General features: G+C 33.4%; 2 protein-coding genes and 2 long non-coding RNA genes across 6 annotated transcripts in view; 2 read left to right on the forward strand and 2 right to left on the reverse strand.

The window, feature by feature from the left end:
* Positions 1–6,947: 6,947 nt before the first annotated feature.
* LOC143236751 (uncharacterized) lies at positions 6,948–16,538 on the reverse strand. The gene is made up of 3 exons (XR_013019738.1): positions 16,391–16,538; positions 8,446–8,570; positions 6,948–6,993 (listed from the first exon to the last, which is right to left on the reverse strand). It is a non-coding gene; the product is annotated as an uncharacterized LOC143236751 (long non-coding RNA).
* A 25,910-nt stretch (positions 16,539–42,448) lies between these two features.
* Positions 42,449–48,130, forward strand: LOC143245358 (uncharacterized). 2 transcript variants are annotated; one of them, XR_013025596.1, is made up of 3 exons: positions 42,449–42,600; positions 43,115–43,452; positions 47,867–48,130. It is a non-coding gene; the product is annotated as an uncharacterized LOC143245358 (long non-coding RNA). The 2 variants fall into 2 exon arrangements; XR_013025597.1 differs by having other exon boundaries at positions 42,450–42,600; positions 47,903–48,130.
* On the reverse strand, positions 43,765–52,819 carry LOC143245357 (uncharacterized). 2 transcript variants are annotated; one of them, XM_076491604.1, is made up of 3 exons: positions 49,312–52,819; positions 48,127–48,271; positions 43,765–48,018 (listed from the first exon to the last, which is right to left on the reverse strand). In XM_076491604.1, the coding sequence occupies exon 1, from the start codon at positions 51,979–51,981 to the stop codon at positions 50,755–50,757; it is 1,227 nt and encodes a 408-aa protein (XP_076347719.1). In that variant the 5' UTR covers positions 51,982–52,819; the 3' UTR covers positions 43,765–48,018; positions 48,127–48,271; positions 49,312–50,754. The 2 variants fall into 2 exon arrangements, with proteins under 2 accessions (XP_076347719.1, XP_076347718.1); XM_076491603.1 differs by lacking the exon at positions 48,127–48,271.
* The window catches only part of LOC143245639 (nose resistant to fluoxetine protein 6-like), a 39,912-nt gene continuing 39,194 nt past the window's right edge, over positions 52,112–52,829 (forward strand). Inside the window, exon 1 of the mRNA XM_076491988.1 lies at positions 52,112–52,250. Within this exon, the coding sequence (XP_076348103.1) occupies positions 52,112–52,250 (139 nt within the window). The remainder of the gene's footprint in view (positions 52,251–52,829) is intronic.

Consider the following 52,829-nt stretch of genomic DNA (forward strand, 5'->3'; position numbering starts at 1 on the left):
ATTTATCACACCACACTTACCCGAGTTGTTAGAGTCACTCATTACAATAATTGTGAGAACATTTATCACACCACACACTTACCCGAGTTGTTAGAGTCACTCATTACAATAACTGTGAGAACATTTATCACACCACACTTACCCGAGTTGTTAGAGTCACTCATTACAATAATTGTGAGAACATTTATCACACCACACTTACCTGAGTTGTTAGAGTCACTCATTACAATAATTGTGAGAACATTTATCACACCACACTTACCTGAGTTATTAGAGAGTCACTCATTACAATAATTGTGAGAACATTTATCACACCACACACTTACCCGAGTTGTTAGAGTCACTCATTACAATAACTGTGAGAACATTTATCACACCACACTTACCTGAGTTGTTAGAGTCACTCATTACAATAACTGTGAGAACATTTATCACACCACACTTACCCGAGTTGTTAGAGTCACTCATTACAATAACTGTGAGAACATTTATCACACCACACTTACATTACATTGTAATAACTGTTATTAGAATCGCTCTCATTTACAATAAGTGTAGAACATTTATCACACCACACTTACCCGAGTTGTTAGAGTCACTCATTACAATAACTGTGAGAACATTTATCACACCACACTCACCTTTGAAAGTTATCAGAGTCACTCATTACAATAGTGTGAGGAACATTTATCTTTTTCACACCACACTTACCCGAGTTGTTGGTTACTCATTACAATAATTGTGAGAACATTTATCACACACACTTACCCGAGTTGTTAGAGTCACTCATTACAATAACTGTGAGAACATTTATCACACCACACTTACCTGAGTTATCAGGTGTCTCATTACAATAGTGTGAGAACATTTATCACACACCACACTTACCTGAGTTGTTAGAGTCACTCATTAGAATAATTGTGAGAGACATTTATCACACCACACTTACCTGAGTTGTTAGAGTCACTCGTATTACACGCCAAACCACTTATTGGCAACAAAATTATTTCCACACATTACCTTAAAAATTTTAGTCCTGGTTGAATGGTCATTAGAGAATTATATTCAAAGTACATTTATCTTATGAAGACGTATTTTTTTGTTTCAGTTGGCCCGGTATTGAAATTCACGACACCAACAAGTTGAGTTATTAATTAGAGTCACTCATAACAAAAATTACGGAGAGCATTTATCACACACCATAACTTACACCTTTAATTATGGTTTATCAAGCTCCGTTAATGTTTTCTGGTGGTTTTACAGAAAAATGTTTGAAAACAATACAACTAGAAATGAGGTGCACAAATACCTGACGGATGGCATTTCGAAACACAATAATGAAAAAAGTTTAACTCGACAACAAAAGTGTCGAAGCGAATATAACAAAGCTGATAAGAGCGTTGAAACAGTTACCTGATCTCTATGCAAGATAATTACAGAAATATTCAAATTGATTATATTTTACAAACTGTTTGTCCTAGAAGAACCAGTTTTCACCAGATATATATTAAGAACCACGCATTTCATTTGTATTGTAATAGGGAAAGTCACTCACTCAGGTTTGAAATAATAAAATTGACATTAACTAAAACTATTGTAATAACAATTATTAGTAAAGTAAGTTAGGTTAAGATACAACAGATACAATGGTATGATCTAGTTCAAATAGCCACGTACATATTCTGACAGATAAACGATCGAACAAACAGATATAATTTTCCACACACATATGTAGCTAAACATATCTAAACTTACTGTTGTTATATTCTTCACAAACGATACTCAATTCGGAAATGGCGTCTTGATATTCAAGACTGAAGGTCGACTTTGCTTGCCCTCGACTGTGGCCTTCAAGGCAACCTCTTGTTTAATGTGTGTTGGTTTCTTCGGCCAGAAATAAGGAGGGTCTAAATCGTCCATGTTCCCTACCCAGAAATATGACGTCTTTCTTAAGGATGACGAACGAAGATATGACTGGACGCTGTCATATATTTTATCGGTATAAATCATGACTAGTCTTCCACCGATTTCCTCACATAGTTCATTTCCTTTTTCATGTTTTATCTCCACCGTGCTGATCACAAGACAAGATGATCCCCTTTTCGAATCTTTACACTCTTTACCGTCAGTCACTGAGAGAGTGAATTATGAATAAAAATTCATGAAGTAGAATAATAAGAAAACTAAGAAATACAATAATATTAATAACATTATATAACTTACACATACTTATAAAATATTCCATGTATAAAGAAACATGACCACAGGATGTGTCAGCTTAAGAGTTATGTTTAACTGATACATATGCATATATATACAGTCACGTTATGGTAAGTCAACAACAAATGAAATTAGTAAAGCAAGCATCGCTCCAGGTTTTCAAACACTCAACAATTTACACCTGTCTAACAGGTTATATCAGAAATGATATTAGGTTATTCAGAAATAAATGTCGGAATTCTCAAGACGACACTTAGAAGCTGAATATGGGTTGGTTTAATACAACGTTTGTCGCTTACGAGGTGTCTCAATTGTCTGCTGTTCCAATTTGAATCAGAGTAAGTTTTGCAACCTACAAGGCAGCATGGAAAGAAAGACTTTCTTCTGATTTTGCTTTACGAGTTCAAATTTGGACGAAAAGCCACCGAAACTACATGTAAAATGAACCAGGCATTCGGCCATGAATCTGTTACTGAAGTTCAGTGTTGGATCCCAAGGTTTCGACATGGAGATGAAAATCTTGAAGACCACAAAGGTCGTGGAAGGAAGCCATCCTTAAAACACTCACAGGAAACAGTTGAGACAAACCCTCACACAACAGTACGTGAGCTTGCAGTAAAGCTAGGTACAAGCACATCAAGCATTACTAACCATATGACTGTGATTGGAAAGATGAAAAAGTTGGATAAGTGGGTTCTGTATGAGCTGACTGAAGATCAACAAAATCGGCGTTACATGAGACCTGACAAGGATGACACTCCAAATATTGAATTAATTGGTAACGGATGTTCTGCCTCATCCACCTTATTCCCAAGACCTTTCCCTTACTTTCTTTTTTTCAGGCACTTTGACAACTTTTGAACAATAAACACTTTCAAAGGCAGGCAGCTGCAAGAAGCTTTCAGGGGTTTATTGACCATACAAACTCTGATTTCTACAGCAGGGACATAAACAGCATAGTTACACGTGTTGAATCAAATGGTGCTCACTTTGATTAAAGCATGTTTCACACACTGGGTTATACTTTTCCAAACTTCGCAGTTAATAAACGACATTTATTTTTGGACAACCTAATAACAAAGAAAGGGTACAGTTCTGCCATCAGGAGAAATGGTAATCCCTGAACAGTTTTTTAATATGTGGAAATGTACTTTTAAGGTTTCAAAGCCTATCAGAAATGGTCAGGATTTCTCTTACAACAAAATACATTAACCGGAAATAAAAGAGAAAAAATCAAACGTGAAAGGAGGATTGTTTGAAGGAAGAGAAAACCACGTGATAGTTGCTAGCTTTTCCCACAGGTAGTGATCAGAATCGATCATTCCCTTTGAACCCGGGTGGAAAACTTATTGCATTTGTGGTAATTTTTATGTCGTGATTATATTTACGGAAAACTGTGAAGAGGATCAAAGACATGAAGATTACGACATGAACGGTTTTCTTGTTCTTTATGGTTGATGGTTTCATTCTAGTTGAAGATGTAGTGCAACGACGCGGAGGGACACAGATCTAGTTGAAGATGTAGTACAGCGACTGAGGGACACAGATCTAGTAAAAGATGTAGTGCAGCAATACGGAGAGATACAGACCCTAGTTGAAGATGTAGTGCAGCGACACGGAGGGACACAAATCTAGTTGAAGATGCAGTACAGCAACGCGGAGGAACACAGATCTAGTTGAAGATGCAGTACAGCAACGCGGAGGAACACAGATCTAGTAGAAGATGTAGTGCAGCGACACGGAGGAACACAGATCTAGTTGAAGATGTAGTGTTGTAACGCGGAGGGACACAGATCTAGTTGAAGATGCAGTACAGCAACGCGGAGGAACACAGATCTAGTTGAAGATGCAGTACAGCAACGCGGAGGAACACAGATCTAGTTGAAGATGTAGTGCAGCGACACGGAGGAACACAGATCTAGTTAAAGATGTAGTGTAGCAATGCAGAGAGGCACAGATCTAGCTGAAGATATAGTACAGCGATGCGAAGGTACACAGATCATGACTAGAGTAATCAGTTACAGCGCGTATTACTTTTTAAATCTAAAGATTATTAAAACCATTTTGTATTCATAATTTTATTTTTTGAAAGTAAACCATCTAGAGTGGAGATCCTTTTCATGGATAGAGCTGAGAATTGTAAATACAAATACTGAACCTTTCCTTCCTTTCTTTTCTTCATTTTTTCTTTCCTCCATCTCAGATGACCTTCTGTGCCTTTCTAGGCTTCTTCACAGCTTTACCCAATGCTTGTGGAGGCATGATTGAAAGTAGACTTTCTCTTAGATCAAAAACAGAATCCCCCCAAAATCAAGAAAATGTGATAAAATCTCTTATAAGGCAGTTAACATGAGCACCGAAACTTGTTTGTCTCAGAAACCAACAGAAAAGCACAACTTTGATTATCCATAAAGCGAAGACTGTGGAGATACTGATGATAACAGTTTTACAATTTTCTGTACTGGGTGTAGAAAGAGATGAAATGAAAAAAACTCACACAATGCTCTTGACTGTTCTTTAGTTTTCAGACAGGTTAAGCTAATGGATGTGGTGGTGGTGTAGTGGTGTGGGGCTAGTTGCGTCAATTAATTTAATGGAGAGTAACATCCAAAGTGTACCAATATATTATTAACGATAATATACACTTCTCATTGTTTCACTTTTATCATGGATGGTTAAATGCTTTTACGGAATTATAATCCAAACAGTCCAACTATAGTTTCTAAAATTAGTTTGAAGTGCCTACTAGTCACTTGAGTCTCTTCCTCCCCACAAACACTCAAGCTCTTTAAGAATTGTGAAGATAAGTTTCAATATCGTATTCGTCATTGAAATCCCCTGTCAATGTTTTCAAGCTAGTTTCAGAATATTAACAAGGCGAAAAATTAGTTCAAACCTGCTTTAGGCCGAGATCAGTAAATATTTGCTTTTCTGTATGTTTTAACCATATAGTATATAATGGACTACTTGTGATTTACCAATCTTGGTACTGAAACCCGATTTTTTAACATTGTAAAATCTCAAACTTACCTCTGAACCACCTAGTGGCACCTGTAAATGAAAATCTGTTGTCTTTCTAGTTAGGTTTTCGTCTACTGGTTATCTCAGAAAGATTAACTAATTAATATTTGATTATAATTCATCAAGGTTTTCTTATTACCCGTAAACATAGTGTTGACATGGTACAACATGGATAAGTAAACACTAATCTTCTCCTATTACCAGACTTCTCATTTTACTTAACATGATTGGGCTACATTTTGTTGTAGGCCCATTATGGATGGTCCTGGTTACCCCAAGTTGGCCCATATTCCTTTTTTATATCAATTTCTTTAAGTACAAGATATATCTCAGTCTTAGAAATTTTAGATCCCCAAACAGAACACAATTTTATGATATAAATATTTTCTTACGGGAAAGAATTGTTATACAAATTTATCATACGCAATAATTTTTTCTGTAACATGACGCTAACTGTGAAATGCCGAAGAATGTTAAAATGTAATTTTAACAAATTCCGTTCTATACCATGGCTTTATATTGGTTGTGGTTATCCCTAGCCTTAATGATTTGCATATTTAAAGTAGCTTTAATATAAAGTAATAAACTCTTCAGAAGCTGAAACAGAATAAACCTATAAATATTTCACGATACTTTGTAATTAAAATAGCTCTTTTCTTCTGATATAATGATACTGAAGCTATAAAATATATAATGACTCAGAGTTCTGTAGCTATCGAAAGGAACTGTAGTACAACAGACGGACTTACAGTTGAACTGGTTCTCTGCCAGTAGATACTCTTGGCACTTTAACTAAGTGTCTTTGAATAGTTGCAAATCAGCATTAGAGACACTAAGAATACTCTGACTAAGTTCTTTTCTTTCTGTATGGTATTCTGTAATCACTATTGTAGACGTTAAGGACACTCTAACTAAGATTTTCTTTCCTTATGGTAGTTTGTAACCGTTATTGAGGACACTAAGGATACTGTCAGTAAATGGTTATTTTCCTATGGTAGTGTACCAGCCGGTATTGACGACTTTAATATTGATTTCTTTCTTATGGTAATACAGTTGATAATACTCATGAATCCTTATAAAAGGTTTTACAAGAAATCTTACAAATGATGTTCCAAGAGATCTTATAAGGGATCTTATAAATGATATTACAAAAGGTCTAAATAAGACTTTACAAAAGGTCTTACAAGGGATTTTATAAATGGTGTTGCAAGAAGTCTTAGAGAGGTCTTACAATGATAATACATAAAACCAAGTGTGCCCACACAGACCAAAACTGGCAGACAAAAACCATGACTCCAACCACTTTATTTTTTCTTTATAAGCACAATATTGGGCCTTAGTTTGACTGACCATTTCTGGACAAGTATGGCCTTCGTAATCTTCTGCCAACATTTATGAGTCCATTTCAAACCATACTACTCGATGAATTTACAATAATCAGGAATGGAATGTTAGGTTCCTTGTGGAGTATATATATCAGGAATGGCATGTTAGGTTCCTTGTGGAGTATATATGGAAGCCAATAAGTGTAAGTTAGTGAGCGATGAATTAGTTTAAAAAGCGGGACTTTTAATACTAATAGAGAGAAATAGCTAACGTTTAGAAATATTTAACCCACAAAGCTGGATAAGAGGTGACGACAGCTTTACTCTTACCCGTTAATACGTCCGATGACCGAGATGAAACCGTTGTTAAAAAATACAGATGTTTGGTTTTGCATGTGGTTTTCAGTTACAACTGTTCTCGGTAAATCTGTGAGAAACAAAATATATATTTTCTATTTTATCTTCCTTAATACAATTATATAAATAGCATTTAAATTAAAACAATCAAAACACAAAGTGTACAATTATATTAACACTTAGCTACGTTATTCAAATTAATGAAAAATACGTTTCTTAACATTTCAATCTGAAGTTCAGGCTTCAAAGAAGGCTCACGTACACTTGTATTTCTGTGATTGACATCACTAGTATATTAGGAATCACTGATAAACTTTCTACGTACTTCCATAAGAATCACTGAATGTTTAGGTATTTATATCAGTGTAACACAACTAGTCTTTCCACTGAGATCCATGACGATCTAGCTATAGCAATAGAAGTGAGGTAAATTTCTGTATTCCTGAAAATGTGTATATTATCAGAGTGTCAGTAGACACAAACTAGTCTGTTCATCGATGCTGACACTTTTACTAAATATTTGAGTCGCCTATTCGTTACATAGAGTACTTTTACTATTCTTGATGTTGTTACTAAGTGGTAGTGTTCTCAGTTGTGGGGGAATTTTTAAATATGGTCAGAAAAACGAAATGATAAACATTATATATAAGACGCAGAGATTTCTAAACAATTTCACTTAATATCACTTTATCCACATTTATCTCTGGCGTATCATAAATTATACTTGAAACTGGGTTAAATCTCTGATGGTAGTTGTTTTCTCTTTTAAGCTATGTAATTAGAAACTGGAAAAGCCTAAAACATAATTATTACAACAGTTCCAAGAAAAGCATGAGAAAACGAATTCATGTTTATATCCAACAAATATTTCCATTCTACAGTAATCTGTTCCAAGTTTTTAATGTTTGTTAAGATTTAAACGAGTTTCTTACACAGATTAGTCCTGGTATTTATAATGTAAAAAGTTCTAGTTTAGTAAAATAGAGCAGAAACGTTATTTACTGACACTCACACAAAGTTTATTAAACATTGAAATGTAATGACAACTGCTCAATCTCGTAAACCAGACTTTTGGAGAATCGAAAATGTATCCCGTAATTAAAAACGAAAAAAAATATATATAAAAGTATTAAACATTTTAATGTTTTAAAATGGGTTACAATATTTCATACGATGTTATTATACTTTAGAATTCGTGTTTTGATGCTCTCACAACTTAATCTAGTTGACACAATTAAATTATTATCGGACAGCAGCACATTTTACGTTTACATTTTTCTCAAAAGATTTCAAAACTTAACTATATGAATGTGGTTATCTTTGAAAGTGAATGATAAAAGTAATATGTCACTCTTGTAAATTAGTAGAAGAAATAACACACAAAAACAAACGAGAAAGTAGACCAAAGTTGAAGAGGAAAGTGGTGAAGTTGGAACAAAATAGATGAGGAATAAACTTAGACAACAAAAACTTAAGCAATTTTACTCGATAAAGCGAATCGTACAAATCGGAACAGTCTCACCTGTCATATTCATTACACCAGAAGTAAGGCAGAAGCAAACAATTGCCATGAAAGGTAGGTAATGTTTTCCATTCCAGTTCGTGTCCATCTTCTTCCATCAATGCAATTACTTTTCTATGAAGTTACTAATCAAATATATTATTGTGAGAAATAACATTAGATAGGTGCCTCAACATAGAGTTTCTTTTTTCTAAGGTTTGTACAAGACAAACGTTTTTATGATCACCGTAAAAAAAAGAACACTGTCCAGTTGTTACTATACAATTACTATAGCTTTTAGTTCACGTCTATTAAATAAATGGTCACTTTCTCTTCTATGTAGCAGAAGGTCCAATCAAAATAAAAAGGAAAGACAAAATAAAGTTTTACTGTATATATTTTTTCTTCTTTAAAATGACGAAAAACATCATAATAATGAAAACAGAAAGCCTGAAACTTCCATTTTCCAAAAGTAAAAGTGACGTAAGTCACTTCACCTTATGTCCGACAGATATAACATTTGCGGAGAAAATAATTACACTTTTAGCCAATAGATAGCAATTCAAAAACAATCCTTTGAACCAAAATACCAAGATAGATAAGATATACACTGCTGACCAAAATCTTAAAACCAATGAACATAAAAAAATATGCATTTTGCGTTGTTACACTCAACCACTTATTTGAGTAAAGCTTCAAAGATGAAAATAAGAAAATGGAAAATAAAAATAAAAAACATTTTTAGCACTTAATAGGGAAAATGTGAACACTATGAAATTAGTCTAAATACCAGCTGGTAAAAAGTTTAAGACCGTACCAAAAAGAAATCCTAAACAAGCGAGGGCCTTCAGTGAAAAGGATGCTCTCTCCATCATGCCAATGTAGCCAGCTGCTGTTTGACGGCCCTGTATAACCTGAAGCTCCATTGTTCTATGGAAGAAGAAAGCACCCCAGATCATAATGGAACTTTCTCCACTGTATAGAAAATGTCTTCGGTGGGATATACTTATGGTGCCAGTAACGTTGGAAGCCATCTGGCCCATCCAGGTTAAAATTTTTCATCATCAGAGAACAAAACCACTTCTCTACGTCCCATGTTTGGTGCCTCTCAGCAAAGTTTAACCGAGTTGTTTCGTGGTATGAAAAGAGGCGTGGCCTTTGTAGACCTTTACGGTTTTTAAAGTCTTTCTCTCGTAGATACCGTCTTATTGTTCTTGAGCTGCATTCTGCATCCGTAAGGGCCTTAATCTAGTTCGACGATCGGCTGGTGTCTTGCCGGACAACCCCTCGAATCCTCCTGCTTAACGCAGGCGAAATTTTCTTGGGCCGACCACTTGAAATTCTCGTTCCGTATCTTTCAGGTTCTTTTTATAAATTTACAACAGCAGTTTTACTACATCCAATCTCACCAGGGATGGCACGTTGAGAAAGACCTTGCTTTTGCAGCTCAACAATTCTGCTACGTTCAAACTCTGTCAACTTTTTAGCTTTTGTCATGTAACACAGAAAATTTCAGTGAGAGATGTTGACAACGCTAACGCTGCAACACAAATGACTGAATTTCGTTACGTGTTTACCGATTAACGCTTCGTTTTAGTATGGTATTAAACTTTTGACCAGCTAGTATTTAGGCTAATTTCATAGTGTTCACATTTTCCTTATTAAATGCTAAAAAAGTTTTTTTTTTTTTCCCTTTTCTTATTTTCATCTTTCAAAGCTCAACTCGAATAAGTGGTTGAGTCTAACAATGCAAAATGCATATTTTTTCTTTATGTTCATCGGCCTTAAGATTTTGGCCAGCAGTGTATGTTTAATGCCTGATTCACAGAAATTATTTTAACAGGTTTGTCTGTTAAGACAGTGATAATGCTAATGATATATACGTGTATATTTAACTTACCAATAAATATTTTGAGTATAGCATCAAACTAATTTCATAAAGGCAGCTTGTAGCTACAAATAGCTGTTTTATATAAATTAATTCAAAACTTACCAACAGTAGGCACGTTCAATTTTCGCCCAAAGTTACACTAGAGCTATCTTGCCAGAGCCTCGACAGCTCAAAGCTTAGAGGACTTTTTTTTTGGGGGGAGGACATTTGAATGCGAAACATTAGCTCTGGGATTCACAATCTGAGCATGTGTTAAAAACTAATTAATGGATTAGCAATAACTTCATAGAACTATAACGCTAAAAGTTTTTGGTTTGATTTTATCGTGATGAACAAAGCGCATATTTGTGACTTTGCGCAAAACAACAAACACACACTCGACTTTTATGAGTAAAGCCTGTTTCATTTCGCTTTTGTTTATTAAACACTTTCTCTAATGTGTTTAATGTGTGTCCATGTCGGTCAGGATCTTTAAGAAGACCAAATACAAAATAATTTAAACAGAAACACCAAGACTGTTTTAATTAACTCACCAGTTACAACTTGGCTTTCCTAAAATATACAATTATTCAAATTGATACAATATACGAGTTACATTGGTGCTGAACTATATAAAAACAAGTAGATAATTCGAGGGTAGTGTCATATACAAGTACATGAAATTATCAAATAAAAAATTTTCCAAGTAATCATCTTCAAAATACAACGTTAAAATCAGAGGTTCGATTCCTTTCACTGGTCTGAGCAGATAGCCCGATGTGGCTCTGCTATCGCAAACACACACATACCATCTTCATAAAAAACAAAGTAAAATTGTAATAAAATTATAAAGATAAAAATCCGCTAATATGGTGTTACATAATTAATATAAACTAACTAAATATTCGGGTTCGATTATTTAATTTGTCCCTCATGGAAACTATAATCTTTAGCACAGGGTAATACGTAGTTTTACATAGAAACTATAATCTTTAGCACAGGGTAATACGTAGTTTTACATGGAAACTATAATCTTTAGCACACAGTAATTCATAGTTTTACATGGAAACTATAATCTTTAGCACACGGTAATACATAGGTTTACATGGAAACTATAATCTTTAGCACACGGTAATTCATAGTTTTACATGGAAACTATAATCTTTAGCACACGGTAATACATAGTTTTACAACAAAAACTATGATCTTTAGTACAAGGTAATACATAGTTTTACACGGAAACTATAATCTTTAGTACACGATAATTCATAGTTTTACATGGAAACTTTAATCTTTAGCACACGGTAATACATAGTTTTACATGGAAACTATAATCTTTAGCATGCGGTAATTCATAGTTTTACATGGAAATTATAATCTTTAGCACACGGTAATTCATAGTTTTACAACAAAAACTATAATCTTTAGCACACGGTAATACATAGTTTTACATGGAAACTATAATCTTTAGCACATGGTAATACATAGTTTTACAACAAAACTATGATCTTTAGCACACGGTAATACATAGTTTTACATGGAAACTATAATCTTTAGCACACGGTAATACATAGTTTTACATGGAAACTATAATCTTTAGTACACGGTAATTCATAGTTTTACATGGAAACTATAATCTTTAGTACACGGTAATTCATAGTTTACATGGAAACTATAATCTTTAGCACACGGTAATACATAGTTTTACATGGAAACTATAATCTTTAGCATGCGGTAATTCATAGTTGTAGATGGAAATTATAATCTTTAGCACACGGTAATTCATAGTTTTACAACAAAACTATAATCTTTAGCACACGGTAATACATAGTTTTACATGGAAACTATAATCTTTAGCACACGGTAATTCATAGTTTCACAACAAAACTATAATCTTTAACACACGATAATTCATAGTTTTACATGGAAACTATAATCTTTAGTACACGGTAATTCATAGTTTTACATGGAAACTATAATCTTTAGCACACGGTAATACATAGTTTTACATGGAAACTATAATCTTTAGCAAGCGGTAATTCATAGTTGTAGATGGAAATTATAATCTTTAGCACACGGTAATTCATAGTTTTACAACAAAAACTATAATCTTTAGCACACGGTAATACATAGTTTTACATGGAAACTATAATCTTTAGCACACGGTAATTCATAGTTTCACAACAAAACTATAATCTTTAACACACGATAATTCATAGTTTTACATGGAAACTATAATCTTTAGCACACGGTAATTCATAGTTTTACATGGAAACTATAATCTTTAGTACACGGTAATACATAGTTTTACATGGAAACTATAATCTTTAGCACACGGTAATTCATAGTTTCACAACAAAACTATAATCTTTAACACACGATAATTCATAGTTTTACATGGAAACTATAATCTTTGCACACGGTAATACATAGTTTTACATGGAAACTATAATCTTTAGCATGCGGTAATTCATAGTTGTACATGGAAATTATAATCTTTAGCACACGGTAATTCATAGTTTTACAACAAAAACTATAATATTTAGCACACGGTAATTCATAGTTTTACATGGAAACTATAATCTTTAGCACACGGTAATACATAGTTTTACAACAAAAACTATAATCTTTAGCACACGGTAATACATAGTTTTACATGGAAACTATAATCTTTAGCACACGGTAATTCATAGTTTCACAACAAAAACTATAATCTTTAACACACGATAATTCATAGTTTTACATGGAAACTATAATCTTTAGCACACGGTAATACATAGTTTTACATGGAAATTATAATATTTAGCACACGGTAATTCATAGTTTTACAACAAAAACTATAATCTTTAGCACACGGTAATTCATAGTTTTACATGGAAACTATAATCTTTAGCACACGGTAATACATAGTTTTACATGGAAACTATAATCTTTAGCACACGGTAATACATAGTTTTACAACAAAAACTATGATCTTTAGTGCAAGGTAATACATAGTTTTACACGGAAAGTATAATATTTAGAAAACGGTAGTTCGTAGTTTTACATGGAAGCTATAATCTTTAGCACAAGGTAATGTATGGTTTTATGGGTGTTGCAAGCCACTTGTTTTATTGGTTAAAGCAAACTTCTCAAGTAAAGAAACATAATAGCTTCTCACACGATATTTTCAATGTTTGTTTAAATGTCTGAATAGGTGTCGCAGGTTCGAATCCCTTTCACTAAACATGCTTGCTTTTTCAGTGGTATGGTACATACCATATATACATATGGTACAAACCTCACTGTTTGTCGGTGAACGAGTAACCCTAAAGTTGGCAGAAGGTGATGTATAGTAGCTATCTTCCCTCTAATCCATCTCTGCTAAATTAGGGACTGGTAACGCAGATAGCCGTCGAGTTGCTTTTCACGAGATACAAAACAAACCACAAAACTGTATGTGCCTGCTACTCGACTGTCGATAAGGTAACCCTAGAGTTGGCGGAGGGCACTCTTGGCCTGTTGTCTTTCCTCTAGTCTATCAGGTGGAAGATGTAGACATCATAGTTTTTGTAGCCTTGCGCCAAATTTAAAAAAATGAATGATACTAATGTACAGGATTTATTCTGTTTTATTCTATTTTAGTAAAGACTGTTACATGTAAAGTTAAAGTGTTCTTATATTGTGAAGTTAGAGTTCTTATCTTATGAAGTTAAAGTGTTTTCTTGTGAATTTAAAGTTTTCTTATCTCTTGAAGATAAAGGCTTTTTTTCTTGTAAAGTTAAAGTGTTCTTATATTGTAAAGTTAGAGGGTTCTTTTCAAACTGACAACTTTCTTAATCTTGGAGTATTGTACAAACACCTCTATCAAACAATAGCAATGACTGATATCAAAATACTAAGATCTTAGTAGAAATGTACAACTGAAGTTAGTAAAATGAAACACCTTTGGAGAAATTTTTACTAACTGCATGAATGTTACCTAATCTACAGAGATAATATTTTGTACCAGCTACATAGATGTTACCTAATCTACAGAAATAATATTTTGTACCAGCTACACGGATGTTACTCAATCTACAGAGATAATATTTTGTACCAGCTAAACGGATGTTACCCAATTTACAGGGATAATATTTTGTATCAGCTACACGGATGTTACTCAATCTACAGAGGTAATATTTTGTATCAGCTACACGGATGTTACTCAATCTACAGAGATAATATTTTGTATCAGCTAAACGGATGTTACTCAATCTGCAGAGATAATATTTTGTACCAGCTACACGCATGTTACTCAATCTACAGAGATAATATTTTGTATCAGCTACACGGATGTTACTCAATCTACAGAGATAATATTTTGTACCAGCTACACAGATGTTACTCAATCTACAGAGATAATATTTTGTACCAGCTACACGGATGTTACTCAATCTACAGAGATAATATTTTGTACCAGCTACACGGATGTTATCCAATTTACAGAGATAATATTTTGTACCAGCTACACGGATGTTACTCAATCTACAGAGATTATATTTTGTACCGGCTACACGGATGTTACTCAATCTACAGAGATAATATTTTGCACCAGCTACACAGATGTTATCTAATCTACAGAGATAATATTTTGTACCAGCTACACGGATGTTATCCAATTTACGGAGATAATATTTTGTACCAGCTACACGGATGTTACTCAATCTACAGAGATAATATTTTGTACCAGCTACACAGATGTTATCTAATCTACAGAGATAATATTTTGTACCAGCTAAACGGATGTTACTCAATCTACAGAGATAATATTTTGTACCAGCTACACAGATGTTATCTAATCTACAGAGATAATATTTTGTACCAGCTAAACGGATGTTACTCAATCTACAGAAATAATATTTTGTACCAGCTACACGGATGTTACCCAATCTACAGAGATAATATTTTGTACCAGCTACACAGATGTTATCTAATCTACAGAGATAATATTTTGTATCAGCTACACGGATGTTATCCAATCTACAGAGATAATATTTTGTATCAGCTACACGGATGTTACTCAATCTACAGAAATAATATTTTGTACCAGCTACACGGATGTTACCCAATCTACAGAGATAATATTTTGTACCAGCTACACGGATGTTACCCAATCTACAGAGATAATATTTTGTACCAGCTACACGGATGTTACCCAATCTACAGAGATAATATTTTGTACCAGCTACACGGATGTTACCCAATCTACAGAGATAATTTTTGTGTGCTAGCAGGTAAGCGCATAGCTACACAAATCGCTATTTGCGCTCTGCTCACCGGGGGTATATAAACCCAGTTTCTTGCGTTGTGAGCCAGCAGGTATTCCACCGTGTCTCTGTAAGGGTGTGGAGACAGAAAGCAAAAACAAACGTATGAATAAATAAAGTTTCATTGAGAAAAATAAGAAAATCGTACATGTACTGTATGAACTTGGAATTATGAATAACTTTTCTTATGACCTGCAAGAGTTAGTAAATATTCTTATAAACATTCGTCAGTGATTACATGCTTCAAAAGGGACAAATGTACAGATTTTCAGTGCTGTTTGTCTGTCCTAATTTACACGTTATCTACTGTTAATCTAAGTAAATTGTATGAAACACTTTGAGTTATTTTAATGTTGTAAGTAGAACCTAATATCAATGATAAATTTCAAGTCTATTCTATTTTGCTGTAGTTAAGCATAAATCTGCAGAATGGGCTATTTGTGTCATGCTCACCACCGGATTGAAACGACGTTTCTAGCATCATAAATCTACAGAATGGGCTATCTGTGTCATGCTCATCACCGGATTGAAACGACGTTTCTAGCATCATAAATCAAAGAATCAGCAATGTACCACTGGAGGTCGTTTTAATAGTCCTCAAGATTTTAAGAGATTTCTTTGTGGTCGTATGATCACAGGGTTGATAGTAGGAAGTTTTCACTTATTCTAAACTAATGTATGTTAACGTCGTAAATTATAGAAACCTGTAAACAAACTTTTGAAAGTATTTTTGCTACATTAAATAGCGCAAAGTGTAATTTTATAAAATATAAGTACTTAAATAAATTCAAATTCAAATCATACTCACCAGTAGTGAAAGTCGTGGAATTTATGAACTTCGGACCAATCTAACGTTTTTGTGTTCGCACATAAACTGAAAGTTCCACTGGCGTACGTGTATGTATATAAGTACATATCTGTGTGTATAACATGCACATTACACTCTGTAAGCCCTAAAACATGCGTTTACTCGTATATTGAATAAATATGAATTAACTGCCAACCATTTCCACAAAAAACGTCTAGTTTTAATGAGTTTAACAAGCCAAACAAATGCACGCAATATATCATTCCTGTGTTCTGTATTGGGCTCTAATGAAACGTTTCATTCGCTTTTACTCTTAGAAACTAAGAAGATAAATCGAATAAAGTAACATATATCACGATATCGCTAAGTGCTGTGCAGCGAAATCCTTTGTTACATTTTTTTCAGTTAAAAATTACAAAATCTTTATTACCATCAAGCCTGAACATAGTCCAGAACATCGTTATTTATATGAATGAAAAACGTGAAGTTTTGTTTTCATATATATATATTTATTTATTACTTTCGTTCGACTGCAGCAACATATCCAATAAAGAAGCCTTCCGCAAGTTACTTGCACTACTTATTTTTATTGATTTCTCATCCGCACAATATATTTAGGTGGAGATTAAAAATTAAAAACACTTAGCTAATGTGTTCCCTAGAATTTTTCAGGGCTCTATAGATACTAAAATTTACTAATAAAATATGCCAATAAAACCTTTTCACGTGCAAAAGAATTACTCAGTTTTTTTACTTTAAGATATCTTGATGTATTATTTTATATGAATCTGTTTCTCGGTTTAAAAGGTTTTCTAATTTGTTTCGAACGTATTTTTACGTTATTTAGAAGTAAATAAATACAGTGAAATAAATGTTAAAAACTTAACAAATATTTAACCTATTAGTAGTTGGGGCACGTGTTTACGGACAAGAGGATGCCACCTCATGTCTATTGCGTAATACATACATCTAAGTGTTATATAACTGTTACGTAGTTTGAGTGCTATTACCCAGATGTCGCGTTGCCAGGAGCACGTTGCTAGGGCGCCATGACATTTGAAAATGGAAGCTGTCTGCTGTCAGGGAGCGTATTACTAAAAGTGACATCATAATTCCAGTGGTACTCAAGGGACAGCAACTTACAAGGTCGCTAAGTGGCACTAGAAGGGTGTGATGATCGTGCAGGTAGATCGCAAATACTTGTGTTTACAGTTTCGCTTTATAAGTAAAACATTAAATCTCCTATTTTAGTTTTATCACCTTTATAATTTTAGCACATATATTGTCTACATTTTTTGTTTTTTTGAATTTCGCACAAAGCTACTCGAGGGCTATCTGTACTAGCCGTCCCTAATTTTGCAGTGTAAGACTAGAGGGAAGGCAGCTAGTCATCACCACCCACCGCCAACTCTTGGGCTACTCTTTTACCAACAAAAAGTGGGATTGACCGTCACATTATGAGGCCCCCACGGCTGGGAGGGCGAGCATGTTTGGCGCGATTCGGGCGCGAACTCGCGACCCTCAGATTACGAAGCGCACGCCTTAACGCGCTTGGCCATGCCGGGCCACCTACATTTTACCAAGGCAGATGGTGTTTTTACGGGTAGATGATGTTGTTGATACTTGATCGTCTAGCAAACGTCTGGCTAGGTTGACAAAATTATTTGTTGTGTATTTGTAGCCTTGACAACAAAGCTATCAAACCAGAGTAAGTGTTAAGAATTTCTAAAAAAAAACAAAAAAAAAACACTCGAAGATAATTAAATATGAATTAACGTTTAAAGCTTTTTTTAAACATTTTTTTTAAAACAAATCTCTGAATCTTTCCGGTTGTTATTCAGACTTCCCAAATTAAAATTTAGGTTATCACTATAACCAATTATGAGGACAACAACACTATAGTTTAATGAATGAAATAACCTGTTAAATGTATCCAGCCCTTAGTGACAAGATACATTAAGATGTCCTAAAGAGAAGAAGAGTTTTAGTAATCCATATGATCCTAAGAGCCTTAATTTGGATTGCTTGGATCCATTCCCTGTTTCTTATTACATCAATGATTTGATGTACGCCTTCTACATTTTATTTATCTCAAATTAATGGAAACGGTGTATAATTCAGATATCTATTTTAGTTTACATGAAATTCTCACGGCATGTAACGTCCAGCTGACTTTAATGAAGGAGACTATTTTTTTTAAATGTGAAACGAGACATGATGAAGCTAGAAACTCACTAGATACCCAGATTACAAAGATAGGTAAACTCAACATCAAGTGAACCATAATAAACCATAACACAGACTTACAATTTTAAACTCACGAAAGCTTACGGATTTCAGCCACATTACCACTTCAAATCATTTTCCGTAGCCCCAACGCCAAAATTTCAGTTCTCATTAAGAAAAATCTTGATTGAATAGTTCTTTTGCTTTCACCAAAAGAGTCCCCACTGGCTCGTGAAGTGGTGTTGTTAAAATATCAAATATGAATACTGAAAGTACACGTGAGCAGTCTACGTATTATTTCAAGAGATTAATGTGGTAATAGAGTTCTTGGTTGCTTAAACGTAAGTAAAAAATAAAATATAGGCCTAAAGGATTGGTTTACTTGTTTTCAATACTTTTTATCTAAATCGTATGGTTTAATTTCTTAAGGATTTTTATTTTATTGCATGCTATTGAATCTTGCCAAATGGTTTGTCGTTTTGACATACATTTTCAATGCTTATTAATAAATTACGTTAAATATGTCTCATTGTTTAATCTGTAGAACATGAAAATGGTGATTACATTACATTAATAATGTTTTAAGTTAGGTAAAAGATGTTGATAGTAGATTTTTCTTCTACGACCTCAGTAAAACCAGAACAAAAATTATTTAGATCTAGATAGATATAAATGCCAAAAACTAGTCTGTATGTATTTATTTATCCAAGACGACGATAACTGGATATTTCGTTAAAAATGTAACGTTATAGTTTGACGATAATGATTCAAGCATGAATGGTTTTAACCCTAACACGTAACACAATTCAGTATCAGTTATATAAAGGTTCTAAAATTTGCATAAGGGTTAGCTCGAGTCATTTCTTATTTTTTAAACTTTGCAAGCATACTGAAAACTCTTAAAAGTTTATAAAGACAAGTAGGAACAGATATATACGTAATCTAGATTGCTATAGTAATATAGAAAGTTTTTATGTGTTTGTTTGTTTGTTTTTGAATTTCGCGCAAAGTTACACGAGGGCTATCTGAGCTAGCCGTCCCTAATTTAGCAGTGTAAGACTACAGGGAAGGCAGCTAGTCGTCACCATCCATCACCAACTCTTGGGCTACTCTTTTACCAACGAGTAGTGGAATTAACAAATCACATATTAACGCCCCCACGACAGAAAGGGCGAGCATGTTTGCAACAGGGTTCGAATAAGCGACCTTCAGATTACGAATCCAGCATCTTAACCACCAGGCCATGGCGAGCCAGAAAGTTCTAATGCTATACAAAATCGTGAAACAAGAAAGTGAAAACGAGAAAAGCCGAGTTGTTTAATTTTTTTAAACAATATATTTAGTCTGCAAAATCTCCCCAGTGGCTCAGTGGTATGTCTGCGGACTTACAACGCTAAAAAGCGGGTTCTGCGGGTAGGCAGAACACAGATAGTCCACTGTGTAGCTTTGTGCTTAATTCAAGACACATAAACACACACACACACACTGTAGCAAATCGCTGTAATTATGTTCGTTAGTCCGGACCAATGAAAGGATACAATTTTTTTTTTTACAAGTAACTCAGTTTTTGTTGTTTTCACTTTCTTGTTTCAATATTTTTCTAGCATTCACACTTTCTATATTACTATAGCTAGGTAGGTAACACATATATCGATTCGTATTTGTCTTTAAAAATAAAATAAAAATATTATACTTATTTGTTTCCTCTTTGCTTGCTATATTTTTGTGCACCAGCAAATACCGTTAGGACCTCTACCAACCTACCCTCAAATCTAATTACATATTCATTGTAGTGCATCATTCGTTATAATATATTTATTATACTATCCTTTTAAGTACAAGAAAGAAATCATTCGGACTTCACATGCAACAATTCTGTTAAAGAATTAGCGTTATAAGATGCATCGTCATACTTACCTGGAAATGTCACTTACTTGCTTGGACGAAATTTTGTTCAAATAGAAAAATTTTGTTCGACACCATAAACACATTTAAAGCGATTTAAGTTGTTTTGAAAGTATAATAAGCTTCAGATTTTCTCAGTCAGATATGTGAAATAGTCATTGTTAATATTCAAACATTTTAAAATGGTTTTCAAAGGGCGATATTTATGGACATGTTTATGGCGATGTTAATAGACAAAGTCTATCAAAACTTATTTTCAAGAGGTAAATATTATCTAGATTAGTACAAAAATATATTTCCGGTTTATTTTGTTTATTGCTAATAATAGGTTATTTATGCTTTGTTTGTCTCTGGTATCGAAACTCGATATTTAAAGTAACAAACATTCAGGTTTACCGCTTAGCCATTATGAGTCTTTAGATTGTTGTAATCCTGACTTTATTTACGGACTACTTCAGTTTCAATTAATTATTTATCATAAAACGTAACAAACTTTAAATCATTTCTAAATTGTCGCACATTTCTGGAAAGATAAAATACTGTTTCACTTAGAATTAAAATCCAGAAATTCAATTTGATAAATTGCTTCATTTACAAAAATAGAAAAAAAAGTTATTACGAAAATAGAAAGTCCTCTAGATTTAGTTTATCACCACAAAATATAAAATGCTTTTATTAAGCAGGTAATTAAATGTGAAACCTTAACTGAGTTATTTTCCGCTTTTTAATAAATCTAAAAACAACAACAACAAGAGATTGGCAAAATTATTTTGTAGTTCAGATGATCATGAGATAAGAATGTTTAATTACTAAACATACAAATACTTTCGTATTTCAGAATAGAGATTTATTTAAAAAATCATCCTCTCTGCTTTCTGACGACATGATAATAAATTCATCAATGTGACAATTATATTAATTTTATTATTAGAGAAGTAATAAAAAATGTTGTAAATATAAAATGATGTAGGGATGATAGTTCCAAAAGAATATAAAATAATACAGCTATACATAGATTCATCCTTACATGACTTTCAATATCCAAATTTAATGTCACACTGTAAGATACACGAGTACAAAATGGTTACGAGGTCGGTTAAATTAACCGACTACTCTGTTGTTATTTGTAAGCAAACACAAAACTGCACAAAGGGTTGTCTGTGCTCTGCCTATTATGGGAATCGAAATACGGTTTCTAGCACTATAAATAAGTTTGCAGACATATTGTTCAGTGGGAGAGAGCAGTAGGAAAGAGTTTTAAATGGAGATGATGGGTATGATTGGTTATTACATTTCATAAAAGGACTTGTTTGGTCATTAAATTGTATCTTAATATTTTTACCTTCTGTGCACCAATGAAACACTTGTAAATAGACATTACATACTGGAATCTGCTGAATGTCTGTGAGGCTAATGATTTACACCTCATTTAATCTGAGGTAATAAAACACATTGGCCCTCTATCTGGTCTATTCATCACTAATTTTAAATTAATAGACTTAAACAGTGATTCTCAAACGTTTTAGTTATTTCTATGAGTAACTTTCAATCTTACAAACAACCGTCTGATCTACTAGTGGTGAGTAGACCACAGTTTAAGAGATTAGGGCACGTACATAACACCGGCTTCGAGATTGGTGGAATTTCTATAGCAACCCCAAAATCCATGGAAGAAAAATTAAGAATGTTGCAGGTAATAGTAAATTAATTAGTATTAACATTAATTAGCACTTGTATGCTTTAAATGTACATAACAATATTTTCACTAATATTTTTTGCTTTAGTTTTGGAAATTCGTACAAAACCTTGCAAAGTAAAGATATTAAGAATAACTAGCTTTAGTGCTATTGTGATTTTCAAAACAGAGCATTCAGCTATGTTCCGAAGTTTAAATATTACAAACATCACACAAACCGAGTATTGTAAAATTACACGTGTCTTTGTTTTGTATTTCGCGCAAAGCTACACGAGGGCTACCTACGTTATACGTAAGACTAGAGAGAAGGTAACTAGTCATTACCACCCATCTCCAACGAATAGTAGTATTAATAGTCACATTATAACGCACCAACAGCTAAAATGGCAAGAATATTTGGTGTGACGGAGATTCGAACCTGCAACTCTCAGATTATGAGTGAAGCACCCATAACCACCTGGCCTATTACACATATGTATTATAAAGATATATATAAATTGTGTATTATAAAGACTAAACACGTATTATAACGGTTACACATATTATTTAAAATAAAGAGTACTCATACGTTGCCCCGCGCTAGTACAACGGTAAGTCTACGGATTTACAACGCTAAAATCAGGTATTCAATTCCCCTCGGTGGGCTTAGCAGATAGCCCGATGTGGCTTTGCTATAAAACAAACACACACTCTTACCTTACACTTTTTGTTTCAACTCTTGCAAATGTTCAATGTAAGTTTCTGTTTAAATCACATATAGAACAAATTATTTTCCGTAGAGTTCAAAAAACAAATGGATTTTCATTTAAAACATATTCCGAAAATAATGAGATCAGGGACACTAGCAGGCATACTTGATATTATTGTAGTGGCACTAAAGAGTTGTAGCAATGATTTACTGTTTAAATCAATGAGCGACGGGCACAGAATAATACAAGGACTAATTTTAGTACTGCATTCTTCTATACTAATAGTTTTGTGGTAGTTTACAATGTGTAAACGTATTACGTAATAGATTTATACAGGTTTATAGTTAAATAAGAGCTTGATACAAGTTTGTAGTTAAATAACAGATTTATCCAGGTTTGTAGTTAAGCAACAGACTTATCTAGGTTTATAGTTAAACAATATATTTATCCAGGTTTGTGATTAAGCAACAACTTTATCCAGGTTTATAGTTATGCAACAGGTTTATCCAGGTTTATAGTTAAACAATATATTTATCCAGGTTTGTGATTAAGCAACAACTTTATCCAGGTTTATAGTTATGCAACAGGTTTTCCAGGTTTATAGTTAAACAATATATTTATCCAGGTTTGTGATTAAGCAACAACTTTATCCCGGTTTATAGTTATGCAACAGGTTTTCCAGGTTTATAGTTAAACAATATATTTATCCAGGTTTGTGATTAAGCAACAACTTTATCCAGGTTTATAGTTATGCAACAGGTTTTCCAGGTTTATAGTTAAACAATATATTTATCCAGGTTTGTGATTAAGCAACAACTTTATCCAGGTTTATAGTTATGCAACAGGTTTTTCCAGGTTTATAGTTAAACAATATATTTATCCAGGTTTGTGATTAAGCAACAACTTTATCCAGGTTTATAGTTATGCAACAGGTTTATCCAGGTTTATAGTTAAACAATATATTTATCCAGGTTTGTGATTAAGCAACAACTTTATCCAGGTTTATAGTTATGCAACAGGTTTTCCAGGTTTATAGTTAAACAATATATTTATCCAGGTTTGTGATTAAGCAACAACTTTATCCAGGTTTATAGTTATGCAACAGGTTTTTTCCAGGTTTATAGTTAAACAATATATTTATCCAGGTTTGTGATTAAGCAACAACTTTATCCAGGTTTATAGTTATGCAACAGGTTTATCCAGGTTTATAGTTAAACAATATATTTATCCAGGTTTGTGATTAAGCAACAACTTTATTCAGGTTTATGGTTATGCAACAGGTTTATCCAGGTTTATAGTTAAACAATATATTTATCCAGGTTTGTGATTAAGCAACAACTTTATCCAGGTTTATAGTTATGCAACAGGTTTTTCCAGGTTTATAATTAAACAATATATTTATTCAGGTTTGTAATTAAGCAACAACTTTATCCAGGTTTATAGTTATGCAACAGGTTTTCCAGGTTTATAGTTAAACAATATATTTATCCAGGTTTGTGATTAAGCAACAACTTTATCCAGGTTTATAGTTATGCAACAGGTTTTTCCAGGTTTATAGTTAAACAATATATTTATCCAGGTTTGTGATTAAGCAACAACTTTATCCAGGTTTATAGTTATGCAACTTGTTTTTTCCAGGTTTATAGTTAAACAATATATTTATCCAGGTTTGTGATTAAGCAACAACTTTATCCAGGTTTATAGTTATGCAACAGGTTTTCCAGGTTTATAGTTAAACAATATATTTATCCAGGTTTGTGATTAAGCAACAACTTTATCCAGGTTTATAGTTATGCAACAGGTTTATCCAGGTTTATAGTTAAACAATATATTTATCCAGGTTTGTGATTAAGCAACAACTTTATCCAGGTTTATAGTTATGCAACAGGTTTATCCAGGTTTATAGTTAAACAATATATTTATCCAGGTTTGTGATTAAGCAACAACTTTATTCAGGTTTATGGTTATGCAACAGGTTTATCCAGGTTTATAGTTAAACAATATATTTATCCAGGTTTGTGATTAAGCAACAACTTTATCCAGGTTTATAGTTATGCAACAGGTTTTCCAGGTTTATAATTAAACAATATATTTATTCAGGTTTGTAATTAAGCAACAACTTTATCCAGGTTTATAGTTATGCAACAGGTTTTTCCAGGTTTATAGTTAAACAATATATTTATCCAGGTTTGTGATTAAGCAACAACTTTATCCAGGTTTATAGTTATGCAACAACTTTATCCAGGTTTATAGTTATACAATAGGTTTATCCAGGTTTATAGTTAAACAATATATTTATCCAGGTTTGTGATTAAGCAACAACTTTATCCCGGTTTATAGTTATGCAACAGGTTTTCCAGGTTTATAGTTATGCAACAGGTTTATCCAGGTTTATAGATAAACAATATATTTATCCAGGTTTGTGATTAATCAACAACTTTATCCAGGTTTATAGTTATGCAACAGGTTTATCCAGGTTTATAGTTAAACAATATATTTATCCAGGTTTGTGATTAAGCAAACACTTTATCCAGGTTTATAGTTATGCAACAGGTTTATCCAGGTTTATAGTTAAACAATATATTTATCCAGGTTTGTGATTAAGCAACAACTTTATCCAGGTTTATAGTTATGCAACAGGTTTATCCAGGTTTGTGATTAAGCAACAACTTTATCCAGGTTTATAGTTATGCAACAGGTTTATCCAAGTTTGTAGTTAAACAACAGGGTTATCCAGGTTTGTAGATAAGCAAAACATTTTTTCACCTTTATAGTTATGCAACAGACTTATTTAGACTTATAGTTAAACAATAGGTTTATCCAGGTTTTTGGTCAAACAACAGGTTTTATCTAGGTTTGTAGTTAAACAATGGGTTTTATCTAGGTTTGTAGTTAATTCACAGAAAGTTCGTTGCAACGTAAGATATCGAATGTGAAATTAAATAAACTTAGGATATTATATGCTAACAAGGGTTAGCATTAAGACTGATTTTTAACTCAGATTTTCATGCTGAGCCATGAAAAGAGATAAAGATACACAAATAACAGGAATGAATAAGAAACTTTATCACCAAGTAACAAGTCATAAACTACAAAAGAAATCGCTCTTCGTGTTTTCATCTCAAACTTCATACAATATCTTTCTAAACATTTCAGTTTTGTGGTCGTCTTACTTATTTAGTTATTACCAAGTTGTGAAAAAGCTCGACATTTTTAATCTCTTGTGCGCCATCTATTGGAATAATTTAATAAGTCCTTCAGAGCTGCTGACAAATATGTAATTTCTACAACTTTCGTTTTATACCTTACACGTTGTGGTGAGTACTTTCAGCAATATTTCTTTGTGTTTCTTCTCTTTATTTTTGTCCACAACAGTCTGGTTTTGCACTTACAAAGAACGAACAAATACTGTATAAATCGGTTAAATGTGAAATGTTTGACTCCTCATATTATAGAAAAAAAAGTGAAGGTGACATTACAAAGAAAAATCACTTAGTGAGCAATATATTACAGATAAAAAAAAATCACTTAGTGAGCAATATATTACAGATAAAAAAATCACTTAGTGAGCAATATATTACAGATAAAAAAATCACTTAGTGAGCAATATATTACAGACAAAAAATCACTTAGTGAGCAATATATTACAGATAAAAAATTACTTAGTGAGCAATATATTACAGATAAAAAATCACTTAGTGAGCAATATATTACAGATAAAAAATCACTTAGTGAGCAATATATTACAGATAAAAAATTACTTAGTGAGCAATATATTACAGATAAAAAATTACTTAGTGAGCAATATATTACAGATAAAAAAATCACTTAGTGAGCAATATATTACAGATAAAAAATTACTTAGTGAGCAATATATTACAGATAAAAATTACTTAGTGAGCAATATATTACAGATAAAAAAAATCACTTAGTGAGCAATATATTACAGATAAAAAAATCACTTAGTGAGCAATATATTACAGATAAAAAATCACTTAGTGAGCAATATATTACAGATAAAAAATTACTTAGTGAGCAATATATTACAGATAAAAAATCACTTAGTGAGCAATATATTACAGATAAAAAATCACTTAGTGAGCAATATATTACAGATAAAAAATTACTTAGTGAGCAATATATTACAGATAAAAAAATTACTTAGTGAGCAATATATTACAGACAAAAAAATCACTTAGTGAGCAATATATTACAGACAAAAAAATCACTTAGTCAACAACCCCTACCTCCAGCTTTTATTTTCTGGCAGGCTAGTGTAATTTTATAGTTACCCTTGTAGTACAATATTCACCCCAAACCACGGAAAAGGTTTTTATGACAGTGGGACGCAAACCACAAATCCTTGTATTTGCAGCTCTGACAAAGTAACCGGTAGCCATGTCCTCTCATAAACATAGATACAGGTACAACACCGATTTTCCGGCACCCTTAGTTCCAGAGCCTTGCCGGACCAAGAGAGGTCACATAACAATGATTTACAAATACACATCTGACCCACTAATTATAATCCCCTTTTGTCTCTACAGCACCATAAACTGCTAGAAATTTAAACAAAACAAATATTAAATGTGAATTATGTGATAAATGAAATACATTAATGCAGGTATAAATGATACAGATTTATTAGTATACAATATACGAGGTATAGGTTTATTAATTACTGAACTTACAAAAAATGTTACAGTTGTTCCAGTATGGCAAATTTTATAATTTTACTGGAATTGTAGGGCTAATCACACAGTCTGAAAATTGATGGATTGCTGTCTGTTTCATAGCTGACTGTTTCACCATGAACTTATGTTGCAGTTAGAATATCTGGGGTATATAAAGTTGAAGCCATAGAATTATTGGATGTAGACCTACTGCCCTGACACTCATTCTTCTTGGCTATGTTTTTAAACATTTCATACAAGCGAAGTTGTTCTGATCTTTCCCTGTGTAATTTTTCATACAGCAGATGAAAGTCATTGGCTCTTGTTCCATCATGTTGTCCTAAACCACTGATTAATCTAACACTCTACAACAGTTACACTCTAGATAGCAGGTCCACTCGTACAGACTTTCTTCATTAAGCTTACTTGCTATACCCTATACAGCAGGTCCACTAGGCCAGACTTTCTTCATTAAGCTTACTTGCTATACCCTAGACAGCAGGTCCACTCGTACAGACTTTCTTCGTTAAGCTTACTTGCTATACCCTATACAGCAGGTCCACTAGGCCAGACTTTCTTCGTTAAGCTTACTTGCTATACCCTAGACAGCAGGTCCACTCGTACAGACTTTCTTCGTTAAGCTTACTTGCTATACCCTATACAGCAGGTCCACTAGGCCAGACTTTCTTCATTAAGCTTACTTGCTATACCCTAGACAGCAGGTCCACTCGTACAGACTTTCTTCATTAAGCTTACTTGCTATACCCTATACAGCAGGTCCACTAGGCCAGACTTTCTTCGTTAAGCTTACTTGCTATACCCTATACAGCAGGTTCACTCGTACAGACTTTCTTCATTAAGCTTACTTGCTATACCCTATACAGCAGGTCCACTAGGCCAGACTTTCTTCATTAAGCTTACTTGCTATACCCTAGACAGCAGGTCCACTCGTACAGACTTTCTTCATTAAACACTTGCTATACCCTATACAGCAGGTCCACTAGGTCAGACTTTCTTCATTAAGCTTACTTGCTATACCCTATACAGCAGGTCCACTCGTACAGACTTTCTTCATTAAGCTTACTTGCTATACCCTATACAGCAGGTTCACTCGTACAGACTTTTTCATTAAGCTTACTTGCTATACCCTATACAGCAGGTCCACTCGTACAGACTTTCTTCATTAAGCTTACTTGCTATACCCTATACAGCAGGTTCACTCGAACAGACTTTCTTCATTAAGCTTACTTGCTATACCCTATACAGCAGGTTCACTCGTACAGACTTTCTTCATTAAACACTTGCTATACCCTATACAGCAGGTTCACTCGAACAGACTTTCTTCATTAAGCTTACTTGCTATACCCTATACAGCAGGTTCACTCGTACAGACTTTCTTCATTAAGCTTACTTGCTATACCCTATACAGCAGGTCCACTCGTACAGACTTTCTTCATTAAGCTTACTTGCTATACCCTATACAGCAGGTCCACTCGTACAGACTTTCTTCATTAAGCTTACTTGCTATACCCTATACAGCAGGTCCACTCGTACAGACTTTCTTCATTAAGCTTACTTGCTATACCCTATACAGCAGGTTCACTCGTACAGACTTTCTTCATTAAGCTTACTTGCTATACCCTATACAGCAGGTCCACTAGGTCAGACTTTCTTCATTAAGCTTACTTGCTATACCCTATACAGCAGGTTCACTCGAACAGACTTTCTTCATTAAGCTTACTTGCTATACCCTATACAGCAGGTTCCCTGAAACTTTTTCGATACTCAATTAACTCAGGAACAACTTCTTTCTTCTTAGATATGTTAAATCCTGCAAAGTCAGCAAGTAGCCTGTCCCGAAAGAGCTCGCGCCACATGCAGTGCCATCTGTGGCCGCCTAGTGAACTAGTCTGGCGGTCGCGCGAATTACCAGTGCGCTCTTCTAATTTTGTCTGGATTAAAGGAATAGTACTAAATACCTCTCTCCTATAAATATATATTTAAGAAATATCAAACAAGCTGGCCACCACGCACTATTCACTTAAAACTAGTTTTATTTTTTATCATTATTATTCTTATTAGTAACAGTATTTCATATATATGGAAAAAGAAAGGAAAAAAATAAAATGTAAAAATAAAAACAAAAAAGGGGGAAGAAAAAGGAAAAAACAAACAAAACTTTTTCACAACTACACGTGGACACTATCCTGAAACGGGTCTGAGTATGGGGTCATACTCTGGCCCAAAGTTATACCAAATACCACACCCTATATATAGATGCCCGCAAAGTACGGGATGGAGGAAGAGGTCTGGTGCACCTGGTCCTCCTGGGTATTCCCCATAATTACCCAAATACCAACACAGAGAAAGCTGGATTAAAGGAGGTTCCGGACCACCTGCTGCCGGAAAATTTGTGGTATACCTGTACGTGTTACATCTGGGTAAATTTATCACAAGAGATTTAGGGCAAACACTTGTTTCTCACAGTTTTTGCTCAGGACCCGGTGATTAGAGCACTCGACTCGCAATATGCACACTGTGTGTTCGAATCCTGTCATCGATTATATTTGAACTTTCAACCGTGGGGAGAAGATTATAATGTGAGAGTCAATCCCGATATTTGTTAGTACAGGGTAGCCAAAGAGCTGACGATGAGTTGTGATGACTAGCTGCCTTCCCTCTAAGTTTATCACCTGAAAAACACTGACAGCTACTAACAGGAATGTCCTCTTGATACACCAATGTACATTTTTCACACTGTTCATTTTTTCATGTTAGGAACTTTTGAACTCATGTTATACAGCAAGGACTTCTTCTTAAATTTGGTTTTTCCAAACTGATGTCATTTCAGCTAGCAGAAGGAAGAATGATAAAATGGATGAAAAACTATTTTCTGGAATGTATATATATGAATAATTTAGGAATAATATACATGTTAATATACACGTTATATACATGATATATACATGTTAATATACACGTTATATACATGATATATACATGTTAATCCTATAGGTTCCTTAATTTTAATCATAGATAGTGGGTACAACAGTTATTGGAGAATAATCGTTAGTTTTTATCAATTTGTTGAATAGTACACTTAATACAATACACAATGGAGTGCCTACATTTTGTTTTCAACTCATAGACTGCTTCAGCAATAAGACAGTTTAGTTTCTTAATATGTCCAACAATCCATTCAACCAGAAAAACATTTTCTGCCTTTATAACAGTACTTTTTATTTGTGAGCAGAACACATATAGTTCGTTATGTAATTTTCTCTTGAGCTACAGACGGCCAACAAAATCTGCTCGAGGGCTATCTTCTCTAGATGTGTTTAGAGCTATCTTCGTTAGATGTGTCTAATTGCGAAGCCATAGGTTAGAAGGTTGTTGATTATAATTCAGCACAAAGCTACACAATGGGTTATGTGTAGGATATCCTACACATAAGGATATCGAGAAGATATTGTTGGCCTCAAACTTACTACTGAATTACCGATAGTAAGACTAGAGAGAAGGCAGCTGGTTCGGGCCACCATCCGCCAACTGAAAAGAGTAATCTTAACAACAAAGTATAAGTAATATAACTTCATGTTGAGCACAATGTAAAGTGAGGGTTTATTGTGCTGATTGTGCTCCACCATTTTGCACATAATACACCTACCTGGTTACACTTATAATCATACACGTCCATTATTAACGTATTGAATTTAATGATAAAATATGGTAAGTTTCACTTTTAAAATTTTATCTCAAAAGTTTACTTCATGCTACCACAGCGGATACTCATGATATTGTCAAGTTCCAGTGACTATAAACTACAATACAAAATTGGTTACACTTTCCATTTGATAACAACGGTAAAGTGCAACATAAACAATTAACAAGTACAGGAAATAAACAAAATACGATACTCATGATATTGTCACGTTTCAGTGACTATAAACTACAATACAAAATTGGTTATACTTTCCATTTGATAACAACGGTAAAGTGCAACATAAACAATTAACAAGTACAGGAAATAAACAAAATATGGCTGGTAATTATCCAGTCACCAAACACAAGAAATGAACACAATATGGCTGGTAATTCATACAGTTATCAAACACAAGAGATATACACAATATGGCTGGTAATTATTCAGTTACCAAAGAAAAGTAATAAACACAATATGGCTGGTAATTATCCAGTCATCAAACACAATAAAATAAACACAACATGGTTGTTAATTACCCAGTGACAAAACCAAAGAAATAAACACAATATGGCTGTAAATTACCCAGTTACCAAACACAGAAAATAAGCACAATATGGCTGTAATTTATCCAATTACGAAACACAAGAAATAAACACAACATGGCTGTTAATTATCCAGTTACCAAACACAACAAATAAACAAATGGCTAGTAATTATCCAGTTACCAAACACAGGAAATAAACACAATATGACTGGTAATTCACACAGTTATCAAACACAAGAGATATAAACAACATGGCTGAAAATTATACAGTTACCAAATTCAAGAAATAAACACAATATGGCTAATAATTATCCAGTTACCAAACACAGGAACTAAACACAATATGGCTGTTAATAACTAGTTACCAAAAACAAAAAATAAACACAATGTGGCTGTTAATTAACCAGTTACTAAACACAAGAAATAAAAACAATATGGCTGATAATTATCCAGTTACCACATACAGGAAACAAACACATGGCTGTTAATTATCCAGTTACCAAATACAAGAAATAAACATAATATGATTGGTAATTATCCAGTTACCAAACACAACAAATAAACACAATATGGCTGTTAATTATCCAGTTACCTAACACAAGAAATAAAGAAATGGCTTGTAATTTCCAGTTACCAAACACAATATGGTTGTTAATTATCGACTTACGAAACACAAGAAATAAACACAATATGGCTGTAAATTGCTCATTTACCAAACACAGAAAATAAACACAATATCATTTCTAATTATCCGGTTACCAAACACAGGAAATAAACATAATATCGCTGGTAATTATCCAGTTACCAAACACAAGAAATAAACAAATGGCTGGTAATTATACAGCTACCAAACACAAGAAATAAACACAATATGGTTGTTAATTATCCAGTTACTAAACACAAGAAATAAACACAATATGGCTGTAAATTGCTCATTTACCAAACACAGAAAATAAACACAATATCATTTCTAATTATCCGGTTATCAAACACAGGAAATAAACATAATATTGCTGGTAATTATCCAGTTACCAAACACAAGAAATAAACAAATGGCTGGTAATTATCGGTTAAAAAACACAGGAAATAAACACAATATGACTGGTAATTCATACAGTTATCAAACATAAGTAATATACACAATATGGGTGATAATTATCCAGTTAGCACATATTTTGTTGTCATAACAGAATAAAGAATAATTTGACTTCTCAATTTTGTTCTAAAGTGATTGAACCAGCCTGTATGACTTTAATTATTGAAAGTTCTGGATAGAACTGTGAAAATCAACAGGTAATGAACATTTACATGCACATTTCAATTGTTTCCCTATAATATTTTAAAACAAGTGCAATGTTTGCTGTTTGTTTCTTAATGAAATTTATCGCTAACAAGTCACAGACACCTGCTGTAAAGAATTCAACCCATATATAAAACTTAATATTCTACTTCATGAGGAAGTGGTCTAAGGTGGACCCACTTAATATATTGACAACACGAGAAAAACACGAGTTTAACAACAATAACAACATTACCTAAAGCGTTCTTGATAAAAACTGCAGAGGTTAAACACATTTTACCACCATCAAAAAGTGTTTCTTAAGGAACTCAATCGATTCGTTAGCGATTTGTTCGTGAAGGGCTTCATAAACGTCATTAGCAATTTTCTCAAGAGAAAGCATTGGAACAATGGATGATTTTAGAGCATTTTAACGGTTTATGACAATGTATTGCAGTGCAACACACAAACAGGATAACTGAATAATTTCAAGAGGAAAAGGAAACTCAACAGCTAAAAATACTATAACATAAAATTAGGGCTAGAGCAGTAATGAAAACATAGGTAAAACTTACACTCTGGATATCTGAAACTAAGCCTAACATGACGATAACCTACCACTCAAAATATCAAAATCGTTCAGCTCACTGAGAGACGAAAATGTGTTTTACCAGCTTTTGTTATGTGTTTAGTGTCAGACAGCGATGTTTCAAAAGTCATATGAATAGTCCTTGTTTTCATATTAGGTTTAATAAACCAATAATAAATAATGTATGTATTTATACAGCACGTGGATAAGGACGTTCAACTATCTGGGATCCCCACTTTTTCCAGTATTATGGGTGAAATATTATGCATAGTTATAAGTTGCACTTGCTTTTAGGTAACTGAAAAGACGGCAAATTAACTAACTGCTAACAAAAAAGTATTCATTACAAATGTTTCCACATATAATTTAGGTTTATTGAAGCCTTGTAAAGACAGTTTACTTCTAATACACTATTTAATCAAGAGAACTAATTGTTGGACATTAAACAAAGGAAGGATGGCTTCTTCAGTACGTAACATGGAAAGACTGTATCCGTTGATTCATATTATCGATAGGGACAGATTTGTTTCAGGTAAAACATTTGTAGGTGGAGGGCAAGTTACTGTTTAAATTTTCTTAGGCTATAAACATGTTTAACTTTCACTAACAAGTACGTCATAGTTTACTTAGAAAGTTTACGAGAGCAGACGTGTTTAATATTTGTGCGATAGTAAGAAAATTAGCTTAGCGTACTCTCCCTCAATTCTATCTTGACCTACATTCCTAGGGTGTACGTATTCACCCGCGAGAACGTTTAATAGTTACTCAGGCTCATGCACCTGATACTTTTGAATCATAAGTCTGAAAATAACTTCAGATCAGACTATGAGAAGAAGAAAGAAAAATACTAGATCTACATTTATATGCAAAAACGGCTCGTTTGGGCTGAGAAAACACTTTACATAGAAGAGCGAACAACGTTTCGACCTTCTTCGGTCATCGTCAGCAACCCAAACAACTATAGATCGATCAGTCTCCTAAATACCCAAGGAAAACTTATGGAGAAATCAATTACAAATAGAATTGGTTGCTTCCTTGAGACGAATAATCTTATAAGCGAAACCCAGTATTCTGGTAGGAAAAATAGACAACTACTGACAACCTAGCCAGTCTTACCGAATCAGTTTTTAAAAGTTTCAACCGTAAACAAACAACTATTGCTACCTTTCTGGACGTCCAAAAAACATTCGATTCAGTCTGGACTACTTCAAACACGCAAATTATTCCAACTCTCAGACACACCTCAAGCCTGGGCAAAGAACACATCACCATAAAACTGGATTACCAACCACACTGACTCCTATTAACTTTTAACGTTGAATCATACCTTATAGGATGACCCATTTATATGTCATTAATATTTTACATTTCAGGTTGGGCACTGGGTGGGTAGATATTTCGGCGCCTACTCAGTGAAAGTTGTTTTTTCCGGGTACTCCAGGTTCCCCCACATCTTATTTTCTGCCATTGGATTTATAGATCCCCGGTATCCTGGTTCTGAAAGGACCTTCTGTCTCCCACCCCTCTCTCTCTGTCTTTCACCATCTTCGTTTTTTATTGTTATCACCCACTCTTCTATGTCTTGTTCTTTTCTCTCACTCTTTCCCTTAATCCTTCTATGTTTTGTTCTTTTCTATGACTCTCTCCCTTAACCCTTCTATGTCTTGTTTTTTCTCTCCTCTTTTCCCTTAACCCTTCTGTCTTGTTCTTTTCTCTCCCTTACCTTTTCTATGTCTTGTTCTCTTCTCTCACTCTCACCCTTAACCCTTCTATGTCTTGTTCTTTTCTCTCCCTTACCTTTTCTATGTCTTGTTCTCTTCTTCACTCTCATCCATTACCCCTTCTGTGATGTGTCTTTTCTTTCATTCGTTCTCTCCCATGACCCATTCTGAGTCTTTTTTCAAACTTTAATCTCCCTAAATCTCAGACCCTTGATGTTCGAGTCATTTTCTTTCTCTCCTTCACCCTTTAGATGATATGACGTTCTTTATCTCTTTCTCTCCCATGAGATTCTGAGATTTTTGAGTTTTCATAAAACCTCACTCCTTGACCATTCTGAGTTTTTTTCTCTCTCTCCTATAACCCGAGAGCCTGAGTCTTTTCGTTTCTTCACTCTGACCCGCCGGTTGGCTTTCTGTTTCTTTCTTTCTCCCTGGACCATTCTGTTATTGATGTTTGTTTCTTTACTCTTATCTCCATAACCCTTCTAGGTTCTGATGTTTTTTTATCACTGTCTCCTTAACCCATTCTGTGCCTTTGTTTTTTCTCTCAAATCCTTCCTTTACCAGTCTGTTTGTTTCTTTTCTACCACTCTCTCCCTTAACCCTTCTGTGTCTTGTTCTTTTCTATCACTCTCTCCCTTAACCCTTCTATGTCTTGTTCTTTTCTGTCACTCTCTCCATACCTCTCTTTCCTCTCTCTCTTTGTTTTTCTTCTCTTTCTCTCTCTTTCCCTCACCTTCTCTACTTATGTCACCGGTGCCTTTGACACGTGTGACCTACTGCAGCCTTGATCTCCCTGCTCCAGTTGTTACTAATGAAACTCATCCTCAACGTACCAGCCCAACTGTTTTGCTCCTATCTTTCCTATATGATTGGAATATTCTAACATTAACAATTCAAGTTTGTTCACCATGTTTTGTACCTCTCTCGTCAGGTCTCATCTCACCGTTAACGCGTGTGGGGCTGAAGAGAAACAACAGTTTCTGAGCGCCCCGGGTTTGCCTTTGAGGTTCCCCCAAAGATATTAAAAACCCAAACGACAACCAAATTTGTTTAAAGAAAATCTTACAAGTTCATTATACGACGATGATTATCATAAATAAATAAGTAAACTGTACAAGGCCTACCATACAATAAATAGGCATAGAGATTACAAAGGACACTGATAATTGTAACGTATATTACAGCTGGTGAAATGTACAACATAACGATTACTAAACAATGTAAAGCAGCAAAACCGTATATATGTTTTAACCGTGTTAATAAATACATATAAAATACAGGATAAAAATTCAACGTTCGAACAAACAGAAAAAAAAATGTATATTCAAACAACATAAAAATTAATAAATATGTTAATAACTGAAGTACAAAGATAAGACAGCTGGAGGAAAAGGAAATCAATTCTATATTCTAAGGAAAATAATTATTAATTATACTTGTCATAAGGTTTCTTATAATTTTAACAGTTCTTTTTCAATCTTTTCCTCTCACTCACAAATACATCACTCCATTTTTTGAAATGTTAAAAATAAAGTAAAAATTCCACGGATATTTTAAAACATTTCTCATGTAAGGGGACGAAGAGGAACTACAAAGTTCCTGAACACCCCAGTTGGAGAGAGAACTCTTCTGATTTCTCTTTCTCTAAACTAAACCCCTGCCACGTTAGTTTGCGTTTGCGAGCTTAGATAAGGAACGTGGTTATTCCTTTTTTTTTACGAAATGGAGCCTAAAGCTTGGGTCAAAATTTAACGTGTTCTCGACTTTGAATAAATATAATTGTGAACCATGTTGATTGTTTGGATATCACAAGAGAACAATTCTTTCTCTTATTTGGATTATAGGTTTCTCTGATTCGTTTTCAAAACCATGAAACATCTGTTGTAGACACACTATCTTGTTTTGTTTATGAATAATGGCGATCTCATAGTAATTTGGATGCAAGTCTAGACGCTAAAAAAATTAAGCACTTTATTGGCATCATAGGTTTTTGACCGCATCAGCAATATAATTTTGCCTCAAGTTATGCCACATCAACTTTTTAGAGGGAGCAAAGAGAAGTTTGAAGAGGGCTGTGATAATTTTCTTACTATAGTTGAGTTATTAAGTAAATAAGATCCAGTATTAGAAGAGCTTCTTAAGGAACAGAAATATTAAGAAATCTATTTAAACCTTATCCTCAAAATGATACAATTGAATTAATTATGCCTCAGTATATTGTGAAATGAAACAGACACCATTTTTTTTAACAATCGTTCATACTATTTAAAACGTGGCCAAGATGATCAGTTGTAGTTTATAACTATCCATATTACAGTAATCATCAGTGAAGACCGACAGAAATGAAAACATAAATGAATATGACTCTTTTTTTTTTAGTTTCCATAATGGATCTAGCCATAGTGCGAGTTAAATGGAGACAATTTCTAGAGGTCAGAGAAAAGAGGCCTTGACGTAATCAGTATTGAAGAGTTATATGGCAAATTGAATAATACTTAAGGTCTTTGACCTATAGAAGAGGGTACTGCGAGCTATTTTGTATTCTGGCCTCAGAAAACTGTAAGCTGGCTCTGATGTTAACCTTTTATTTACAATAAACTTTGTGAAGTGTTTTGTGTTACGTTATAGCAGAAACTTATAACAATCACTAAGCCTAATGAAGCAATTTCCTCACAATAATATATTGAAAAGTCTTCACCATTTCTTTCTGCAATCATTAAAGTTCGACCAGGACGTTTCCAACTTTCTATCAACTTTCTGCTTCTCCACATTCAGTTAAATTTTGTATAGTTTCCTCTCTATATTTCTTTTTACACTAATGTGACAAGGAAAAAGCTTGTGCAGTTGCTTTCTTAAAGAAGAAAAAGGTTAGTATATTAACTAAAACTAAATATCAAATTTAGCTGTTAAGAAAATATTAAAAATACCGAATTCAGTGTTTCATACAAAACAATAACTGTTGATATTAACCACACCATATCATCAGTGATATTCTTGAATATATTGAATAACAACACACCATGTATCTTATGACTTCTTTTTTTAACATCGTATTTTTCTAAATTAGTTCATTATTCTGTTGTTGTAGTTTTTATGTCATGAGATTAAGGAAGTTCTATTATGGTGGCATCTACTCTGTCTATGGATGGAATGGGCGTGCTGATGCAGATTGTATAAAGATGTCAACAGGAGTGATGAATCAAGTGATGCCACGAGACCATGACCCACACTTAAGTTACAATGAAAATAATCAGCAAGGTGGATGATGTCTGTCGCATTGGGTTAATTAAACTTTACCTCTGAAGACAGTGAATTTCTTTTAAACAGATAAATGATGTCTGCTAAATCAGTCCGACAGACCTTATGTCTTATCCAGTTAAAGCAACTGGCTGTGATGAACCAAACAAGTGTCCACTCTGTGTTTGTTTGTATTAGTGTAGACAGTCAAGGTTAGTTGTTGATTCGTTGCATTGTATCCACAACCTTTATTTTATTCAGAAAAACTAAGAACTATTCAATGATATATATCTTGTTATTTTGTAGTCCTACTCCATGGTTCCTAAAAGTCCAGTTCACCTGAATATACGAAAGTAAATAAAGATAATGATTAATATTTTGTGTTAAAAATGATAGAAGTTAAGTTAACTAAAACATTATTTAATCAGAAACACTAAAAATGTCGAGAAACTGGTTGTCTAAATACATTAACACTGATAAATAAAGTATTATAAGTGAACAGTTTAATTTTATCAGAAGTCGATGTACTTCATTGAATATTTTGATTGTTTACTTACTGGTTTACACATGGTATTTATTTAACATTGTTGGTTTGATTTGTCTTAAAAATATAACTTTGACAACGTGTGAAATAAGTTTGTGATGTAATTAAAATTATTTTTATTCACCTGAAAGTAATAAAGTTACTCTTGCGTAAAATATAAAACTTCGTAAAGAAATTTAATACATTCTTTTTCGTTAAAGATATGAACTTCATTTGTTATTTTATCAATGCGAGTTTTCCCAGTCCCATCAAACATACTTGCCCTTTAAGCCTGTTGGGGTCGTTATAATGTTTCAATCAATCCCAGTATTCATTGGTAAAAGAGTAGCCCAAGAGTTGGCGGTGGGTGGTGATGACTAGTTGCTTTCTCTCTAGTCTTGCACTGTGAATTAGGGATGGCTAGTACAGATAGCTCTCGTGTAGTTTTATGTGAAATTCAAAACAAACAAAACTATGCGAATTTGGCTAATTTCACCAAACTCGTAACCATCACAAAAAAGGAAAATTAGATAAGAAATAAATCCGCCCTTATTTACTATCACATGTCTACACAGTAATAACGTGAAAAGCTGGGTTTCGACAACTCTGGTTGGAAAAGTACAACATATAGTCCGTTGTGTTGCTTTATGTTTAAACTACAAATAAACAAACCTTTTTAATATTTACTACAAAGTTCCAAAGCACTTCTCCTACAAGTTCCTACTTCTAAACTTTTCATATCTATAGTCTATGTTCATCATACTGTTAGCAGTTGAATTAGAAACCTGCCGAACATAACGCAATGAATTATCATTCTGCCACTACTCTGTATGTGACGCTATATATAGCAAATAAGCACGTAAGTCACAAAAAGCTGATAAGTCACAGAAACTTTAACGTAATCCTGACTCTGAGAACAGAGTAAAAGAAAGAATTATTGTCTTGTTTACAGTACAATGGTTGCAAAGAGTATCCCATAAAGTAAAAACAAAAGTTCCGAAAGTGTTTTGTTATACGTCTCTATACACTGTCCGAAACAATAAACTTGATAGATTAGATACTTGGATGCGACTTCTGCTGAATGGTTAGAATTTAGCAGTATAGATATACAAAGTGTTTATGAACATGTTTATACACTGCTGGCCAAAATCTTAAGGCCAATGAACATTAAGAAAAAATATGCATTTTGCGTTGTTAGACTCAACCGCATAATTGATTAGAGCTTCGAAAGATGAAAATAAGAAAAGGGAATACAAAAATAAAAAACATTTTTAGCATTTAATAGGGAAAATGTGAACAGTATGACATTAGCCTAAATACCATACTGAAAGAAGCGTTAATCGGTAAACACGTAGCAAAATTTTGTCATTTGTGTTCAAGCATTAGCGTTGACAACATCTCCCACTGACATCTCCTGTGTTACATTAGGTAAACACATGGCAAAGGCTTAAACGTTGACACAGTTTGAACGTGCAAAAGCAAGGTCTCATTCAACGTGCCATCGCTAGTGAGATGGGGCGTCGTAAAACTGCTGTTTCAAATTTTTCAAAAGACCCTGAGGAATATGGAACGAGAATGTCAAGTGGTCGACCTAAGAAAATTTCGCCAGCGTTCAGCAAGTGGATTCAACCGGGGTCCAGCAAGACACCAGCAGATTGTCAAACCAGATTAAGGCCCTTACGGACGCAGAATGCAGTTCAAGAACAATAAAACGGCATTAAAAAGGCTTTAAAAAGTGTAAGCGTTTTCAAAGAACACGCCTCCTTCCACACCAAGATACGGCTCGGTACACTTTGCTGAGAAGCACCAAACATGGAACGTAGAAAAGAGGACGAAGGTTCTGTTCTCTGATTAGAACAAATTTTACCTGCATGGTCCAGATGGCTTCCAACGTTACTGGCACGATAAATATATCCCACCGGAGACATTTTCTACACGACACAGTGAAGGAGGTTCCATCATGATATCGGGTGCTTTCTCCTTCCATGGGACAATGGTGCATCAGGTTATACAGGGGCGTGAAACAGAAGCTGGCTACATTGGCATGTTGGAGAGGCATCCTTATTGACTGAAGTTCCTGGCTTGTGTGGAAATGTCTGGATGTTTCAGCAGGACAAAGCTGCATCCCACAATGCCCGCAGGACAAAGGACTTTTTCATGGCGAATAACGTGATTCTTTTCGACCATCCAGCGTGTTCGCCTGAACTGAACCCCATTGAAAATGTTTGAGGTGAATTTCAAGGGAAGTATATAGAAATGAACGTCAATAACAAACAGTGCATGATCTCCATGAAGCCATCTTCACTACTTGGAATAACTTTTCAACTAGCCTTCTGCAAATGCTTATTTCAAACATGCCAAAGCGAATGTTTGAATTTATTCGCAATGACGGTCGTGCAACTCACTACTGAGACCTCTCTTGGGCCATTTCCTACACTGGTTAGGGCTTTTTCTGGTATGGTCTTAAACTTTTGACCAGCTAGTATTTAGGCTAATTTCATAGTGTTCCCATTTTCCTAATTAAATGCTGAAAAAAAGTTTGTTTTTTTTATTTTCACTTTTCTTATTTTCATCTTTCGAAGCTCTAGTCTGTTTGTTTGTTTTTGGAATTTCGCACAAAGCTACTCGAGGGCTATCTGTGCTAGCCGTCCCTAATTTAGCAGTGTAAGATTAGAGGGAAGGCAGCTAGTCATCACCACCCACCGCCAACTCTTGGGCTACTCTTTTACCAACGAATAGTGGGATTGACCGTCACATTATACGCCCCCACGGCTGGGAGGGCGAGCATGTTTAGCGCGACGCGGACCCGAACCCGCGACCCTCGGATTACGAGTCACACGCCTTACGCGCTTGGCCATGCAGCTCTAGTCAAACAATGCAAAATGCATATTTTTTTCTTTATGTTATTGGCCTTAAGATTTTGAGCAGCAGTGTATATATGTATTACTACTGTTTACTTGTAAATGTTATTATTATTCGTCAGAGAACGCAGAACAGTATATGAACAAATATATTTAGAAATAATAATTCCTAGAACTTAAACAATTTAACAAAATTCATTTGTAATTTCATTTCATACATGCTAAGCCTTGTTTATTTTTTTTATGGGAATGAAAAGAAATTAATTTTTGAATGTTTCAATGTGTGTGTTTTCTTCGAGTAAAGCCGCATCGGGCTATCTGCTGAGCCCACCGAGGGAAATCGAACCCCTGATTTTAGCGTTGTAAATCCGTAGACATACCGCTGTACTAGCAGGGGGCTGATTGTTTCAAAGACGCATTCCAAAAAATTTTTTTTATGAATTTGCAACACAAATAAAATTAAATAACTTGATTTTTTTATAATTTTATAACTACGCTACACGTAAGTTTTAAAAAATCTGTTCGGGTCAACGAGTGAGTCAACAAACTCAAACATTTCCGGTAAGGCTGTAGTTTTCTCCTTGAAACCAATGATTATTAGATTTATGTATTATGGGCTATGTAAACATGTATTTAAGAGAAACGGGCGAGAGAAGACAAAATGTTTATATAAAATGGAATAGTGGGTGGAGATAATTTGAATTTTTCATTTATTGACCACTATAGATATTGTATGTAGGCATAATAGTGTACGTACAATGTCTCACCGAAATGTTTTTAATATAGTCTTCCATTTTATTTTATTTTTTTATTATTTCTTTGATGACGTCTTGATTGTTTATTTGTTTATAATTGTATGTTTCGTTTTTCAAAGTGAAAATCTAATGAAGTAGGTAATTTGGTAATTATAGCTTGTAATTTTCGAGATGAAAATTACACATTATTACAAACAATTCTGCACTTTGTTGCATAAAATTGGCGTTTCATTAGAAAGACATTTTCAAACACAATTTCCAGTTCAATGTACGAGACTAAAATGATTGTTTCTTTTAAATATATCTTTTGTATCTTCCAGTTTTGTCTGAAACAAATTATGGAATATGTTGATTCACAGCAACTTTGAGAAACTGAAACATCATTCAAAAAACTTGAATATTTATGAAAATTGGAGAAATTCTGGTGGTCGACTTCATTTGATTACCGCATTCAAGTCTTATAGTTGCATACTTCGTCAAAGTAACATCATATTTGTGCATAACTGTATTTATGAATAGCAATGCAACATTAAAAGTTAGTTTGTTTTAAAGCGAGAATCGGTTATCACAGAGGTTACCTTTGTCCTGGATCCAGGCATAATATAATGTAAGCAGGTTAATAAAACAAGTGGACATGCAGTTTGGCCCAAAGAAAAGGGTATGTAACATATTATATTTAATATTTTCTTATGAACTAAGGAATTAAAATGTATATAATATTAAATTTTGATGGTAAGGTTGATTAATTAAATTTTGAAAATACTAAAATATTATGTATGCTCTTTGACCTGTCCTTTATGAACGGATTAATCTTGGAGCATGTGCTGTTTAAATAAGTTATATGACTCATTTCAGTTTGATAATTTAATACTGATACCAATTTTTCACAGCTTAATGAAGTAAATTATATTATGAGCTCAATATATTATTGTCAGTCTCTACTTAGGTGATAATGTTGTATAACAAATTCTAGTCCTACAAACTTATCTTTATTCACTTCAGGAAATACAACTACACACAAATTACAACATTCTAATCACAACATTTTTCATTCCAAAAAACATTAGTAGCTCTACCAGGTCTACCACTTTCAAAAGTTCATGGTCTTTTTCGTAACAACAAATGTGTTAAAGATTATTTGAATGTGATGCAATTTTTGCACTTGATCTGTCACACCTAGCTCATGGCACCAATTAAAGAAAAATTTTGATTGAAAGCCTCCAGAAACTGGGTTCAATACCTGTGGTGATTAGAGCACAGATAGCCACTGTTATAGCTTTGTGCTTAATTCCACACAAACAGACAAATACATGCAGAGGTAATAAAAATTCAAAAATCGATCAAACTCAGAGGTTTGAATTTTTTGATTGTGCTTATATCCTTGGTAAAAATGGTGACACTTATAGCAACTGATGTGTATAAATGATCATTTTGTCTTTAAAAAACTCGCAACATCATTTATGAATACACATTGCTGTAAAACTTTAAACATAATTGATAACTGCAAGCTTGACTAACAGGAAACCGGTTAAGCCCAGTCAGCTAAAAATATTATGTGGACTACCTGTTAGTTATAACTGTTCTTTTAGTTAAAAGAAAATTTTTGTAGGTAGTTAACTGTAAAATTAACCTTCATTAAACTGATTACTAGGCTAAGAATCAAAGTATGTAAAAATAGTTTTTAATGTTGTATGAGACATTTAATTCCAAAATCTTATGTGTTTATTACACTAGTCTATGAAACATCACTGTCATTCAACCATGTTGTGATAACAGTTAAGCTTGATTTAATAATCGTAAAAATGTACGAGACTAATTACAGTTTCACAAGTTGAGTTTTGTTTAATTTATACAAAGATAAATAAGTAATGAAATAAAGACTTCATTTGTCTGCAAGAGTTTCTGTCTTCATCAACACAACCTAAGAAGCAAGCCCACTTTTGGTGATACTAAATTTTGTTTTTAATGTGCCTTTACATTCTATCCAGCAATTTGTTATTAATGTGTTCAGAAACAAGGCTTAGTACAGTAGTAAGTAAAGAATAATAACTAAAACACATTTATAAAGTCAACATTTCATGGATCGAGAGATTATATTATTAAGGTCTGGAAAAACTATGTCTTAACTCATAACAATGTTTCATATTGTATGAAATGTTAATATTATACATCAAAAGTCTGTAAGCAACTTGAAAGTGGAAAGTGCAGGAAACTATTTTCTTCCATAATTTCTGGATGAAGATATGATTTTCCTATTACTTAGTCAACAACTCATGAGGTGAGCAAAAACCATGGACTGGAATAAGTGATGGTTAAGTGTACGTGAACCCTACATAAAGATTAAATACTGATCAGGTTTAAACCAAGATCCCCCTAGATATTGGATATTCGTATCTTCAACATTGAAGAATCAAAGACTCTGTGATAGGTAACACATGGCTAGCTTACAGTGAGGTTAAATAAAGTGGGAGGTATCTAACTGGTGTTGTTTTTAGTAGTTATACAGACAGAACATACAAGTGTATTTGTTCTGATACTTTACTCTAATTGCAGCAAATCAAGTAAGTTTTAAAAACCTTTAGGAAAAAAGGTACCGATAAGGTACCATTGAAAAAGTATTAATTCAAAAAGAAGTTTGAAGATCCTTCACTGAAAATACTTGTCCAACTCAGATGTAAGGCACAGACAAATGTGACCTCTGTCTACACAGTAGGTGCTGCTCTTCTCTGTGCTAGACAAGAAATAAATGAGCAACTGGTTTTGTTGCTTATCATGATTCTGACAAAAGTAATTTTATGTTCATATTATGTAAATATCTCATGTCTGGTCCATCAATTACTGTTTTCATACAAGCATTCAAAATGAAGTTACTAAAATCTGTGATTACTTACTCAGGTAATTCTTTTGAGCACTTAGAAATATGTTATTCTCAATGGTGGGATATATACTGGATGGATGGAACACAGAAATATTCACAGTATGTGTATTAGATTCTTGGAACTAAAGAGCTGTAAGCTAGAAAGCATGTGATGTTGTTGGAATTTGCACCTCTGGTTTGCCTAACTGGTTATGCAACTACTGAAACAGTCAGAACCAATTTGAAAAATATGGAATAAACATTTTTAAATTTTAAGGGGCAGGCATATGATGTGATAGCGTACATCAGTTCTGTGAACAATGGATAAGATGAAATCAAAAAATTGTTGACTTTACTCAGTTTTAAATATATTTGTATTATTTTAACTTGCCGTTTGTGACACTTCACTTTGTCTATCAAAAACACACTAGATACTTGTCAAGAACTGTATTTACAAAACTTAAGTCAGTGGTAAAAACCAATGTCCTACAGAGAATGAGTTACAAACTGAAAGACTATGCTACAGTACTTATGACACCTTCACTAGTATATTTTTCTTTGCTTGTTGTGCTGGAAGAAGTGTGTGTGTAACTTGTGAAGTTTCTAATAAAATTTAATTCTTGGGAGGGAAATAAAGAAAGAAATATCAAAGCTCCTGCTTTATACTGATGAGTTTTCAACATCTTGATCCAGTGAGAAATACTCAAACCAGTTGAACCTTTGACTATTCTCTCCAAGAGGAAACGTTAAGTCTATCTTGTTGTTAAAAACATAGAAAATTTCATAATCAACAATTACAAAACATACAGAAAGAATATGGATAACAGTTATAATCAACTGGTGAATTCTGTTAAAGTTGGATTCAACAGTTTAAGCCAATAAAAATGATCCAGTATCCAAATTAAAATACAATTCATGAAATCAAGTACGCTTATGATAAGTTGTGCAGCCATATTAAAGAACCATAACTGAAATGTAAAGGAAGTGTAAGAAATATTACAAAGAAACAGCAGCATATCTTCCTAACCCTGCTGCCTTTGTGAGTGAACTAAGATGTTTGAAATGTTAGTGTCAGTATCTTAATGTAAGCTTTGTCCTTGTTTGTGGAACAATGTCTCTTCTCAAATATCAGGAACTTCTTTACAATTTGCTGTTGCTTTTTGTTAATGAGACTTCTGGCTGAGACAAACACTGACAATTGACCACCTAAGAAATCTTTGTGTCATCATGCAGTATTTCCATATGAGATATTTAAAACATTTGTACAGGTATATCCTCAATGAAGGACCTTTTAAAATGGAAAGTGTGTCAGAACTGTTTGCAGTTAAACATTTTTCATCTGATCCCAATGTGACTTGACTTTTATTTTGCCATGTAAAGATAATGGATACCAAGAACCTAGTAAATATGTGTACTGGTTCCCACCTATTAAAACTTCCTGGTAGAGCTCCTAAAATATTATTAATAATAAGATATTTCAACTTCAAATGCACTTTAAAACCATTTGCTTACATTTTCCTATTTCATATTAATATTGAAATCTTTTCATATTAATGAAAGATACCACAAGAAATTAATAAAATAATTAATAATAGCTAAATATTAAATCCCAAATAAGAAAATTATTGTGATATTTTGTTTCTTTCAACTTTGTACCTAATTAATTCTATTTAGTTTTCCTAAGTTAAATTAATCTAGAAATTTGGATTCAATCAGTTGATGCTTGGACGTGATAATTAAAATTTAGCAACTGTAAAAACAATTAATTTTAGTCTTGATTTATTGTTTGAGGATTAACATCACAGATTAAAATTTGCTTGTATTACTAAAATATTGGTAATTAGATTCATCATTAATCTATACTGCACTTTATCCAAGGTAATGATTTACATTAATTATTTGGATCTTTAAAACACATTCCATGAATAATGATAATGTTTCATAATTTTATTCTAATTTTTTTATTACTTAAACACAACCTTTATTCTGTACTAATTTACAGTTTATTTGGTGAAAAACTTAGCTTTATCAAAATACATAGCAAACAGCAATAACCAAGGCAAATGCCTGTTAATTAACAAAAATTCAAACACTGTCAATAAGACATTGCAGTTACTCACAGTAATCACAATAAATATAAAATAACTAAAAATCTCGCATGTAATAACTCTCTAGCTTCTGAAAACTATCACTACATATTAGTTGAAATTAACAGCAGTACTGGATAGGTGAATATATCCACCCTTCTCAGAGTTGCAGGACACAAGTTAAATGTCATAAACGTGTGAGAAGAAATTGAACACCACAGCACGGCACAGCAGCAGGTGCAACTGGAGTTTAATCCACACCAACATCATTGTTTTCTTTCTGCAGAAGACAGAACCATAATAATTATTTTTAGCATATTACAAGAAAGTTTTATGTAATTGGCACCATCAATCTCACTGAATTTTTAAAATTAAAAAATGTATTTACCTCAGCATGTAAGTGTGTTTGTTTGTTTACAAATAAGGACAAAGCTACAGAATGAGTTATCTGTGCTGTGCCAAGGACAGGTATTGAAATTCGGTTTCTAGCAGTATGAGTCTGAAGACATACTGCTGTGCCACTGGGAGGCTCTCTGCATGTAATAAAGGTCAAAAGGATATTGTTACTGGTTTTTGTAGTAAAAGATATCAAAAGAAGGGATACATACAAGCAATAGTTCAAAGCTTCAAAATCTAACTAGTTTAAACCTACTTAAAGAGACAGAAAAATCTGATGGTGTAGATGAAATGGAAGCTATGAAAATTATAGTGAAGAAAGTGACTCCTACAAATTTTAGAAAATAGCGAGTTAATCAAAAACAGATGTGATCAATCAGCACATGGTAAAATATTGTACTGATCTAACAGACCAAAACAACAAACCTAACAATAATAATAATATTGTACTTTACCAAAGATGATTTTACTTCACATTCCTTATTATCATTCTTAATGGATTTTTAATCAAAGAAGTAATGAAATAACATTTCAGTTTTATCACTTGCATGAGGGATTTCAGAAAATAACAAAGATTATTAAGGTTATGATTTGGGATGTGACTGGAAATACCAACTTTTATTGGTTACATCATCAACATATCAATTATCATTGTAAAATTGGCAGTGTTAAAACTTGTTACTGTATTTCCACCCTTGTATTAAAACAATACAAAACACGTTTCACATCTTTTGTTTTGTGAGATCTGGAAGAAATTAAGAACTGTATATTCTTTAATTATGAAGCGGTTTCAAACTAACTGACTTTACCATTCACGTAATATTTAAAATTTATTTGAAGTTCTGACAGTTTTATCACTTAATGTACTGAAAACAATTTCATGACATATAATATTTATAATAAAAGTAAATATAATAATACAACAGGCTAAAGAATTGGAAAGTATCAGTTAATCGAATCAGAATATTGTCATTGACATCTCTGGATTAACTTGAAATGTGAAAAAAAATCATAAAAGTTTATGAATACTCACTCATTCCAAAAATAAAATGCACAGTGTGTTTCAGTATAAACATCTTGAATACAGTTATAATGCAACAAAGCATATGAAGACATGAAACAAAAATCTCACTTTATGTACTTTTAATTGTGTGTAGAAAAACCAAAAACACTTTACCTCATTAGTTAATGGACAGGTAGCAGGAACAACTTTGCTAAAAGAAAAAAAAAATTACTACAACCTTATGTGAAACATGCTGTGTTATACAACATGACAGGATAAAACGTTTTTAATAATGTACTTAAACATTCTAATGTAAGATGGATGTTCACTAAGTTATTTATTGCTTGTGTTGCAGAATTGTTAGTTAGACATAGTTCAATGGGCAAAAATTTAAGTTCAAGTGGATGTAGACATACAAACTTTAAGCTGAGTAAAGTTGAATGGATGGTAACTAACTTGTAGAAACCCTAGCACAGAGGATGACATTTTAAAAGTATTCCATCTTGGTCTTTTGGTTAGTATGTACAAGATGTTACAGGATTCTCTAGTGTACTGGGAGATTGTGGAGGATATTTGTAATTGGTTTGTTTATTTCTCATTCTGGTTGGTGGAAAGACTACATGAGGTTTCAACCAATGATGAACATAGACTGTTCATATCTATTAATGTTTAGTGAAGACTTTATAGGGTTAATGAAGTGTTTCCCACCAATCAGAACCAAGGATAAGCAAACCAAACACCACACATATCTAACAAACATTGACTCACAGATGAAAACAGAAGACTTTCAAACTGTCATCATTTACATTGACATTTCTACAACAGACAGTTGTCATCCATTCCAGTTTACACAATAAACACTCTACCAAAACAATATATCAAAGAAAACTTTAACCTACTGGCAACTTTAGATTTATTTCCTAAATTTTTATGATGGTTATGAGGTTGGCTGAATCAAATGATCTCATACACAGTTATGGTAGAGAAAAATACGATAAAATATAAAGTTTTCGGAAAGAAAACAAAAAACATTTGCATTTTTATACAAGATGTTTTAGAGCCTTTGGAAATGAAAATTAAATATTTTCAAATGAAGAAATGTATTTTTAATCTTAATATGAATAATATAAAATCAATTTAACTTCATACAATTATAAACAAATTTTTAGTGAAAATACTTATTTGAAATTTTATCATTTACTCAAAGTTTGTCAAATTTCCTGAAACTGTATTAACTACTTTCACAATTATTATACTTATAACTTGATAGTTACATGATGGTTACAAGGCCATGTAAAATATATGAACCTGTTGAGAAAGTGCTTACAGTATGTTGTAAATTACAAGTTATCGACCATGGTTATCCATGACAACAGTGTGGTTCAAACCTACAATTGCATCAGATACATTTTAAATCAGTCAGTGTATCAATGGGTACAAAATAAATCCCTCACATACAATCTGTATGTCCATTTTTATTGATTTCCTCACCATAACTCAGCAGTCACCAAAACAACCACATGTAATCACAGCCAACAAAGGCTTATGTCTACTTCTGCCTCTTCAGACAAAACAAAAACTTCCATCATGTCTGGATGATTTATTTTCAATAAAATATCATGAAATTACACTCTGTACTACAAGATGAACTACTATCACAGATTGAGTTGACTTGGATGTTATACCTTGTTCTGCTGGATGAACTTCTATCACAGATTGAGTTGACTTGGATGTTATACCTTGTTCTGCTGGATGAACTTCTATCACAGATTGAGTTGACTTGGATGTTATACCTTGTTCTGCTGGATGAACTACTATCATAGATTGAGTTGACTTGGATGTTATACCTTGTACTGTTAGATGAACTTCTATCACAGATTGAGTTGACTTGGATGTTATACCTTGTACTACTAGATGAACTTCTATCACAGATTGAGTTGACTTGGATGTTATACCTTGTACTGCTAGATGAACTTCTATCACAGATTGAGTTGACTTGGATGTTATACCTTGTTCTGCTGGATGAACTACTATCATAGATTGAGTTGACTTGGATGTTATACCTTGTACTGTTAGATAAACTTCTATCATAGATTGAGTTGACTTGGATGTTATACCTTGTACTGCTAGATGAACTACTATCATAGATTGAGTTGACTTTGATGATATACCTTGTACTGTTAGATGAACTTCTATCACAGATTGAGTTGACTTGAATGTTATACCTTGTACTGCTAGATGAACTTCTATCATAGATTGAGTTGACTTGGATGTTATACCTTGTACTGCTAGATGAACTACTATCACAGACTGAGTTGACTTGGATGTTATACCTTGTTCTGCTGGATGAACTTCCATCACAGATTGAGTTGACTTGGATGTTATACCTTGTACTGTTAGATGAACTTCTATCACAGATTGATTTGACTTGGATGTTATACCTTGTTCTGCTGGATGAACTTCTATCACAGATTGAGTTGACTTGGATGTTATACCTTGTTCTGCTGGATGAACTTCCATCACAGATTGAGTTGACTTGGATGTTATACCTTGTACTGTTAGATGAACTTCTATCACAGACTGAGTTGACTTGGATGTTATACCTTGTTCTGCTGGATGAACTTCCATCACAGACTGAGTTGACTTGGATGTTATACCTTGTTCTGCTGGATGAACTTCCATCACAGATTGAGTTGACTTGGATGTTATACCTTGTACTGTTAGATGAACTTCTATCACAGACTGAGTTGACTTGAATGTTATACCTTGTTCTGCTGGATGAACTTCCATCACAGATTGAGTTGACTTGGATGTTATACCTTGTTCTGCTGGATGAACTTCCATCACAGATTGAGTTGACTTGGAAGTATCAATCTTAACCTTTGCAATAAAATATTATGATTCTTGACCACTGGTTATTTTATTTTAAATTATTAACCACTGGATTAAATCTGACTACCCCCACATATTAAGGATGAATTACTCAACTGAGGCCTTTAATGAAGTATTTTTTGGTCCAATTGCAAATGTGTATCCAGACAATGGAGAAAACATCTACAACTGCCACAGAATCACAATCATGACAAGGTTTATTAACAAAGATCACCAAGAAAGTAGAGACATCTTCTGAGAAAAGTTATAGAGGTGAAACTGGAAAAAGTGTTGAACATGAAAAAACAACAAAATATGGAAACCAAAATAATGCCATTTTTCTTCCTATGAGAGATTCAGATTTAATTACATTAAAAGACAAAGGATTTTTTGAAACTGAGACACAAAGCCACTTGGCTAAATAAATAACTACTTTAAAAAACCCAAAGGTTTATTTGAAGCCTCAATCACAACACCACTTGGCTCAATAAATAAGTACTTTAAAAGACCCAAAGGTTTATTTGAAGCCTCAATCACAACACCACTTGGCTCAATAAATAAGTACTTTAAAAGACACAAAGATTTATTTAAAATGATGTCATGGATGTATGTTTCATTTGAAAGGCTGTTTTTCTACGGGTAAAATGTATATACACTTAAGAGGAATATCTTGTTCTACATATATGTTTTGCCATTGCTGTATTTTGAAAAAGTCAACATAGAACACGATTAAACATTGATAATTTATAGTGTACAGATAGTGATCACAAAATAAGTGAACAAACAAGGCTGGAAACAGTTTATTATTATTTAGTTTGATA

Source organism: Tachypleus tridentatus, chromosome 2 (genome assembly GCF_004210375.1).
Source record: "Tachypleus tridentatus isolate NWPU-2018 chromosome 2, ASM421037v1, whole genome shotgun sequence".
Lineage (NCBI taxonomy): Eukaryota > Metazoa > Arthropoda > Merostomata > Xiphosura > Limulidae > Tachypleus > Tachypleus tridentatus.

Bases quoted from the DNA above. Each gene is read 5' to 3' on its own strand.
- LOC143245357 (XM_076491603.1), bottom strand. From the start codon at position 51,981: ATGGAAGTTCATCCAGCAGAACAAGGTATAACATCCAAGTCAACTCAA.